This window comes from Chiloscyllium punctatum, chromosome X (genome assembly GCF_047496795.1).
Source record: "Chiloscyllium punctatum isolate Juve2018m chromosome X, sChiPun1.3, whole genome shotgun sequence".
Taxonomy (NCBI): domain Eukaryota; kingdom Metazoa; phylum Chordata; class Chondrichthyes; order Orectolobiformes; family Hemiscylliidae; genus Chiloscyllium; species Chiloscyllium punctatum.
The window spans coordinates 23462911-23534999 of record NC_092791.1 but is presented as its reverse complement, the minus strand read 5'-3'; the positions used below and the strand labels follow the sequence as shown (position 1 = coordinate 23534999).

Here is a 72089-nt window from a genome sequence, read left to right as displayed (position 1 = left end):
CTCAAAATGTTAGCTTGCTCTCTCCACGGATGCTGCATGACCCGCTGTGATCTCCAGCATTTCTTGTTTCCAATCCAGATTCCAGCATCTGTAGTAGTTTGCTTCGAAAACGCAAAATTAATTGTATTCAGGAGCGTGTAGTATTGGAAAGTCAGGATTCAGTGATTTACACTATTCCCCAAAATGTGGACAAGATGAGAATTATTTCAAAACAAAAACAAGATAGTAATTTAAGATCTTTCATGTTTAGCATTGAATTTTCATTGAATGAAGAGGAAATATAATACAATATGTACCTAGATAAACAAGATCTAAACAGAAGATTACAGACCTGAAACATTAACTCTTTCTCTCAACAGATGCTGCCTAACCTGTCGAATATTTCAAGCATTTTCTGATTTCAGACATATCTACATGAAATTTCCAAATTATAGATTTTTTTGGTAGATTGATAATCTTCGTCATCATTGGCAGTCCCTTGCAGATGAGGATGACTCTCTTCCACTCTCAGGGTGAGTCGGTAGGTGGATGGACAGACCGATGTGGCTTCTGAAGACTTAGTTACAGAAGGGGGTCATGGGAAGGGGTGGATGGGGTGTGGTTGTACGTTCCTTGCCCTATTTTCTCCTGACTTCTGCTTTTTCCTGGTGGCAAGTCTTGAGGCACTCATAGAGTCATAGAGATGTACACATGTTGATCATGCGAACGATGTGCCCAGCCCATCGTATCCGATCAAGGGTCATCAGTGCCTCGACGCTGGGGATATTGGCCTGGTCGAGGATGCTAGTGTTAGTGCATCTTTCTTCCTAGTAGATTCGCAAAATCCTGCGCAAGCAGCATTGGTGGCAGTGCTGTAATGCCTTGAGGTGCCTGTATACAGTTCATGTCTCACAGCTATATAGGAGGGTGGAATCCACCACCGCTCTATAAACCATGATCTTGGTGTTGGATCTGATATTGTCCTCAAACACCCTTTTCCTCAGGCAGCCGAAGGTTGCACTAGTACACTAGAGGCAGTGCTGGATCTCTTCATCAATAGCTGCTTTAGCCAACAGGACACTCCTGAGGTATTGGAAGTAGTCAACATTCTCTGAGGCCTCCCTGTGGACTTTGATGATCAGGGGTTCCCTCCGCAATGCCAGGCCAGGTTGGTGGAAGACTCTTCATCTTGCAAATTTTCAGAGTGAGACCAATGCTCTCATATGCCTCTGTATAGGTGCTGAGGATGGTCTGGAGTACATCTCTGAGATTGCATGTACACAAGCAACATCTGTGTACTGCAGCTCAATGAAGCTGGTTGAGGTGACTTTGGTCTTGGTTTGACGGCAGTGGAGGCTGACTACTTTCCTTAAGAATAAGAAGGCTGCTGGAGCAGACATTGAAGTGTGGAGGCACACAGCTCCTGCTGCAGCTACATGCCCTTGTCTGCCTTATCTGAAAGGATGAGAGTTTAGCAATTTCCTTAGCAATTTCTCATTACAAGTTTTTCAGCTGTATTTTCATAATTAATACTTGGGACTTGGATGTCACTGGCAAGACTGAATTTTATTGTCAATCCTTTAGTACCCTTGAGAAATTGCTAAATAGCCTTATCCTACAGTGCAATCCATTTGATGGAGGTGCTCCCACATTGTGGTTAGGTGGGAAGTTCCAGGATCTTGCACCAGGCACCCGGGTTTGATTTCATCCTTGGGTGACTGTCTGTGTGGAGTTCACACATTCTCTCTGTGTCTGCATGGGTTTCCTCTGGATATTCCGGTTTCTGCCCATAATCCAAAAATGTGCAAGTTTTTGGCCATGCTAAATTGCCCATAGCATTCAGGGATGTATAGGTTAGGTGCATTAGTCAGGGGTAAATGTAGAGTAATATGGTAAGGGAATGAGTCTGGGTGGGTTATTCTTCAGAAGATCGGTGTGGATTTGTTGGGTCAAATGGCCTATTTCCACACTGTAGGGATTCTATAATGATGAAGTCAAGGAAATGTGCCTGCAGCAGGCCTTTGTTGACCAAACTGTTAAAATTGTTGAAAATGTGTTGCTGGAAAAGCACAGCAGGTCAGGCACCATCCAAGGAGCAGGAGAATCGACGTTTCGGGCATGAGCCCTTCTTCAGGCTCATGCCCAAAACATTGATTCTCCTGCTCCTTGGATGCTGCCTGACCTGCTGCGCTTTTCCAGCAACACATTTTCAGCTCTGATCTCCAGCATCTGCAGTCCTCATTTTCTCTTCGAAAACTGTTAAAATTGCCAACATTTTGATTGCCTAATTGCCTGAAATAAATTGCTTGATCTTCAAAAGACTTGGCCATCTTTGACCATCCAAAGTCATGACTGTTGATCTTCAAAGATTTCTGCTCATGTAGTCATTATATAAGGAAATAAAACAAATAGGATATTTTGCATAATTGCCTACATTTTGAAGAACTTTCTAAAAGGAATTTTAAAATCTTTTCATACTACATTTGTAACAGTTGATCAAGCCAATCTATATAATCTAAGCTTGACATCACTATAAATATATTAATCTTTAGCATTACTTAAAAAAGACACGTTTTCAAAGCTTTTCATCATGTACTCATCAGAATAATTTGCAAGAATACAAATTTAATGGAAAATCAACATTTATACTATGTGAGAGTGCTGATTAGTCACCTAGTGGACTCTGTTTTGTAGAGGTATTCCCATGGAGAATACATCAGTTAATGATGATTGACAGTTAACAGCCAGGCTTTGTTTGAATTTTAAAAAAGGCAGATTGACTCTGATTGGTCGAGGTAATGCCCTAAGAAATGAAATGAATGGTTGTCACTTATTTTGTTGAGTTGAAACAGGCAAAATTGGTCTACAAAGAATATAGCCCCATGCATTGTTCCCCAGGAGCTGCATGGCTGTGTTCACATGCAGCCACTCTGACGTTCTGCGCATGGCAATCAGCATCAGCACACTGATTACTCCAGTTCTGGAAGTCAGTGCTGTTCATGGGTCTTGAAAGCCTGCGCGGTCATTAATAAAGTTTGGGGCAATGTTGGTCCCGTGGATGAATGTATGTAGCTTCTAGTACAGACAAATGCACCACACACTGCAAGCCTAAGTGACAATCATACACTGATTGTCAGCATGATTCTTCACACACTCAGCAAATGTTGTCCAATTGCAGAATCTAATGTAGAAACAGTGTTGTAAGTTTTGCAAGTGTGGAATGGTGGGTATAGTCAGTACCATACTTGTTGTGAACAGCCATGTGGTACATTTACTTCAGTGCCAGTGTGATGCTAGATATGTCTGAAGCATGTCCCAGTAACTGGCAGATTATATCAAACAACATATCCCCTCAGCTGCTTGCTATTATACCTTCTAAACTGATAGGGAACATTGTCAGAATTACAAGTAACTTACCACAATTCAGAGTTAACAAAGCTGAACTTCATTAATGGCATCAGCCATAGTTTAGCCTACATGTCAGAAGGATCTGAGTTCATTCTGCTCCGATGACTTCAGTACAAGGATCTTGGCTGATATTCCAGCATACCACTGAGGGAGTGCTACACAGCCTTTCAGGCGAGACATTAAAGCAAGACCTTAGCTTCTCTCTAAGGCGGATGTAAAAGATCCTATTGCAATATTTCAAAGGGTCATTTCAAACAGCACAGAAAGAGGTTATTCAGCCCTTCAATTCTATACCTAGTCTCTGTAGAGTAATCCAGTCATTCTCATTTCCCTGCTTTATCAACAGTGAGTTCCATGTCATCACTACTCACTGATTTAAAAACATTCTTCCTCATATTTTACCCTGTACCCTGCCCAAAAACATAACTTTCTGCCCCTAGTCCTTGTCCTTAATGGAAACTTTCCAATGTCTACCTTTTATGTAAAAATGTCATAATCTTAAACACCAATATCAAATCTCCCCGGACCTTCTTTGCTTCAAGGAGAACAGCCCAGCTTGTCCAATTTAACATTGTAGCTAAAATCCCTCATCCCTGGAACCATTGTGTTAAATTTCTTCTGCATCCTTTCATGTCGCAACAATGACAAGAGGAGTGTGCTAGTAACCAGGCCCCACTACTCCGTGAGCCACACTATTTGTGTAATGTTTTGATTCTGTCATCAGAATGGCCAACTGTTTCACTTTGGGACTGCTATCCAGAATAAAAGAGAAATTTCTCAGGTGTTTTTGATGAACTTAAAAATAATGTATTATAAAATAAAAGTCATTTCTAAAAACAAGTGACAAAACTGGATATAATCCAGAATTATCCCCTTTTAATCCTCGCACAAACAAACCCACATAGCAAAATGACAACAAAGAATCTGTGCAAATATTTTGAAACGGGCCAAAGAAAAATATCCTTATTGTCTGAAAAACAGAAAATGGAAGTTCACAAATTCTCATAGTCCACCTGGTTTCTTAATGACAAATTGCATTGTTAACAGCTGTAGACTGATAGAAGGCCTTCCAAACTAGCTTCAGGTCAAACAAAACACCAACTAGTTCCAAATCTTTGAAAAGTGATCACAATTCAGATTCTGAACAATTAGAAGGCAGTCAAAATACCGTGATATGGAAATTTTATCAGGTTCACAACTAGTTCAGCCAAGAGAGAGGGAGAGTGTCTTCCTGCTTTTATTTCAAGTTTTAGAGGTTTGCTTGTTTCTGACTCCCTTAAAGCTTTTTGAAACAGAAACCAAGACTAAAAAGGATCGCTAGGCAATCATCAGCACAAGTCTATTCCAAAATCAGGTTTTCCAGTAATATAGGGCAATAAATTCCATTTCTTATCTCACTAAAAGTTTTGCTAGGCTGTTTTCCCAAAGTCACGACTTTCTATAATTATCAAGTAGATCACTGCCCACACTAAATTGTTGACCTAGTTGCAGTTGTACTGGAACAGCTTGGGTGTTGTACGTTCTGGTGCATAAATCTTTAGTACTATTACTGGAATAGTGTCAGGGCCTGTAGCCTTTGCAGTATCCAGTGCCTTCAAGCGTCCTTTATATTGCCTGGACTGAATCAAATTGCCTAAAAACTGAAAGCTGAAGTGAACAAAATTACAGAACAAAAAAAAATTGGATTTGAATTATTAAGGGCTTAGGAGTACAAACACTTAGTCAGAAGTATCCTCAGGATGGATATAGATGAAGGGACAGCTGAAAAATTTTGAGTCCATGTATGATGATAGTTTAATGGTATTGGGTGAAGTAATCTGTATCTGGGAAACTTGAGAAGAACAAACCAAATTAAGGAGCATAAATTTGAATCGAGATTATGGATAGTAGGATATGGTGAATTTTAACATAGAAATAGATAACTGAAATCCAAAAAATATTACACAAATATTATGTCAGTGATTTAAGCAGATCATCACACTTAAAAGGTTAAAGAAAGAGTGATCAAGAACATTGATAAGACAGGGGGTGATGGTAGTCTTGTCCTATAAAAGTGAAAGATTGAAAGAGAGTGATTTCAATGCCTTCCTCAAGTTGCAAATAATATTTGTGACTTAGAAAATGAGTGAATTTCATCTTTTATTGATAGTAGAATGGTTAGTGACTTATCTATTGGTTGCAATTACACGAGTGGAAAGATAGAACAAGAGCTATCATATGTAGCAAAGAGAAATAGTATGCAAAGTATTTAAAGTAGAGTCAGTATGATCAGAACCATATCTTTTGCATCAGCTCATCCAATTTTAATTGAGCAGCATGCGTGAGATAGCTTGGAATCATTCACCATTTTATATGATATGATATGTGGGGTAAAAGCAAATAAATCAGTGAGCTACCCTTACCTTCACACAAACACTTATTGTATGACATGTCACAACAAGTAATTTAAACACAGTAAGGACAGATATCCCATGAGGAACCAAACTTCTATTTTAAGCTAACTTAGAGCATGCAATAAATGACACAATCTTGAGAAATTAGAATTGTAACTACAACTGCAAAATAGATAAGAAAATTATTATGTGAAGCATCAAATGCCTCAAGGAGCGGAATTGTAGGATTAATAGGGAACTTATATTTGAAATTAACACTTTATAAATGACTTAGTTTAGTTATAATCACATGATGAAAGTATATTTATTGATTCACCTATTATAATAGTATTCTGCTTAAGTATAGCTAATGTAGATCATGACATTCTAACATCACATGACTTACCTTCAATTGACATAGAAATGCACCATGGGATTGCAAACAGGGTGAAGATGATAATCTAATGTTTTAGATTTACATGCTATAAGGCTGAGGGGCATCTGTTTAGTTTCATGATCCATGAATCATGACTACAGCTATGTATTGGTGTATTTCAAACATACTGCAATTGACTAAATGTAACTTTTGCAATGGAATTACCAATGTACAATGTAGTCAAGTTTGTAGTTGTATAATCCTTAGATTTTAACATATCCTTAATAAAAACTTTGTAGAATTTAGCATACTTTCTAATCTTATGTATTAAGGGGATCGGTTAGCTGGATGGCTGGTTTGCAATGCAGAGTGATGCAACAGCATGGGTTCAATTCCCACACTAGCTGGGGTTACCATGAAGGATTCTGCTCCTCATCCTCTCTCCTTGTCTGAGGTGTAGTGACCCTCAGGTTAAATCATCACCAGTCATCTCTCTCTAGTCAGAGAGAAGCCCTATGATCTGGTAGGATACGGAGACTCTATTGTTATTAAGGTAATATAAGGAACACAAAATGTTTCTAAATATTTCACATAGCAGAATCAAACTAGCCAAAAGCAAACTGATCATAATACGTAAGTGTGTCATTTAATGGGAACTTTATCAATTACTCAAGGATTAAGACACGAACTCAAGACATCAGTCGAGTCCAGATTATATATCCCTGCTATTTCCTTTGAACAAAGAAGCAATAAATATTTATTTTACTAAAATCACATAACAAAATTAATGAAGCAGATTAATCCATGGACAATTGACACATTAAGGAACCAACAAGCAGATAGTGGGAGGTGATAGCAGTGAACAGCTAATTAGAGACTAATCACACATCCCTTAAACCAATTAGTAACAAGTCTCGCTTAGTTTAGGCAAGCAGAATGTATTGATGTAATTCATAAAATTGAGGGATGTGGTTTGGAAAGAGTTAATAAGCAGCAGCTTTCGATAATGAAGGCACATAGATGAGAAAGTCTGAAGTTGTGTTCCTAGTGGTGGACGAGAAAGAACATGTATAATCTATATAATACAATCTGCTCACAAACGTGTCTTTTTTTGTTTCACTATAAAAAATATACAAACGCTATTCACAAAGTTGTCCTTTTCTGTCTGACAAAAAAAAGAGAAAGTTTGAAGTTATCCCATTTCCAACTAGGAGAGGATGGCTGTGAGGTATTGGAGAGAGAAAGAGAGATTGGGTGTCAACCTGTGCCCTCAGCCGGAAAGTAAGAGCTATAGTACGCCTGTAAAGTCATTGCTCTGCTTTTTGATAAGTTGATTATAAATTTTTATAACTTACTATAAGTTTACTGAGTTACTGCACTAGAATGTATGTTGTTGTCTTATTAGTTAAAGTTTTCAAGTGGACAAATTAATATTGGGATTTGAGTATTAGACCTCTATAAACTTACCCCAGCCAAATCACATAAAGAATGGTTGAAATTCTGTTCTGGTTAAGAGTTTTCACAGTCACTCATTTAAATTAAGATCAATGTATCATTCTAAAATGATGCATCATCCAACTGTCTACCAATTTGCACACTACTCTACATAAAAGACTAAGTTGTATTTCAGCCACTTCATCAATCTAACAAACCTCAAATGGATTTCCCCAATGGCTGTGTGTATCCTTCATATTTAGATAAATTAAGTGTCTGACTTCATTGTACAGAGAAGATTCTGAACATTGTGCAGTCAAAATGCAAACAGGAAGACAGGATTCTAATATAGTAAATGTCAGCAGCCTATACTCCATGCCTGACCTTTGTAATTCACAGTATTTCCAGTAAAATCATTAATAAAGCCGTTTAAAGAGGAAGAGTCTGATCAAGATTAGAAAATAAATTTGCACAAATCCAACCGCAGTGTTCGAATATGTCTGAAAAACAGAAAACCACTGACATACTGTGACCAGTTTCTCAATTCTGGAGCAGAGCGTTGATATTGCAAGCACGTGTTTAGTTGTAGAAATGGAATGAGAATAGCAATATTTTAAAATTTCTAATAGCCAATACTGCAGATACATAAAATTGGTAATTAAGGTGGTGGCAATTCATTTTAGTTTTCTGAAATGATCCTGTTTTCAAGTAAGATTTTTAGAAAGCTAAATGTTGGGAGTTAATGTTCTTGGATTTTTTTTATATACTGTGATTGAAAGGGGGTGCTACGATACGAAAGTATCTGGAATCTATAACCTAAAAGAATGTATTTGTGAATAACTAAAAGCAACAAAGAGAAATTAAAGAATAAAACCAAAGGAAGATCCACGTACTTCTTTGTTTTAAACATTCAAAATAAATTTTGAGGACTAGAAATATATTTGTTGAACACAAAGCAAAGATAATGATGTTATTGTGGTTTCATAGCTAATATTGTTTGTGGACTTCAGTTTGAAAGATTATGGATACCTGGATTATTCTTTAAGAGGTCAATAACAGGATAACAAAACATTTTTAAACAAGTCGTTTCTTGAAAAGTCACATCTTGCTATAACTGCTTGTTTACTGCAGGGCCCCAGTCTGGCTTTACAATTGATAGGTTGCAGCTTCTATTTTGAAGATTGTTTGGACTTTTCAATTGGCAGCCAGCTTGTGGGAAGGTAAAGAGCTCCCCAGTCCAGCTCTCCTTTTCCTGAAAAAAATATTCTTGTTGCAGATCCAGAGAGGTACATGCAGCCATGGTCCAATTGGAACCTTGATTGTTCTTCTGAAGAGTATTTGGTAATCCTGATCCTGTGTTTCCTGTGTAAGCTGCTTTGGCACAGATCTCAGAGACATCTGGTTGTGTTTGGTGACATACATCTTTGTTTGGTAGATTATTAGACGGCAGTCATCTGTACTTTCCACACCTTATCTTTTTTTGCTTTCAAGATCTATGATTTATGGCCAAAAGTCTTGTCCCCCGCAAAGTGAATTACTATAGAGAAATGTTATTTTCCTTTTACCTGATTATAAGACGTAGCAGTAGTAGGCTATTCAGTCCATTGAGTCTGTTGTGCCATTCAGAGATTATTGATCTGATAATCCTCAACTCCACTTTCCTGCATTTTCCCTGAATCCCTGTTTCCTTACTGATTAAAAATGTCTATTTTGGCCATGAATATACTTTACATTCAGCCTCTTCAGCTCTGTGTATTAAAGAATTCCAATAGATTCACTACCCTCCAAGAAAAAAAATTCCTTATCTCTGTCTTAAATGTGTGACCCCGTATTGTGATTATGCCCTCTTGTCCTCGATTCTCCCACAAGGGCAAACAAACATTCCGTATCCACCCTGTCAAGTCCCTTAACAATATTTTATGTTTCAATAAGGTCGTGTCACATTCCTCTATATTCCAATGAGTAAAAGCCCAACCTACTCAATCTCTCCTCATGAGATAGTCCCTTCATACTCAAGATTTGGACTGCCACAAATGCCAAAATATCTTTCCTTAGACAGAGCCTAAAACTGTTCACTATTCCAGCTATGGTCTAACTAGTTCCTTGTACAGTTTTGCAAGACTTCCCTATTTTTATACTCCATTCCCTTTGAAGTAAAGGCAGATATTCATTTACCTTTCCTCTTACTTGCTGAACTTGGATGCTAGCTTTTTGGGAATTATGCATGAGTATTCCAAATCCATCTCTGCTGTAGCTTTCCACAGCTTTTAAAAAAATCTAAATAATATTCAGCTTCTGTATTCTTCCTGCCAATGTACGTACTATCACATTTTCTCACATTAGATTCCATCTGCCAAGTTCATGCCCACTCAATTAACCTGTTTATATCCCTCTGCAGTCTTTATGTCATCTTCATCACTTGGTTCACAGAAGAAACAGGAAACAGAAAGTATGCAAGAAATATGCGTAACTTGAGGACCCTGGATCAACAGAAATAGTAAACTACTAGCAGACCTTAAGTGTTGAAACTCAGTGTATCTATAATAATATAGATGCGGGCAACAAGTTTAACAATCACATTAAGTAAATGTGGAAATTGTTAGAAGTGTGCACTATATACAAGACTTACAATATAGGATCAATCAGATGAAAACAGCAGAAGTAATTAGGCCAACATGTGAAGACAAAATAAGTAACTAGAAACTGTTTTCTATTATTTTCTCTTTCTCTTGCTATGTTTATCAGCCTCCAGGAGACCAGCAGTTGAAAAGCTACACGAGAGGGCTCAGTTTGAAAATAAAAATCAATGATATCATAGGAGTAATGTTCATTAATCTCTAAATTCATTAACCTCTAATCTTCACTTTGTAGCAAATAGCACGTGAGAAATCGTGGACACTTCCCGTAACCTAGATGAACACATGTGCAGGGAGTGTTAGCAGCTGCAGAAACTTGAACTCCAGGCTTTGGGTCTCAATTGGCACCTGGAGTCACTGTGGTGCAAAGGCTTACAGTTACATGAATTTTCAGAGAGGTGGTCACACCACAAGTTAAGGACATGCAGGCAAATAGGAAATGGATGACTGCCAGACAATCTGAAAGAATCAACCCAGGTAGTACAGGTGTCCCCTGTGGTCCTGCTCAAAAATTGGTTTTCATTTCTGGATAATGGTGAGGTTGATGGCTCCTCAAATGAGTGCAGCCACCTCTAGGTCCATGGCCCCACAGGTGGGCCAACTGTACAAGAGAGAAGGAAGAAGAATGGTTGAATGTACTGATTGGTGATTCATTAGTTAGGGGTAGAAACAGGCATTCCTGTGCTATAGACATGACTCCAATATGGTGTGTTGTCTTCCTTGTGTCAGGGTCAAGTATATTGCAGAGTGGCTGTAGGACATTCTTCTGGGGGAGGATCATCAACCAGAGATTGTGGTACATGTTGGTACCAACAATATAGTAGGAGGTCGATATGGTCCTGCACTTGTAATCTAGCAAGCACCAGGAAACCAACAAGGAGGACTTCAAAAGTTGTGATCTCCAGACTGCTGAGCACAGCACAAAAATGAGTACAGAAATAAGAGGATAAGGCAAATGAATTTATGGCTGGAAAGATGGCACAGGACAGAAGCCTGGGACAGGATCTGAGGAGATGAAACCTAGAGAAGCTGCATGGGTTAAACCTGAACAGAATCAGAACTTAGTCCTTTGCACAAAGTTTTGGTAGTTCTCTTGGGGAGGTTCTAAACTAACTTAACAGGGGTGTGGAACCAACAGAGAATACGAGAGAGTATTACCATGGTGCACAAAATATTTGGAGAGTCAGATAGCACTAAAAGGGAGAATAGTCAGTTATTAAATAGAGTTGGAGTGAGAAATTAAAACATTCTAAATCAGGGAAACACTATGTATATAAATGTGTGGAAAATATTAAATAAGACTGGTGAGCTACAGATGTCGATTGCCATTTGGAATTATTATAATATAACAATAACAGAAACCTAATTGAAGGAAGGACAGGATTGGGTGTTCAGGAAAGATAGGAAAGGAAGGGAAAGAGGAAGGGTGGTATCAGTTAAGGAAAGCGTCGCAGTATTTTAGAAAGAAGATATTTCAGAGGGGTCTAGGACAGTATTGATTTGGCTGGAGCTTAGAAACAAGAGAAGCCAGGAAAATGGCATTATGTTCTGACTTTTATTCAGGGGGGCTGTGATACCCTAGTCCATCTGTGATACCCTAGTCCACTCCTCTTGTTCTTGTTCTTCTATGTGTGAATTGAATTGAATTGAATTTATTGTCACCTGTACCGAGGCACAGTGAAAAGCTTTGTCTTGCAAGCAATACTGGCAGATCACTGAGTTAAGTAGCATAGATAGTAGATAACAGGTAAACAGCAGCAAAAACAAAAACACAGGTACAGGTGAATGTTAAGAGTTTGTGAGTCCATTCAGTATTCTAACAACAGTAGGGTAGAAACTGTTGCAAAACCGACTGGTGTGTGTGCTCAGGTTTCTGTATCTTCTCCCCGATGGTAGAGGTTGTAGAAAACATTACCAGGGTGGGATGGATCTTTAAGAATGCTGGCAGCCCTTCCTTGACAGCGGGCCTGGTAGACGGATTCTATAGATGGGAGGTTGGCCTTTGTGATTGTCCAGGCCGAGTTCACCACTCTCTGTAACCGTCTCCGATCTTGAATAGTATAGTTGCTATACCAGGTGGTGATACCTCCAGAAAGAGTGGTCTTGACGGTGCACCTATAAATGTTGGCAAGGGTATTCGCCGTCATGCCAAATGTCCTCAGCTGCCTGAGGAAGAAGAGACATTGCTGGGCCTTTGTAACCAGTGCATCCACATGAAGAGTCCAAAAAAGCTTGTTGTTGATGACCACTCCCAGAAGCTTGACACTCTCCACGATGTGTGATCAAGTCACTAATCATGCACGGTTGTCCTCAGAGTCCTGACATTCACAGCTTGCTCAGTAAGTGCAGTCTTCAGTATATCTTTCAATCACTCTTTCCAAAGAACAAATAGGTTTAACCCTGAACACAACAAGAGGGTTTATTTCCAGAAAGCAGGAAGGTCAGCGAGATAGTCCTGCCTGCAGGTTTCATGTCCCCCAACTAATTCTAGAAACCAAAGCACTCTCCCTTGAGTTACTTTTCAAACAAGCCCGGTAGAGAAGGGGTTGCCATGCCACCTTTACACTTGTGGTATCTAAAGTTTTCTTTTCCTATTGCTCCATCTAGCTGCAACCCTGAAAGCAGCAGCTGAGTTGGAGTTTGTCTACTCAATCTCACTTTGGATGACTGTGGCTGGCGTGAGACCTTGAGGCTTCTAGTTTACTGGGGGTCTCCTGAACTAGTGCAAAGGCAACCCCTTGACCTCACTACTGCTGGAGCAAATTAAGTCAATGTTAGAGGCCATGAAGAGCCAGCACAAACTCTGCAGGTGCCCTGAGAGGAAGCCCCAGAGCAACTGGCATGCACTTCCCCTCCATCTGGATGCATGGATGCATGATGCATCTGTTTCTCCTGCATGACAATGTGCAGTTAGGGTCATGTCAACTGAAACTTAGCCCATTGTCTGCATGAATCCCTATCATACCTAATAGCCTGTAATTTACATGTGACATTCAAGTGCAAAGAACAGCCAAACACCTATATGTTTTGGCCTCAATTGTCATGTAGCACTAAAGTTAATCATACACTCACATTTCTGCCATAGCTGCCCATTCACTGATATAAGTTTTTGATGGGAAAATTTTTGATGGTCTCTCATGAGAGACCCTTTACTGAAATGCAATCATGGCAGATTGGAGCAGGTCGTTCAACCATTTTCTGCACTGTACTCAGGTATTGCAAAGAGGTGATCACATCCATTGGCATCTCCCTCTTGGCTAATTTGGTCAGGCTGGAGGGCCTTCTGAAGCCATCTGCAGGGAGGCATCACTGAAGTGTTGGGATGACCTGTCTAGGCTCTGGCATTTTTTAAAGTGAAAGGCTTAGATGTAATTGGTAGGGGAGAGAGGAGAAGACAGAATAATAAAGGAGGGAGAATGATAGGACAAGAGGCTTGAGGGAGCCCAAGGTTGAAAGGGGTACAGCAAGAAATTGACCCACTGACCAGGAAGGTTGGGGCCTGACACATGTATGTCTGAGAGGTTCTTTATACTCCATCCATGCCCGTTCTATTGTGGACTGATTGTGGGTTGCTCCCAGCATATTATGTACGTGCTGTTGCTTTAAATATTAATTAGAATCGGAGGGAAGCAGTGAAAAGCAAAGCATCATAATGGCACCCATTTCTGGAATGGTGCGCCAAAGTTAAAATTCAACCCTGCATTGTTAGCACTGTGTTCTCGGGCTACTGTGAAAACTAGATGGCAGTCAAAACTTTTTCAAAAGAATGCTTTGCATAATTTTGCTGGTTGTCCTTCTGTGGTTGCTTTCTGACCTGAAGGATACCAGGTGATTTGCTATTTTTTAAAAGAAGAAACAATATATCAACCACTCAAACATAACATTCAGCTTGCATGTGTGTTTTTAAAGTGTTTTGGATTGTCTTCCTTCAAACTATAAGGCTTTGAACTTGATTGATCGAACACTTCATACCACTTGAGTACTCAACTTTGTCCAGATCCGTAATCCTTTCAAATTGGAACAGGATTTTGAGCAGCTAATTACAAAAAATTAAAAATAAGGTCGTGCTGGAGACAAACCAAATGACTGTTATAACATGATACAGTCAGTTCTACTCTAACATGTGTTTCTTCAACGTGTATTGGTTATAATGCGATTGAAGAATTTAGACCATTATTTGTCGAACACAAACTTGCCTTACCTGTATTGGCGATAATGCGATCCTAGTCCCATTAGTTTAAATGGCGCTGCTATTGCACGATTTTCTTATAACGTGGGATCACATGGGAATGGAACTATTGTGTTATATCAGAGCCGACTGTAGCTAAGGAGTCGCATGCCAAGGATCTAACCAAAGTAATAAGTAGCTAATTTTCTCGAGAACCACTTTTTTTGGTAATTATCTCTTTGCCTCGTGTAATCAGATTGTAGGTCATCCCTTCACTTGTTATTCAGCTGTTGACACTTTACTCACACCGTCTGACACTTTTGATCACCCGCAGAGACTTAATATTCAACACTCTACTCAAACCATTTATATGATCTTTTGATCTCTCTGCCTATAAATTCTGTGTCTGTGTACTTCTCTCTACTTTACCTGACGAAAGGGCTACACTCTGAAAGCTTGTGATTTTAAATAAACCTTTTGGACTCTAACCTGGTGTCATGTGATATCTGTCTATTTCTTAGGTTATTCTAATTGTGTTATTTGGGCAATTAGTGTAACTACTTTGCAAAATCTGCTCAAATCTGAAATTTAAAGGCAGTCACAAAACAACTAATTGGCTATTACATACAGCAGATTCAATGTGTTGAAACATTTGGGGATGTGAAGGAATTACTGAAAATCAGTACTCAGTCTCATTTCCATGCATTGGCTGAGAGGGGCTCCATTGAATGTACTCAAGCCGCAGGAAGTTATGTATTGTATTACACTATTCAATTCATACTTGCCTGCAACAATCAGATTAGTCATCATTTTATTAAGCAGCAGAAATTCACTAGATGAAATGGCATACTCCTGCTCTAATTTCTGATGATATCACACAGGATGAAGTTAGGTATTTCAAAAACTCTGAATCATGCAGTAAAGAGTTCTGCAGTAGGATTGGTCCACTCTGCTTCTGGAAAAGCAGTAGGATTGGTCCACTCTGCTTCTGGAAAAGCAGTAGGATTGGTCCACTCTGCTTCTGGAAAAGCAGTAGATTATATAGAACATAGAACAGTACAGCATAGCATAGAACAGGCCCTTCAGCCCACGATGTTGTGCCGACCACTGATCCTCATGTATGCACCCTCAAATTTCTGTGACCATGTGCATGTCCAGTAGTCTCTTAAATGTCCCCAATGACCTTGCTTCCACAACTGCTGCTGGCAACACATTCCATGCTCTCTCAACTCTCTGCATAAAGAACCCGCCTCTGACATCCCCTCTATACTTTCCTCCAACCAGCTTAAAACTATGACCCCTCGTGTTAGCCATTTCTGCCCTGGGAGATAGAGTCGATAGCCAGAGACTATCTATGCCTCTCATTATCTTTTATACCTGAATTAGGTCCCCTCTCCTCCTCCTTTTTTCCAATGAAAAAAGTCCAAGCTCAGTCAACCTCTCTTCATAAAATAAGCCCTCCAGTCCAAGCAGCATCCTGGTAAACCTCCTCTGAACCCTCTCCAAAGCATCCACATCTTTCCTATAATAGGGCGACCAGAACTGGATGCAGTATTCCAAGTGCGGTCTAACCAAAGTTTTATAGAGCTGCAACAAGATCTCACGACTCTTAAACTCAATCCCCCTGTTAACGAAAGCCAAAACACCATATGCTTTCTTAACAACCCTGTCCACTTTGGTGACCATTTTAAGGGATCTATGTACCTGCACACCACGATCCCACTGTTCCTCCACACTGCCAAGAATCCTATCCTTAATCCTGTACTCAGCTTTCAAATTCGACCTTCCTAAATGCATCACCTCGCATTTATCCAGGTTGAACTCCATCTGCCACCTCTCAGCCCATCTCTGCATCCTGTCAATGTCCCACTGCAGCCTACAACAGCCCTCTTGTTAGTAGATGTTCATATTAGTAGATGTTGCTCACAAAAAAAGGTATCAGTTATTAACAAGCTCTGCAATCAGGAAAATTGCAAGATGCAATTTTTAGTCCTTTGGTCTACATGGACTATACGTACACAATATAGTCTGTACTAGTTTCCAAAAGTATAAACACCAGACAATGGAGGAGGAGCATACTGAAGAGAGTGTTCAACAAGAAGTTACAATTGCTGAGTCACAGTCACTGGGTCAAAATCCTTGAACTCCCTCCCTGACAGAACTATGGATGGACCTATGACACATGGACTGCAGCAGTACAAAAGACAGCTTACCAACATCTTCTCAAGAGTAGTTAGGGTTGTGCAATAAATGCTGACCGAACTGGCAATATTTATATCCCATTAATGAAAACAAATGTACAAGGTAAGAGAAGTAATATTCAACACATTTATTTCGGAGTTACTTTGTAAACTGTACATGAGAAAGAGCTAAAAGACAGAAATACTACACAGATACACATTCAAAATTCACTTTTGCTGTGAGTTCTTGGGTGTTAGCTGTGCTGCCATAGTGACTCAATAAATGGAATCTTGGTATTTATTTATTTTATGGGTGTGCTGGAGTGGGGATGGGAAAGGAGGAGGCAGTAAGTCATAGATAATCAACACTGAGATATGCGCACACCTGCTGGCAGCAGAGGGCATTGGTACATTTCTGGCAAGTGTCTGCCCATTTCCTTGGCTAAAGAACCCATTCAAACAAAGAAAACATGAAGGAAATATGTTACTGTGATCTTATCATATGCACTTGATGGTCAATGCTCTATACTGGCACGCTATTTCTCTTGACATCACAAACTACAAAATACCTCACGTGAACATTAGGAAATCATGGGCTACTGCTGTCCCTTTACAACAGAAAGCCACAAGGCATCGAAAGAAAATAATCTCTGTCCATAGCGAAAGAAGTCTTACAGTGTCCCCCCTCCCCATGCCCCCATTACCAGCAAAGGTTTAATTTGAGGGTGGCAGCAAACCACAAGGTAAAATGTGTGCTTCTCATCTTCCATGTGAAACAAGGAGACTGAGAGGCCTGGAGAAGAATGATACTACATCAGTCACATGTTAAAAAAGCAAGAGGATATGGCAGTGTTATAGGGCTGCTATAGGGATAATGATAGCCAAAGTGGGAAAGGAAAGGATAGAGTATACAAATACAGAAAACAGCAGTGAATAGGGTCAAAAGGATAAAAAATGATAAAAAGGCAAAATTAATACTTCTTGAATGTGTGTACTCTTCTAAGCAATATAAATGATTTAATGGCACAAATACAGGTTCATGGGTATGCCCTTATCGCCATGATGAGGACATGTTTTCAAGGAGATCAAAGCTGAGAACTAAATATTCATGGTTGTGTGACTTTTTGAAAGGACAGACAGGAAGGGTAGTAACATTGTTTGTACAGGATGGAATAAGCACAATAGCAAGAAACAAACGCACTAACAAACAATCTTGGGTTGGAAGATGTGGAAATTCATTTAGGTGGAGATAAGCAATAAAAAGGAAAAGATGACACTGGTAGGAGTAGTCTGTAGACTCCCAAATAGTAGCTCCATGTTGGGTTATGGAATAAATCAGGAGATAATGAGAGCATGTAAAAAGTGCACATTATTAATCATGGGCGATTTTAATTTTCATGCTGATTGGGGTAGTCAGATTGGCAGACAGAAGAATTCATAGAAGTATTCAGGGCAGTTTCCTAGAATACTATGTTGTGGATCCAACCAGGGATAAGGCTATTTTTGATCTGGTGATGTGTAATAAGGCAGCTTTAATAAATTATGTCAGAGTAAGAGATCCCCTGGGAAGCAGTGATCATGACATGGCAGAATTTAGCATTTAGTTTGAGAGGGAGGAACTTGGGTTGGAAATAACTGTGCTAAACTTAAACAAGGACAATTACAAAGGAATGAGGACACAGCTGGCTGCAGTAGACTGGGAAAGGAGTTTAGACGCAAAGACAGTTCGGGAACAACAGTAGATGTTTAAGAAAATAGTTCATGGCTCACAGCAAAGAAATATCCCAATGAGAAAGGAGGATTTTAGGAAGGGGATAAGCCAACCATACTTAACCAGGGAATGTAAGGGTAGCACCAAATTGAAAGAAAAAAGAAACATGCACTCTGGCAAAGATTAGTGGTAAGACAGAGAATTGGGAAAACTTTAAAAATAAACAAAAAGATGACCAAAGTAAGGAGGGAGAAGATAAACTTTGAGATACAAGTGATACAAAAGATAGACAGCAATAGCTTCTTTAAAAAGAGAGATGGCAAAGTTAATCTAGGCCCCTTGGAGAATGAGGCTGGGGAAATAATTATGGGGAACCAGGAAAAGCAAATGTATTGAATAAATACTTTGTATCATCTTCACAAATAAAACACACTAATAGCACTCCAAAATTACTAAATATTCAAAAGACAAAAGGAGAAGAGAAAATAAAGAAAATAACTATCAATAGAGGAAAAGGTGCTAGGTATACTAATGGGGCTAAAGACTGATAAGTCCCCTGGATCACATGGAGTGCATCCTAGAATGTTAAAAGATATAGCTACAGTGATAGTGGATGCAGTAGTAGCCACCTTCCAAGAATCTTTATATTTTGCAAAAATCCCAGAGGACTGGAAATCTGCCAATATGACACCTCTATGTGGAAAAGAAAAGAGACAAAAATAGGTAACTATAGGCTATTTAGCTTAACAGATGTTATTGGGTAAATGTTAGTCTATTATGAAGGGTGTAATAGCAGAGTATTTAGAAATGCTAATATGATCAAGCAGAATCCATTAGAATTCTTTGAAGAGGTAAGAAATAGGATAAATATAGTGGAAACAGTGGATGTAAGATATATTTGAAGTTTCAGAAGGCTTTTGATTAGCTACCACACATTAGGCTACTTAATAAGAACCCAAGGTGTTAAAGGCAGTATGTTAGCATGGATAGAGAACTGGCTAATGAACAGAAGACACAGCGTTGGGATAAGAGGTCATTTTCAGGATGACAACCTGTAACTACTGCTACGCTACAGGGATCAGAGCCGAGTACACAAATCATTTATTATATATTAATGACTTGGATGAGGAAAATAAAATGTACTATATCCAAGTTTGCAGATGACACAAGAATAGGTGGTATGACAAAGTCTGCAGAGGGATACAGACACGTTACATGTGGTCGAAAACTTGGCAGATGGAATATAATGTTGGAAAATGTGAGGTTATGCACCTTTGCAGGAAGAATAAAGAGCTGAATAATATGTATATGGGGAAAGAATGCAGAAAGCTGCAGCACTCGGGCTTTAGGACTCCTTGCGCATTAGTTACAAAAAGCAAACATCCAAGTTCAATGGGTGATAGGGAAGGCAAATAGCACATTGGATTAATTTCAAAGGGAATAGAATATAAAAATAAAGGAAGTCTTGCTAAAGTTATAGAAGGCACTAGTCAGACCACAGCTGGAATACTGCAAACAGTTCTGGGCTCTTATCTAAAGGCCTGTACTGACTGGAGTATAGAAGAGTAAGAGGTGACCTTCTTAAAACATGCAATATTCTTTGGGGACTTGACAGGGTAATGAGGGGAGGTTATTCCCCTTGTGAGAGAGTCTAGGACGAGAAAGCACAATCCCAGAACAATGGGTTACCTATTTAAGACAAATAGGAGGAAGAATTCCTTCTCTCAGACATAGTGAATCTGCGGAATTCTTTACTGCATAGAGCTGTAGAGGTTGGGTCATTAAGTAAGTTCAAGGGTGAGGTCGATTTTTGCACTATATGGCAATCAAGGGCTTTGAGGAAAACACAGAAAAGTGGAGTTGAGGATTATTAGATCAGCCATGATTTCGTAATATGGTAGAGCAGAATCATAGGCTGAATAGTCTACTTCTCTCCCAAGTTTTATGGTCTTAAGGAAACATCTCTTCCTTACATCATGTTGTGGTGGTGTCAGTATTGGACTGGAGTGGACAAAGTTAAAAATCATACAATACCAGGTTATAGTCCAACAGGTTTATTTAGAAGTACAAGCTAGCTACCAGATGAAGGAGCAGTGCTCCGAAAGCTTATACAGTACTTCCAAATAAACCTGTTGGACTATAACCTGGTCTTGTGTGATTTTTCACTTCCTTATATCAAACAGCCCTGTGGCATGAAAACAATAGCAATAAAAATAGGAAGGTAACTAAGTAGAACTAAAACTCCACAAAGATTTTTATAGAATTCAGAGGGAAGTAGCTTCACCTATTGTGCTTTTAATTACCAATGCCAATAAGAACCTCCCCAATTTGACAGCATTCCTCTAACTGCCCATTGTAATCAAAATTTTCTTCCCTGTACATAAAGGGTCAACTGAGGAGAAAAAGAATACTACTAGCTTCTTATACTAATACAAAATTTAAAGAAACAGCTCCATGCTGATCCTCACACTCTATCTCACTCTGCAATCTCTCTCTGCCTCTGTGATCTCTCTCCTGTAATAACCTGATTTGGAGGTGCCACTGTTGCATTGGGGTGTAAAATTAAAAATCACAACTCCAGGTAATAGTCGAGCAAGCTTATTTGGAAGCAGAAGCTTTCGGAGCGCTGCTCCTTCATCAGGTGGTTGTGGAGTATAAGATCGTAGGACACAGAATTTAAAGCAAAAGTTTACAGTGTGATGTAACTGAAATTATATATTGAAAAAGACCTGGATTGTTTGTTAAATCTCTCATCTTTAAGAGTTGGCATGTTGGTTTCAGTTCTTTCATATGTAAATTCCTGAACTTAAAGTTACATTCTCAAGTGACCTTTAACAATAGGTGCCATGTTGGCCCAGGTAATGCATTGAAGATTTGAGGTGCCTGTGTGAAGCTGTCTGCACGCCGGTGTTCAGACTGATTCTAATCTAAAAAAAGGGATCGACAAAATCTTACATGGATTCATGCAGTTTTTGAGCAAAGAAAAATGTAATTTTGCAAGTACAAATGCACCCCACAAACTTATGTGTGTGTGTGTGTGTGTGTGTGTGTGTGTGTGTGTGGGGTGAGTATGAGTTTGTGAGAAACTGTATGTATGTGTACGAGTGTGAGTGTAAAGGGGTTAAGTCTGTGAGAGGGTGCATGTGTGAGTGTATGAGAGAGAGCTTGAATATGAGAGAGGGTCTGAGTGAGCGTATGGGTCTGTAGGTGTGTGTGTCTGTATATTTGAGAGTGTGTGTCTGTGTGTAGTGCAGTGGGGTCACCTGCCATGTGACATGAACTCAAGGTCCTGGTTGAGGCCATCCACATGGGTACCGAACTTGGCTATCAGCCTCTGCTTGGCCACTTTGCGTTGTTACCTGTCCCAAAGTCTGCTTGGAAGACGGTCACCTGAAGGTCCAAGGTTGAATGTCCTGGACCGCTGAAGTGTTCTCCAAGTGGGAGGGAACACTCTTGTCTGTTGATTGTTGTGCGGTGTCCATTCGTCCATTGCCATAGCCTGTGCTCGGTCTCATACGCTGTCTATCTCATACGCTGCAGGCAAGGATGCTCTGAGGCATGGTACATTGATGAGACCGAGCAGAGACTACCCTACCCCGGACATCATGAGATTTTGCTTTCCACAGTAACCTTTGATGTAGCACTTCATCAAATGCCTTCTGAAAATCGTACCAATGTACACAGAAAATTCAGCACAGTGGCTGTACCAACACCCCATGGCCTGTGGCAATTTGAGTAAGTGACTCATCAGCACCCTCTCTGGGGCACATAGCAGCAGAGGCATTGGAGTGAAGGCCACATCCAAGAACAAATTCTTTTAAAAGCCTCCAGTACTGCAGTCCTCCCAGAACTCCAATCATAGCCTCCATTGTCAAAATTAAACTTCCTTCAATCCACCATTGCCAGCGATGTGGGCCTTAAGGTCTGGAATTTCCTCCCTAAATTACTCCACCGTTCTCTTCAAGCTGCTACTGAAAATCTATCACTATCACTTTGATCAAGCATTTTTGACTGAGTAATGTAACTTCCTTTGGCTCGAGTTATCTTGGCACATCATACGTTATATATAGTGTTGATATTCCACAGCTAAAACTAACCCAAAATTAGAAAAAACCTTGAACTTGGGAGAATTGGTCATTCCACTTTCTTTGTACAAGTGTTTTCTGAAAAACCTTAAAAGCCTTTTCAAGTAGATATTCCCAGACATATTGGAACCTCTGCCTTTACAACGCCTCTCAGAAAAAAAAACAAGGACAGAATAACCTTGTTAAAGGAGCAGCATAATCACAACAGGTGTCAAATTTGTTGACAACACAAAGACATGCCAGAATGCAAGTTGCAAACAGAATACAAGGAGATTACAGAAAGATATAAAAATGAGTGGGCAAAGATGTGGCAAGTGAAGAATAACTTGGAAAAATGTGTATTTTTCTATTTTGGCAAGAAGAATAACAAAATCAGATCATCTATATGGTGAAAGATTGCAGAGTTCTGGCATGCAGATGCAATCTGGATGGCCCCATGCATTAATCACAGCAGGGAAGCTTGTAGGTATAGCATGCACTTGCAAATCAATCAGCATCCTCCTCTCATGCCATATGAAATGTCAGTTTTCACTTTGAATTAGTATTCTTACAAACTGCATTGACAAGTACAAGACAAAAAGCTTTGACAACATGTATTTTTTTCCAGCAATACTTGAGTTCTTCAGTATTAGAAGATGAAACAGTTTCAGTTTTCATTCCTATACTATATTATGGTTTAATCATGTAAAAATCATATTATACTTGAATAGCCTAAAAAAAATTGCTTTTAATTTTTCTGAAGGAAAATATCCAAACGTTTCTCCAGATCTTACACATGAAACCAACTCATGCTCATCTTCAACTTTGATGATTTCAAGTTCTGCTTATGTATTACTTTCTTGGCCTCGCCAACTTCTGACTTCAAATGGAACTCCTACATTGTTAAAGCTGCCTCCAAGATAGAGACAGCACATTGTGTACTAAAGAGATATAGATGTGAGTTAAACACTAAACAAAAATAAAGAACTTCAGATGCTGGAAATCAGAAACAAACAAATTGTTAGGAAAACTCAACAAGTCTGCCAGCATCTGTGGAGAGAAAGAAACAGAGTTAACCTTTCGGGTCCAGTGGCCCTTCTTCATGCATGTTTGTTTATTGTTGTCACATGTTGATATTTTCTAATCACCCCATTAAGAGATGTTTTCACAAACGTCTGGAGCAGGTGGGACTTGAACCCAGGCCTCTTTGCTCAGAGATAGGGACACTACCACCATGCTAGCTATTACATGTTATTTAATTGTTAGCACAGGTTTAGTCGCACACATTCATACTTATACAGCAAATGTTGTTTTAACTGGCACTTGATAAACTGGCCAAAATTATATACCTCAAAAACTGTGAAATTATGATACTTTTAAAACTTTATTTACCTCAGTATAAGCATGCTTGTCGTTCAATTGAATGACCACATGAAATATCAACAGTTGATTCAATTTAAAGTCAATTTCTCCTCAAATACTGTGATATCCAAGTCGTCGGTTAAGGGTGCAAGTGAGAAGGCCCTCTGCCAGTAAGTTTTGTTTAAGGCAAAGTTGGAAGTTTCAAACAAGAATACACCTAAAGTCTGAAATGGTCAGATTCACAACGCATTACACTTTTCAAAATTGTTTCACAAAATGCTAGCTTGATTGTTAAAGACAGCATGTATTGTTCATCCCTAATTGCTCTGGAGAATGTGGTGTTGAGCCACGTTCTTGAATCCTGTAGTCCGTGGGGAGGTACCACAGAGTGATCAGGAAAGATTCAAGATATGTGGCTTAGAGGGTAACTTACAGGTGGCAGTATTTCCACACGTCTGCTGCTCTCCTCCTTCTAAGTGGCAGAAGTCATGGGCTTGGAAGGTGCTGTGGAAGAGGTTTAGTATCTCATATACAATACACACGGTCGCTTAGTACTGGTAATAGACAGTGAATATTTAAGGTGACAGATGGGATGTCGATCAAGTGGGTTGCTTTGACTTAGATAGTGTTGAGCTTCTTGAAGTTTGTTAGGACCACACTTATCCAGACAGGTGCAGAGCATTCCATCACACATATTGTGTTTACCCTTAAAGCCTTTCCCCATACCAGAAATGGTTTCCTTGGAAGCACAACTCCCAGGACAGATGACCAACTTGTCAGTGTACGGATCCTCAAACTGAAAGCATGCAAATTGCAAACTCTAAATTAATGTAATTAATAAATAAATTTAATAAAATCAGAACCAAGACAGAATATAAACTTTACAAAACATAATGTACAAGAGTATTAAAAGAAAATCAAAGTCCTTCTTTTCCTCCAAACACAGAGCTCAAACAATGAATAGCTCAGGATGTGTGCCTTTTAGCACACTGGTTGAAACTGTAAATGTACACGTGGAACTCAGTCTGTACAACAGACACGCTTGGGAAGCAAGTTGGTTGCTTAGAACTTTAAATATTACTGCATTTATATCAATATTTCAAATTTGTAAGACCCATGGTCAAAGAGATAAAAACAGTTCTACATCCTTCAACAGTGATCTCCGGATTGCATCAAAGTTAATATTCAAAAATTATTCAGACTGTTTAAAACCATTGCAAACTTGACTTCTTTTCAACCTTATTTTTAATATCTTTTACAATTAAGAATTGGACTATCAAAAAGTTCAGTCTCTTTATACATAGTACAGTTCTTGCATTTATTAATCTGTAGGCATCCATACAAGAAATACTACAGATTTGTTACGTACTTTACTGGAAGTTGTTCAACTGTGATTTTTCCCAGTAATTACGAACTAGGCATCACAAAAACTAGGTCACGTTTACAGCATTGGACCAGGAAGTTAGATTAATCTTCTCATCATGGAACTGATGATTTTGTACAAATTTGGAAAAACAGAATTTTTACTGACTAATCCATAATTTTAACATTCCAGTCACTAAAACAGCTTCAGCTGAGGAGTTTGGTAGACATTTCAAACATTACCAAACCCCACAAGCATAAAACAAAGAATTGTTTGGTTTTTGGTTTTTATTCTTCTTTTTCTGGTTGGGGTATTCTTCCTGGCAATAGTGATAAAGAGAACCACCAACCAGTGATAATATTCTGGGGATACAGGAATTCAGATCACTGCATTTTCAATGGCTGCCATAGAGCAGTTGCAAGCAGCTTGGGCCAAGTTTCACTGTGCAATTCATTGGTTGAATCACAGGGACTTCAATGGCAATTTGAGTGATAAGCCTATGCTGGCTGATGGGGAATATTTTGTGGATACACAAAACACATTCTCACCTTAATCTTTGCGAACAACAGCAAGGTCTGAGCGATAGTTCTGTTACTAGTGAGCAATTTGATAAGTTCCTCCCTCATTTTGTGTTGTAAACATTCAGTCCAGAGTTCTCTATCTTTGTCATTACTTATTTCATAGCCCCATGGGTGGCTATTAAAGTCAGAGATAATATTAAGTTTGAATAAATGCACTTCAAAACACTGGCTTTGGCCATGTCAAATCTAGGACACTTTTGGAAATAGCAATCTTTAGCTCTTCCAGCTGAATCGCACTGGTCTAGGGTTGAGAGGTCATACTGCGGCTGTACAGGACATTGGTTAGGCCACTTTTGGAATATTGCGTGCAATTCTGGTCTCCTTCCTATTGGAAGGATGTTGTGAAACTTGAAAGGGTTCAGAAAAGATTTAAGGCTGTTGGCAGGGTTTGAACTATAGGGAGAGGCTAAATAGGCTGGGGCTGTTTTCCCTGGAGCATCGGAGGCTGGTGGGTGACCTGGTTTAGAAGAATATAGACCAACTGCTGACAAATGGGACTAAATTAGATTAGGATATCTGGTCAGCCTGTACGAGTTGGACCAAGAGGTCTATTTCTATATCTCTATAAGTAGCTTCTTCAACTGTGGTGAAGGAAAATATAACAAAATTCACTATGCTTTCTTCACACATTCCACATTCCCAAGCCACATTTTGGGTGGCAGTAGTTATTCATGAGGCAGCACCCACAGGAACAGTAATGGTTAGCATGCTGGCTATTTGAGTATGATAGTAATGGAACTGTGTCTTTGAACATGCAAGTATCTCAAAAAAAAAAATCACAGAATTGAGGGACTTTCCCAGGTGTTGGTGAGCCCTTGTCCCAAAACTTCTGGCAGTTTGCTTGGCCCTCAAGCAGACTACTATGGTTGCTTCTCTCAAGATGGCAAGATTGTTAAATCAATGTTCAGTTGCCAGGACAATGACATCAGTTGTGATTTCTCACTTAATAGAGGGGGCCACGCGAAGGCTGCCATCTTCCACTCCAAATGACTGACTGGCAAAAAAACTTTACATTAATAGGTCAAATCTAGAAGCATCCCAAAAGTACAGCAAGAGACAATGGTCATTGAGAAATTGTTGTGAAGTTGAAGGCATGTACTGTTCCTTTATGGGAGTGTGAAAGCTGGCAAACACCTGTGATGTCACAGAGCATACTGGACACTTTGAAGATGTAACATTTGGGCTGTAACTTAGAGCACTGTAACGGTACAGAGTTGTTTTCACAGCAGTTTGAATTTAACCAGTTTAAATTATGCTCCAAGATACTAAAACCCAATCGAATTTGAATTTTACTGTTTTGACAACATCAAACTAATGAGATGAGCTGATGTTTTGGGGTATAAAAAGCAGGCATTTTGTACAGTTAGCCAGAGAAAAAGCACCTTCTGCCATCAACAGACTGCCCACAAACCCTCTCTAAAAATGTACCTTTTTCATATGGAATATCTGTGCAGCATAAGACCAACGATGACCCAGGAGATGTACAAACAGAGAAAGTTCGACACCCGAAGACGACAACCGTGGTCTGGTTTTGAAAACTGATTTTCGATAAATTTAATGGGGACTTTATTGGATCAGTATATTGTTATAGAGTGGGAGGTAGATAACAAATCTTTCAGAGAGAGGAGGCTTAGAATCGTAAATAGGTGTTGTTTAGTGTTCTCTTTTGGAGGTAAAGAATAAAATTGTTATTTTTTTCTTTAATTAGTAATTAAATTTGGGTAGTTCTCGGTCACTCACACTTTAATAGAATATAAGGTGAGATGAGCTTTCTTGTCTGTTTGGTTTAAATTAGCAGAAGGGTTTACCCAGTGTCCTAACAAGAAGCATCCCAAAAGTATAGCAAGAGACAATGGTCATTGGGAAAACTGATCTATGACCCAGGAAGCTTGACGTCAATATTACTGATGCACAGGACATACTAAATTTTTGAATGCATCATCATCTGGAGAATCAGTCATCAAGTGAATGAAGCTCAAAAGAACAAATAAATTCCAGCCAAAGTGCAGCTGTTGTGGCAAGATTTTGCCATTGCAGTACACAGAGACTCAATTCCAGAAGAAAGCCAAAGACTGGCACAGCCTTTGTAGATCAGTCCTTGGTCTAAAGGACTGATGCTGAAAATCAAAGGTCATTCCCTGCCGGAAAAAACAATGTGTGCTTGGGAAAATAAGAAATAGATAGCTAAGTGATCACTTGCGTGACAAAGTCAACTTCACAGTTCCTCAACAAGGCTCACTACTTGTACTGATGTTCTTCAAGATTTAGACCACTAACATGCTACCAATGAAGTTGTGCAACTTGCATATGCAGATGATCTTGCCTTGCAAACAGCCTTCATGGACATCAAATCCACCTTGGATGGAATTTAAATTCCAATGGAACAATATTCCCAGAATTGGAATCTCAAATCAAATCTGGACAAAACCAGTTACTGGATTTCATCACAACAACAGGAACACTAAGCACACCCCAAAAATTGATCTTCTTTGCCAATATTGTGCAACATGATCTTGCACTTACATATTATGGAGTGAAGTTGGACCATACGCCTAAAGAAGGTAGCCACTAATACAAAGACAAGGATGAACCTGTTTTTGAACATGGCAAGCACAAGCTGAAGAGCAATCAGCAGGATTGCACTGGACATCACAGATGGCTTTCAAGTACTATGGATCAGTACAGACCAGAAGTTGCCACACATATCCAACTGAATAATGCAATGCAAGACTGAAACCCTCAGGTTGACACAGAAGTCCCTTTGTAGTTGTACATCTCTCCATTCATTAGTTGCAATGCTAGAAAGTCCAAATAGAGTAAAATGAACATCTGTCCACCAACACACCAATAATATCCATTAAAATTGCACAAGTTCCTTTGGACCCACATGCTTAATTTTTCCAGCAGTGTAACTTCAGTAATGAAAAGTTTACACAGTCAGATTGAACTATCAGAAAGAAAGAAGCATCTTGTGAAAGATCCAATTCATGTGAAAACCTAAACCATATTTGCACAAAACATGGCAGATTAGGATAACTGATACACAAACAGAAAGTTACAAACTTGTCAATGTGTAGTTGTAGTCACCTGGAATTGACCATGGAACACCGATTCAAATTTCCCAGGCTTAAATGATCTGAGAACAAAATTATCTTTGCTGCTTACAGCTGCGTCAGCCATAACATTGCTGATATCAGTCATCCACCATGGGAAAATCACCAAGTGGAAGTGAATGAACAACATCAGCCTCAGTACACTGTGCAGCTTTTACTGGCTGGTTTTAAAGTAGCCTGGAAATCTTACCCAACCACTGATGTTTAATAAACACAAAGCTTGAGGGAAAGCAGAGGCAATAAGCCAAGGAAGGAAAAAGAAGATTCTAGATGGAGACTTACTCAAAACCGAAATCAGGCACCAAAATCGGTTCAGGTTTCAAACTCAGTCCTATACTAAAATGGAACTTTGGTGCAAGTCATTACAGGGACAGTACAGTGGCTCAGTGGTTAACATTACTGCTTCACATTGCCAGGGACCTGGGTTTGTTTCCAGTCTTGGGCGACTGTGTGGAGTTTGCACATTCTCAGTGTCTGTGGGGTTTCCTCTCACAGTCCAAAGATCGAAATTGCCGTGGGAAATGCAGGGATAGGGTAGGGGGTTAGAACACTGTTCAGAGAGTTGGTATGGACTCAATGGGCCAAATGGCCTACACCCACACTGTAAGGATTCTATAATTACAGTGTTTTTAAAAAATTCACTGTGCCTCTTAAACGGAGCTAGATTTTTATTGCGCACCACATTCTTTTCATAATCAGAAGCTGCACAGCAATACAAAGAGAAAAATAACAATTTTATTTTATTTTGACAAACAAGCTATCAATTCATTAACTCTTTAGCATGACAGTGGCTTTGAGCAGTCACAGAGGTGTCTATACATATCCCACTTGGATTGACTAGTGTGATCTGAAAACAAACAGAACTTGCATCCCAATTGCACAACTGAATGGTCAGTCACCAAAGGATACAGATTTAAAGATAATAGTGCAAAATAAAAGATATGGGAGGATAATAATTTTTTATTTAAACATGACAAATTATAATCTGGAACGCACTGCCTCCAAGAGTATAGAAGGACATTCAATGGTAACTTTCCAAAGGGAATTGTGTACATACTTGAAAAATGGAAAATTTGCAAGGCGGGGAGGGGGGGGGGTGGGGGGTGACAGTAAAATGTTGGTTGAGGAATAAACACAAGCTAGGACGTCTCAGCTCTTTTTTGGTAGTGCCAGTGGATCTTTTATATTCACTTGAGAGAGGCAAGTCAGGGATTCAGTCTAGCATCGCATCCAAAAGATAGCTGCTTTAGTCTCAATCATTCTTCTTTTAAATGTTGCCAGGGCTGGAGGATTTGATCTATAGGGAGCGGCTGAATAGGCCAGGGCTGTTTTCCCTGGAACGGAGGCTGAGGGGTGACCTCATAGAGGTTTATAAAATCAAGACAGACATGGATAGGATAAATAGACACGGTCTTTTCCCTGAGGTAGGGGAGTCCTGAATGACAGGGGAAAGATATAAAAGGGATCGAAGGGGCAACTTTTTTCACACAGAGGATGGCAAGTGTATGGAATGAACTGCCAGAGGAAGTGATGGAGGTTGGTACAATTACAGCGTTTAAAAGGCATCTGGATGGGTATATGAATAGGAAGGGTTTAGAGGGATATAGACCAAGTGCTGGCAAATGGGACTAGATTAGGTTAGGATACTTGGTTGGCATGGATGGGTTGGACCGAAGGATCGGTTTCCCTGCTGTACACCTCTAGGACTCTAAATGAGCTGCTTAAAAAAAGGGACTACACAGCAATAAAGATCACAAAATGGAAAAATTAGCTTAAGAAAAGCAATTCGGAGTTATACTTGTTTAGCGCCACACACGTTTAGCGCCACACACGTTTAGCGCCACACACGACCTTTGGCATTCAAAAGCACTTTATTGCCAATGAATCCCATTTGAAGTGAAATCACTTATGTTTTTAAACTTCTTGCAGGTCTTAAAATTCTACAGCTAAATATTCTGAAATTTTGTTCTCCAACAACAAGTCATGGTCACTTTATGACAGTGTATTATGTCATGCCCAAACAAAAATGAGAAAATTGATTCAAATACAAAATAGAAGCCATTACATTGGTGTTATTTTTTTAAGCCATGTCTGGAAATGCCTAAACAACAGGAAAAAAGAGAGAACGGCAAAGGCTAGCAATCACAAACAAACAAACAGAAACTGTTAGGAAAGCACAGTAGGTCTGGCAGTATTCATGCAGAGCTAATGTGACCTGAACCCAGCAATTTCTGTTTTTGTTTCTATAAAATCTCTAGATGCATCTCTGAACATTAATCTGCTCTAGACTAGTCATTCCGAGGTTTTGATCTTTTGAAAAAAGAAAATTCAAATTAATCAAATGAATGCAATCAGTAATGAAGTCATTCACTAAGAATTTTGAATAGAGAAATACTGAGCTCAGTATTTCAAATAGAGTGGCTAAAGAGAACTTGACTGTATATCTAGTTAATGCGATGACATCAAGAGCTACCCCACAAGGCAACTGTATATAGCCAAACATTCTTCTGTAAATCAGAGATATTCAGATCCAGATTCTAACCACTATTAGGTTTGATTGTAATTTTCACCCGACTCCAGGAATTATTCAGAACACCACGTAAATTCCAGATGGGTGCAACTGTATCAGGTTGCACGTTGTAGTTGTTGTCCACAGCTTTGCAAATTATCTCCAAGTTCTTCTGGCCCTTTGGCAGAGGCATAGTGAGCTGCCACAGTTTCCATGCCCATGCCTGACCGGCATCCTGCTTCTCCCCAGTAAGGTCAGCTACTTTCCAAGTCTTCCCACCATCTAATGAGACATCGACTCGAATCACTTCTTGGCCACCTCCACTCCATGCATAACCTTTCACCGTGATCTCTTCATTGTCTGCAGAGATATAATCATTATTGCAAGGTGTCGTTATGGCAGACTGGATGGGGAGTTCTTGGATTGCTGGCGCAGTACTGAAGTCAACAGTATCCCAATCTACAGAGGGAGAAAACCCTTTATAGTCATTCACCTGCCAATGGCTCTGGCTTTCTTCTTTACTTACAATGATCTTGCTCAACCACTTCACATTGCGTGCTCCAACCACTCCAGGCACAATGACACGCAGGGGAAAGCCGTGATCCCTGGATAGATCTTCACCATTCATTTCATATGCAAGTAGCACATCACCATCTTTAGCCAATGCCTTGCGAATGGAAATAGAGGCCCCATAGGGGATCCCAGTCAGGTCTTTATCAAGTCCCTCAAATTGGACATGCTTGGCATGTGTGTTCTCTGGGAGCCCTGCATACTTAAGGACATCAGAAAGCTTGACCCCTCTCCAGGTAGCATTACCAATAGCTGCCATCCCCCAATTCAGTCCCTTTACCTGACGCACAGCATTCATTTCAGAGCGCCGATTCCCTGCACATTGCAATGTAGCAGTTATTGTGTGCTTTGGAAACTTGGTCTTGAGATCATCAAGGGTTAGTTGGATGGACTTCAGCCCCTCTCCCATAACCTGCAAACGGTACGTTTTTGGATCAACTTCTGGTACAGGCAAATGATTTCGTTTGAAGAAAATTTCATTTGGGGTAATGTAATTTTCAGACAGGAGTTCTACTGGTGGTTCTGCATTAAATGGCTTTAAGCTATTCACTTTCAAAACAGGGTGTCTCAGGGGTTCGTTTCCATAAGGATCATCCACATCCATGGTTGCCTGCTTCTGATCTTCTGGGCTCAGCTCTCCAATTCTGTACTCTTCAAGTATGGAGTAAACATGTTCTTGATTGTGGACTGCATACATTGCCCAGAATGGTTCAATGGCACCACCAGCAGCAAGCATGATCTTATCTCCCCCAGGGTGTAGGTCCACAAACTTTGTAATATCATACACACTAGTTTTATAGGTGACCCATACCCCATCTGCAAGAGTTTTATGTTTGGCAACATCCTGCCTGGTATAGATCGAGTTAGTTGGTTTCACCTCATTGCCCAATGCTGACACAGTTTGGCTGGTCAATTCTGTGGTATTTTTAGGCTCTGCTTGCTGCACCTAGAAGACAAAATAAAAGACTATAAGACTATAGCTCATGGGAATAGAAAATCCTCAAACTCAGACTTCCGCTCATCAGTTGAAGCTCAGAGGCAGCTCTGCAACTGATGGATTTGGGCAGAATGAATCAGCTGAAGTTCCCATTCCTGGCTGTAGTCCAGATGCTGAAGTGTAAGTTGGGCAAGTACAGCATTATCCTCAGTTACCATCACCACTGACACTCATGTTCAAGATCTTTACTCAAGTATTAGCCACTTAGGCAAAGTACTATGATTGCCATGCTCATTGGAATGCACTGCACGTGCCCGAATCCTCAGGAGAAAATGAAGTGTTGAAGTGAGAGTTAGCATCAGCAAAGATCTGTCAAGAGATGGTCTTTAAGGAATAAGATATATAATTTAAAAACAAAAATTATTACATGTACTTGAGCAAAGCAATTATAAAGCTGTTAATAAAGATGCAATAGGTATTCCCTCATACCTGCTGTCTATGCAAGCCATAAACTAGGACAGCACCTGTACCCGCCAGGACCCCTACAACCAACTGTCTCCATCCTGTGTTAGAAAATTGGTAGTCCATACTTCTGCCACCGTTGGCAGCTGTATTCTTCCATCGTACAAAGCCGCATCCTGAACAGGCCTGCAGAAGTCGTGCAGAGGTCTCTATCCGTACTCTGAAAAAGGAAGCAGGAATGGAAAAAAAGAAAGTGCACAGCTTGATACATTCAATTTCAAATTGCAATATGTTCCTACCATCCTGCAGGAGCCAGTATTTAGGACTTATTTAACCAAATTGCAGGCTCATGTCTCCACACTATTTAACTTGCTGAATGGTAAGCATTACTGAGTGACAAAGCCAAGGTGTCCAGATCTAGAACAATGAGTGCAATGACAACGTTCAGCTGAGTTCAGTTCTCACATCAGGATCAATAATTTCTTGAATGTAGAGTGAAAAAAAATGGGGGATCATATTGGACATGGTAGCATGGGGATTAATGTTACTGCACAAATAATCCCGAGGACTGAACTTAATGGTCCAAAGACAGTTTATCAATTAGAGATTAGTCCAATTACTCTGATTACTTTCTTTTATCATTTAATACCCACATCCCCAATCACATCTCAACCCTGCCTCCCTGTGTCCCTGGGAAAATGTTATCCCCCAAATTTACTCACCAACTCTAAACCATCTTGCATTTAGCCCTCTATTCACCACGTTACTGCAGCCACAATTTATGCAAATGCATTCTTAACTTGAACGTCAAAGGAAGAGTTAACAATTACTTTCTCTTGCCCTGGTCATTACCCTGATACGGCCCTCATCCGCATTCCCTTAATTCCAAGGATGATGACTTATAAAGAACACGTAGGCTTAGCCATCCACAGCCAGATTTGAACGGACCACTTAAAAACATGGTCAGGTCCTGCTCTCATCTGTGGAAATTGCTCACTGCATTCCAGGCAAAGATGACACTTTCCTTCATGGTAAGTAGTTTTCTTAATTCCCTCTTCCTTGTAGCCTTCACCCACAACTCCAGCAAATGCAGGAAGCTCATGCGCTCCCTTGTCACTAAGATTGAGCCTCTGCCACATCACTCCCTTCAACTAGCCCACCTGGTTAAACTTCCTCAAAAGAGTCCCCTCAATTTGAACTTGTATCTTACTCTAGTTACATACATACAGATTTGGAGATGGGTACACCAAGGGGCCCCTCAAGCCTGCTCACCGTGGAAGAAGATAATGACTGATCTGATCACTTCACATTCCCACCTACCTCTGACAACTTTTCACCTTCTTGCTGAGCAAAAATCTATCCATCCTGCCTTTAAAAATATTCAGATTCTTCTTCAAAAGACAGTGAAAGCAAACAGTTCCAAAGACTTGATCAGTGAAAAAAATTCTCATGCCTAAAATGGCAATCCCTTATTTTGGAACAACGATCTCTAGTTCTAGAATTGCCCACAAAGGAAACATCCTTTTCACATCCACCCTGTCAAGACCCCTCAGGATCTTACGTATTTCACTCAAGTTGCTCCTTAGTCTACTGAACAGATACAGACCTAGCTTATCCCTACATTCCTTACAAGACAACCCACCTATTCCAGGCACTTGTCATAAATATTTTTCAAACTGCTTCCAATGCACATCCACCATCCTTCCTTAAATAAAGTGGTCCAATACTGTACACTATTATAGATGGGGTCTCACCCTGTATAACTGAAGCATGGTCTTGCAACTTTTGTATTCAATTCCCCTCACAATAAGTGACAACATTGTATAAGCTTTCCTCATACTACGTCCAATCCTTCTGTGATTAATGTATTAGGACATTCAGATTCCTCTGCACGACAGAGCCCTGCAATCTCACACCATTTAGATAATGTTTTTTTAATTCTTCTTGTCAAAATGGGCTATTTTACATTTTTCTACATTATACTCCATTTGTCACATCTCTGCCCACTTCCTTCGTAGCAATGTGTCATCACAATTTATTTTCTTGCCTGTCTTTGTGTCACTAGCGAATTTAGTGACTGTACCCTTAAATCTCTTCACCCAAGTCATTTATATAAATTGTTAAATGTTGAGGCCCAGCACTGATCCAGTGGCACACCAGACAAACCAGAAAGTGGCCCATTTATGCCTTCTGTTTCTGTCAGCCAGGCAATAGACTATCCAAAACAATAAGTTCTCCCCAACACCATGAGCTTTTACTTCCCACATCAATAATTTGATGTGGCGCCTTACCAAATGCCTTCTGAAAACTTACGGACATCTTCTGGTTCCCCTTTATCCAAAGCAGGCTACTTCCTCAAAAGAACTCCAGTAAATTGGTTAATCATGGTTGCAGTTTCAAAAAGTCATGTTCTGTCTGATTATCTTGATTTTTTTTAAAAAATGCCCCTCTATAATGTCTCTATAAATAGGGAAAAATCATAGAATTCCTACAGTGTGGGAGCAGGCCATTTGACCCATTGAGTCCACACAGACTCTCTGAAGAACATTCCAATCCCCTACCCTATCCTTGTAAACCTGCATTTTCCCCCCACAGCTAATCCACCAAAACTACACATCCCTGGCCATTACGAGCTATTTCACATGGCCAATCCACCTAACCTTCGCACCTTTTGAAACCCATGGAGACACAGGGAGAAAGTACAAACTCCACACCAGAGGGTGGAATCGAACCTAGGTCCCTGACGCTGTGAGCAGTGCTAACCACTGAGCCACCACACTATCTGATATGCTGACGCTTACGACAGATGTTAAGCTAACTGGTCTGTAGCGTACTGCTTTTATATTCCTAATGAGTTGAATTCATGAGCTAATCATTAGATTTGGAATCTTCCTTAAATCAAGGGAGTCTGGAAAATTAAAACCAACACAAATCAACTATTTTACTAGCCACTTCTTTCAAATGAAAGACATCAATCAGGACCGAGGACTCGTCAGCCCACAACTCCATCAATTTGCTCAGTACCACTTCCCTGGTGATTGTAAATTTTCTTAAGTTCCTACCTCCTTTCCATTTCCTGAATTACAGCTATTCCTGGGATGTTACTTGTATTTTCTATAGTGATGACCAATGCAAAATTCATCAGCCATCTCCTTACTTTCCATTATTAATTCCCCACACTCAATTTCTACAAGATTAATGCTCACTTAGTTCTTTTCTTTTTTAAATCTCTAGACAAACTTACTACTTTTACATTTCTAGTTAGCTTTTTTCTTAAATTAATAAAGGAGGACAAAATTAAAGTAATTCTTTGATATTTGTTTATATTCTGTCCAAACATCTGTCGATACTATGGCTTTAAGAGGTGCAGTTTGTCTTTTTGAAGGGATGTCTTAAGACAGAGGTAGCGAACAATTTGAAGCCAATAAAGTGAACAGTTTGTGAGGGCAAGAGGTTTTTTTTTGTTAAGTTGGAACAATAGATGCAACATGAATGGGTACAGCAAGGCGTCCACAGAACCAGGGTTTTCGTTTAGTTTTCAGCAGCTGTTGGGGTTTGAGGTTGGCAGTGGAATCTTTACATTTTTCTCAGACACAGCAAGAACCTGAAATTCTCTCTGCTGCCAGAACCACTTTTGAGACAATCTATTTTACCAAATTTGCCTTTACCAAGGGGGTGTTGGAACATTGCTGTTCAGTAGTTAATCGGTTATCCTGTTAAGTTTCCCAGCAGAGTTAAAAGTTATACCAATTCTTCTTTCTTTTGTTTGTATTTTAACTGTAGGGTAAGAATAAACTGTGTTTTGCTTAAAGCTAACCAATTAAATCATATCAGGAACACAGCGCCTTACACTTGCCTTTAAAGATGATAAAAATTAGGGTCTAAGCTATCTCCTGGATACATTTGGGGGTTTGGTTTGGTCCGTTCCATCTCTCCTGCCACCTATCCTTGCATTTTTTTTAAAAAATTCATTTGCTGGATTTGGGCATCTCTGGCCAGGCCAGCACGTTTTGCCCATCTCTAATCACCCAGAAGGCAGTCAATCACATTACTATGTGTCTAGAGCCATATGTAGGCCAGACTGGGTAAGGATGGCAGATCTCCTTCCCTAAAAAAGAATGTTCATGAACCAGATGGGTTTTTATAACAAAAGGCAATGGTTACATGTCACCCTTAGACAAGATTTATTTTCCATATTTTATTGAATTATATGCTTTTTCCCTTAAGTTTATTGCTATCTCTAACCTTTTTAGTTAGTGACCAGTGGTCGCCATCTGCTTGGATTTTCTCTTATTGGAAGGTTTCTACTTTGTGTCTTCTGAAACATCCCCATAAATAATCGACCATTGCATCTCTATTGACTGATCCTTAAACATAATTTGCCAGGTCACTTCAGCCAGCTCTGCTTTCATGCCTTCATGCCTTCATAATTGCCCTTGTTTAAACGTTAAAATACTAGTCAAGGACCCACTCTTCTCAAATAGTGCTATCTTGAAAACCTTCCATGGCCTCATCCAGGATATTTTTGCCCATTGCAGTTTTCCAGTCTGTGCAGATTAAAAGTACCCATAATTATCACGATACTTTTCTGACAAACTCCCATTATTTCTTCCTTTATACCCTGTGTTACCATGTGGATGCTCGATTCTGTTCACCACTCTCAAGTCATCTCTTACCTTCGTTGTTTCTCATCTCTGCACTTCTATATCCTGGTTTCTCTTCTATCTCCCTGTATGTCCTCTTGGAGCTAGTCTTATCAACACTCATCTTCTGTTCTCTCAATCTTATTCCAAGTAAACGGGTCACCCAACTTTCTCTCCTGGTCGTCATGTCAATCAATATTTCGAACAATTCTCTTCTGTTGCAGTCCTTTGCTCCTCTAAATCTGCCATTACCACACCTTTCCTCAAAAGGAACATCAACCTTGATTCCATAGTTTTGCAAATTATCATCCCATCTCAGATTACCTTTTCCTCTACAAAGTCCTTGGTCATGTTGTCACCTCTAAAATTAATTCTTTTCTTCCCATCCCTGCGACAGCACCAAAACAGCTCAAAGTCACAAATTATATCTTTGTCACTATAACAAAACTGTTCCTCCTTGTCCTTCCTGAACTATCTGCAGCCTTTGATGTGGCTGACCATACTATCCTTCTTCAAAGCATCTCCACTGCCATTCAGCTAAGTGGGATGGCTGTCACCCAGTTCCACTATCATCTCCCTTTTTTACAATCAAAGAATAATGTGCAATGGCTTCAGTTCTTGATCCTACATCCACACCATGGCCTCTGGTGACCCCCAAGAGTGTATCCTTGTTCCTATCTTATTTCTCAATGTGCTGCTACTTGGTGACATCATCCAAAGGTAAAAGGTAAAGGCAAAGGCAGATATATATCCACCTCACTTTGCTCCTCTGCTATTGCTATAAAGTTATCAGACTGCCGTCAGATATACATGAGCAGAAATTTCTTCCAGTTAAATATGGGAAGGCTGAAGCCACTGCTCCTGGTCAGTTCATCACATCACTAAGACTCCCTCCTTGCATTCTACAATTTCACCCACCAACTCCCTCTAATGCTGAGATCCTATCTATGTCCTCATTAGCTTTATTCTGTTACACAGTTCTAGATAGTGAAATAACTCCAGGAGGCCAGTGTGCATCACTAAGGCCCCCATTAATTTACACATTAACAATCCCGAACTTCAATACTGCATTCTTCGGAGTCAGATGGCCTGTGTGAGGAGAGACGTATGACAGAAGTTAGGGAAAATAGCAGCGGGATGCTTCCTCGGCACAAATTGCCATTAAAAGTGGAAAGGGAATTGAAATGGCTCCACAGGAGCTGGTGTCCCATCACTAAGTCACCCTTTATATACCCGTGGAGAGTCCCACAGAGCCAGCTCTCAGAGTGAACGGATGTCAGACACTCCTGTTCCTTTTTTTCCTTTTTCTTCAGTGCTTATTTTTTCCCCAGCACCCATGTTGTGTGTGTGCAGGTGAAACACACAAGGTGCACAAATCTGTATTCAGTTTCCACCACCAGGAAGAAAAGAAACACCCGAGTGGCCTGTGACCAGCAGTGCCCTTCACATCAAAGGGCAATGCTGTGTGATCAAACAGTGAAGGGGAGGGCAGGGATTAAATCAAAATATAGAGTTGGAGAGGGAAATAATGCACTCCACTCCCTGCGGCACCCACCTCTCCCTGAACAACTCCAGGGGTGTTGGTGGCCATTGTGTGCTCCCTCTCCAGGGACACCCGGGCTTCGCTTTTAGTGTGTGTCAGACAGTATTCCCTGATTGGAACTGTTAATCTGGTTCAATCAGGGAACTCATTCTACGAGATCCATGTGGCTGACCTTGACCTCGTTACAGTCTGAGGATATACGCTGGTCCTTTTGCTTGGAGAGCCTCCTGGGGCGTTTTAGCACCAGGTCAGGTTCCGTCGACCAGATATCTAACATGGATGGTATGTAACACACAGGAGCTCACTTCTTGCGCCAGGCACGCCTTGGTAGAATTTCTCTTTTTTTCCAGCACCAAAAGGTGTCGAGGTGACTACATCAGTCATGTCCATCTCTGATTCAGAGGACTCGACAACGCTTGATGGACAGAGGAACCGGGCATGTCTTGCTCCCGCACCATTTGCAAATTTGCACCTTTCATCTGGTTCACATGCTTGTTCAGGACCATCGCTGCTACCCAAATTTTATGCATCACTGGACCTGACCTCATCTTGACCATGCCTCTTACACCAAACTGCCTCTTTCACTTGGGCAGAGTCTTGTTTCTGGGATTATTGTTTGTGATGCTTTTTCATCCTCCATCCCCAGGTCTGGGAAGATCAGAGCTAACCTGGTGCGGAGCCTTCTCCCCATTAGTGATTCTGCCAATGCTATCCCTGTAGTCGCATGAGGGGTGATCTTATAATCAAATAGGAACCAGGACAGTTTGGTAACGAGTGAAACTGTCGGTGGTTTCTTCAATCCAGCCTTCAAGTTTGGACAGCTCTTTATGCCAGGCCATTGGATGATGGGTGGTATGGAGCCATCCATACATGTTGAATCCCATTTAACATTAGGAAATACCCAAATTCCCTGCTGGTAAATGATGGCCCATTTTCTGTGACCACCACTTCTGGGAGTATGCATATTGCAAAAGGTGCACAGTTTTCCTTTTGTTATCCCAGTGTTTGGAGTGGACCCTATGCACATTCAACCACTTTGAGTGGGCATCTACAATGGCTAAGAACATCGACTATGCAGGTCCTTTCATTAGGTCACTGTACAAACAGAGTCCAAGGTTTACCCGGACCTTCCCAAAGATGTGGGGGAGCTATATGTGGTAATTTTTGTGCTTGTTGGCACTCTGGGCACTGCCCTACTAATGCAGCTTTGCCTGCATACACTCCTGGTCACCAGATACATCTCCATTTTGAAGTTCCCTCGTTGGCCCTAGTGGAGTTCAGCCAGTATTTAACAGCAACCTTTGCTCAGGACAATCACCCTTGCTCCCTATAGCAATATGCCATCTTCTACTGTAAGTTGGTCTCTCTGGGTCCAAAAAGATTTCAATTCTACTTGTGACAGCCCTTTGGTTTCCCCCATTAATACCAGTTGTTTAAGTTTCAAAATGACAGGATCTTTCTGCATCCAAAATCTGATATTAGCAGCGGTGACTGGAAGTGGGTCCAGAAAATATAATATTCTTACAGACTCTTCCACTGGTGGTGTATCTGCTAATGGGAGGCAGATCAATGCATCCATGTTTGCTACTTGGCCTGCCAGATAGCATTCTGATTATAAACACTTAGTATTAGAGCCCACTGCTGAACGCAGCCCAAAGCTACGAGAGGCACTGCCTGGTCCTCTTTAAGCAAGCCAAGTAGAGGTGTGTGGGCCGTTATTATCACAAATTTTCATCCATGAAGGTACTGATGGAACTTCCTCACTCCAACTACAACTGCCAATCCTTCTACTTCTATCTGGGCATATTAATGCTTTGCATTAGCCAAAGTCCTGGATGCATATGTCATTAGGCAGTCCTCTCCACTAGGCCACCTATGAGCTAGTACCACCTTGATGCTGTATGGGGAGGCATCATATGTCAATAGTTGGGATCATTGTGGGCCAACACATTACAGGATGAGAGCTGGAAGCTTGAGCTTGTCAGTGTGACCATTTCCAAAGCAGACCCTTGTTTTTAAGGAGTTGATACAAAAAGGCGCCAGGATGGAGGCCATGTTATGTATGAACTTCCCATAATCAATTTACCAGTCCAAGACATGACCTAAGCTCCTTGACAGACATGGGGACCGAGCACCTTTGATCGCCCTCACTTTATTTTCCAATGGTGTAAATTCAGTCTTGTCAACTCTGTAGCCCAAATAGTTCACTTGGAGGGCATTTTTTCACTTCTTGGGTTGACACCTGCCTTGGGAAAATGCCTTAGAGAACTTGGAGGTAGTCCTAGGTGTTTCTTATTAGTTTTCCCTGTTATTAGGGCATAATCTAGATGAATAGTAATCGGAGGTACACCTTGCAAAAGGTTCTCCATCATCTGTTGAAAAGTTGCACAGACGGACGAGACTCCAACTAGCAGTCGCGTATATTGGTACAAATCTTTATGATTCCTGAAGAAGGGCTTATGCCCGAAACGTCGATTCTCCTGCTCCTCAGATGCTGCCTGGCCTGCTGTGTTTTTCCAGGACCACATTTTTCAACACAAATCCTTATGGGTATTATTTGTAGCATACTTCTGGGAATCCTCATCTAGCCACAATTGCAAGTAACAATAGCTCAAGTCCAGCTTTGCAAAGGACAGACCCCTTGCAGCTTTATGTATAAATCTTTATCTGAAGGATTGGATATTTATCCAGCTGCAAGAAGCAGTTTAACATTTGTTTAAAATCCCCACAAAGGCAAACTGACCAGTCAGGCTACAAAAGAAAATAAAAAGGTACAACCGGTGCTACCCATTCCTTCGCTTTCCAGCCTCCTGATTTCTGTCTCTACTTTTGCCCACAAGGCAAATGGCACGGAGCAGGCCTTGCAGAAGAATCGTGGAATTCCTTCCTGGTCACCATGCAAAGTGGCCTTGACTCTTCTGTCAGTCCCTAGATATTCTTGGAGAAAATCTAGATTTCACTCAGACAGAGGTTTTCTGATTGAAAAATGTTAAGCCAATCTAGGTGGACCTCTCACAACCAATCTCGCCCCATTAGGCTTGGGCCCAAATGTTTTTCTACAAATCACTACTAACTGAACAGGTGCTTTTCATAAGAGACCAGAACTGAAGCTGTACCTTTAATCTGTTAAAAGTTCCCCAGTATAGGTGCTCAGCCTAGCTGACATCTTGCACAAAGTTAAATATTGGAGTCTGGACTGAATTTTGTTGAAAGCTGGTTCTGCAATCACTGGATATCGCCACACCAGTATTGACCTTCATTAAGGCCAGTTGATCATTCAACCATGTGCTTATCTTGACTGGTTCAGATTTTGATGTTGCTAAGTAATTTAACTGTTCCAAACCATTGTCATACAGCATAGAAATAGATCCTTCGGTCCAACCTCAGTCACACCAACCAGACATCCCAATGTGACAAAGTCCAATCAGTCAGCATTTGGCCAATATCCCTCTAAACCTTCCTATTCATAGACCCATCCAGCTGCCTTTTAAAATGCTGTATTATACCAGTCTCCATCCTTCCTCTGGCAATTCATTCCATACATGCATCAGCCTCTGTGTGAAAATGTGGCCCCTCAGGTTCATTTTAAATCTTTCTCCTCTCACCTTAAACCTATGTCCTCTGGTTTTAGACTCCCCCCATCAGAGGAAAAAGACTTTGGCTACTCACCTTATCCATGCACCTCATGATTATATAAACTGCTGTAAGATCACCGCTCAGCTTGTGACGCTGCAGGGAAAACAGCCCCAGCCTATGCCTCAAACCCTCCAGTCCTGGTCACATTCTTGTAAATCTTTTTTGCACTCTCTCAAGTTTAACAAGTTCCTATAGAAGGGTGACCTGAATTGAATGTCTCAATGTCTTGTATAGCCGCAACATAGCACCCCAACTCCGATACTCAAATGCTCTGATCTTCTTCACCACCCTGTCCACTTGCGACTGCACTTTCACAGAGTCATAGAGATGTACAGCATGGAAACAGACCCTTCGGTCCAACCCGTCCATGCTTACCAGATATCCCAACCCAATCTAGTCCCACCTGCTAGCACCCAGCTCATATCCCTCCAAACCCTTCCTATTCATATACCCATCCAAATGCCTCTTAAATGTTGCAATTGTACGAGCCTCCACCACACCCTCTGGCAGCTCATTCCATACACTCACCACCCTCTGTGAAAAAGTTGTCCCTTAGGTCCCTTTTATATCTTTCCCCTCTCACCCTAAACCTATGCCCTCTAGTTCTGGACTCCCCGATCCCAGGGAAAAGACTTTACCTATTTATCCTATCCATGCCCCTCAATTTTGTAAACCTCTATAAGGTCACCCCTCAGCCTCCGACGCACCAGGGAAAACAGTCCCAGCCTGTTCAACCTCTCCCTGTAGCTCAGACCCTCCAACCCTGGCAACATCCTTGTAAATCTTTTCTGAACCCTTTCAAGTTTCACAACATCTTTCCAATAGGAAGGAGACCAGAACTGCACGCAATATTCCAACAGTGGCCTAACCAATGTCTTGTACAGCGGCAACATGACCTCCCAACTCCTGTAAATCAATACTCTGACCAATAAAGGACCAATAAATACCAAACGCCTTCTTCACTATCCTACCAACCTGCGACTCCACTTTCAAAGAGCTATAAACCTGCATTCCAAGGTCTCTTTGTTCAGCAACACTTCCCACGACCTTACTATTAAGTGTATAAGTCCTGCTAAGATTTGCTTTCCCAAAATGCAGCACCTCGCATTTATCTGAATTAAACTCCATCTGCCACTTCTCTGCCCATTGGCCCATCTGATCAAGATCCTGTTGTAATCTGAGGTAACCCTCTTCGCTGTCCACTACACCTCCAATTTTGGTATCATCTGCAAACTTACTAACTGTATCTCTTATGCGCGCATCCAAATCATTTACGTAAAACGTAGAGGACCCAGCACCGATCCTTGTGGCACTCCACTGGTCACAGGCCTCCAGTCTGAAAAACAACCCTCCACCACCACCCTCTGTCTTCTACCTTTGAGCCAGTTCTGTATCCAAATGGCTAGTTCTCCCTGTATTCCATGAGATCTAATCTTGTTAATCAGTCTCCCATGGGGAACCTTGTCAAACACCTTACTGAAGTCCATATAGATCACATCTACTGCTCTGCCCTCAATCTTCTTTGTTACTTCCTCAAAAAACTCAATCAAGCTTGTGAGACATGATTTCCCACACACAAAGCCATGTTGACTATCCCGAATCAGTCCTTGCCTTTCCAAATACATGTACATCCTGTCCCTCAGGATTCACTCCAACAACATGCCCACCACCGAGATCAGACTCACCGGTCTATAGTCCCTGGCTTGTCCTTACCACCATTCTTAAATAGTGGCACCACGTTTGCCAACCTCCAGTCTTCCGGCACCTCACTTGTTACTATAGATGATACAAATATCTCAGCAAAAGGCCCAGCAATCACTTCTCTAGCTTCCCACAGAGGTCTCAGGTACACCTGATCAGGTCCTGGGGATTTATCCACTTTTAACCGTTTCAAGACATCCAGCACTTCCTCCTCTGTAATCTGGACATTTTGCAAAATGTCACCATCTATTTCCCTACAGTCTATATCTTCCATATCCTTTTCCACAGTAAATACTGATGCAAAATATTCATTTAGTATCTTCCCATTTTCTGCGGCTCCACACAAAGGCCGCCTTGCTGCTCTTTGAGGGGCCCTATTTTCTCCCTAGTTACCCTTTTTGTCCTTAATATATTTGTAAAACCCCTTTGGATTCTCCTTAATTCTATTTGCGAAAGCTATCTCATGTCCCTGTTTTGCCCTCCTGATTTCCCTCTTAAGTATACTCCTACTTTCTTTATACTCTTCTAAGGATTCACTCGATCTATCCTGTCTATACCTGACATATGCTTCCTTCTTTTTCTTAACCAAACCCTCAATTTCTTTAGTCATCCAGCATTCCCTATACCTACCAGCCTTCCCTTTCATCCTGACAGGAATATACTTTCTCTGGATCCTTGTTATCTCATTTCTGAAGGCTTCCTATTTTCCAGCCGTCCCTTTACCTGCCAACATCTGCCTCCAATCAGCTTTCGGAAGTTCTTGCCTAATACCATCAAAACTGGCCTTTCTCCAATTTAGAACTGGTCTGTCCTTTTCCATCGCGATTTTAAAACGAATAGAATTATGGTCGCTGGCCCCAAAGTGCTCCCCCACTGACACCTCAGTCACCTGCCCTGCCTTATTTCCCAAGAGGAGGTCAAGTTTTGCACCTTCTCTAGTAGGTACATCCACATACTGAATCAGAAAATTGTCTTGTACACACTTAAGAAACTCCTCTCCATCTAAACCTTTAACACTATGGCAGTCCCAGTTGATGTTTGGAAAGTTAAAATCCCCTACCATAACTACCCTATTATTCTTACAGATAGCTGAGATCTCCTTACAAGTTTGTTTCTCAATTTCCCTCTGACTATTAGGGGGTCTATAATACAATCCCAATAAGGTGATCATCCCTTTCTTATTTCTCAGTTCCACCCAAATAACTTCCCTGGATGTATTTGCGGGAATATCCTCCCTCAGTACAGCTGCAATGCTATCCCTTATCAAAAATGCCACTCCCCCCTCCTCTCTTTCCTCCCTTTCTCCAGTTGATCCTCGCAGAGGACGATGCAGAGTCGACCTGCTAGCACTTGAGCATCCTCCGCAAGTCAGCCATGTTGTGAACATGAGAAGCATGTCGTCAGCACATGCCAGAAAGGTCAACTTCCACCCTTGGCCCACACAGAGCTCGACACAACAGCTGCTTTCCCAAGAGGTGCAGGAACTGCTCCACACACAGAGAATAAAGCTGGCTAGACGGGAACAGCCCTGACGCACCCCTCTCCCAAAGTGCAGGGGCACTCAGAAGTCGGGCGACAAAGTGTGCCCTAAACCCAAAAGGTCACAGAGACCCGAGCAGATACTCATGATTCACCGTCAAATGCCTTTTCCTGATCAAGGGCAATAAAAGGTGCTCGACAGGTGAGCCCTCTGGAAATAATGGATCATGTCCTGGACCACGCGAATGTTGTGGATGCGCCGGCCCAGGACTGTGTAGTACTGGTCTGGATGAATCATACAGTCCAGCATGGTGCCAAGGCAAGTCAAGGATCCTGTAATCCGTGCTGAGGGGCGAGACCAGGACGCCAATTCTTTAACAAACAGAGATCCCCTTTCTTAGGTAATGGAGTGTTGACAGTTCTGCACCAAGAAAGGAGCACATCACTCTGGTCACAATACATTCCTCCAGGACCCGCACATAGTCACCCCTTCCCCCCCAGGATTTCCCAGAATACCCTGAAGAATTGCACGGTCAGCTCATCCAGCCCTGGGGACTTGCCCCTAGAAAGCTAGTTGACAACACTGGCCAGCTCCTCCCAACTCAAAGGGGTGTTGAGCCTCTCGGCATCCTCGGGCTGACCTGCAGCAGGTCCTCCTACAGACCTCTGTGAGCTTCCTCACAGGACGATCTGGAGAGAAGAGAGCTGTATCGCCGTCCCTCGCTTAGGCCGGATGCCATTCGGATCAGACAGGAGGGCTCCATTGTCGGCAAGCAGCACAAGGAACTGCTGGCAGACCCCATGCCTTTTTTCCAGCAAGTCGAAGGGAGAGCTGTGGTCAAGATCCCAGAGGAACTGGGCCCACAATCTCATGTACACACGCCGGAACCCAATGAGATGCAGGTTCCGAAGGTCCCCTTCTTCTCTTCATAAACCCACAGCACAGTAGAGTCAACATCAGGCTGACTGATAAATGACTTCAGGTTGGGCACGTCCTTCTCCAACTCCTCAGTTTTGAATTTCTGCCACTTTGTTGACCCCCCATGCTTGCCCATATCTCACCATAGCCTCAAGGAGGAAAGTGCCCCTGCTTCCTGCTCCAGTCAGTCCAGAAGTGACTGAAAGAGTCCCGGAGATGCTTGCTCTCCAGCAGTAGGTCGTTTAAGTGCCAGTACGCTAACCTTGCCCTGGCACTGAGTGGAACAAGGTCCACCCACACAAGGTTGCAATCAGAGAATGATACCTGTGCACAGAGGCCTTCAGAACACAGGAGGTATACCCCTGGAAATGTAGAGAGTCAATTCTGGTTGCTCTGACCCTAGGCCTCACAAAGTCACAGACCCTTTGGTCCAACCAATCTATGCTAACCATAATCTTAAATATTTAACTAGCTCCACCTGCCTGCGCTTGGCCCATATCCTTCCAAATATTTCTTATGCACGTAGTTATCCAATTGTCTTTTAAACATTTGTAACTGTACCCACATTCATCACTTCCTCTGGAAATTCACTCCACACCACACACAAACCACTGTTTTAAAAAAAATGCCCATGTCTTTTTTAGAATCTTTCTTCTCTCACCTTTAAAACATACCCTCTAGTCTTCAAATCCCCCACACTAGGGAAACCACACCTGCCAATCACCTTATCTATAACCCTGCCTCAAAATGACACCAAGGGTTGATAGGAGGAGGATCATTTATAGGGACCTCGAAGTCCTGGATCAGACTCAAATGAAAATGTTGACTAAAACATCAGGACCCATAGGTGGCTGCAGTTCAGAACCCTACCCCACTCCCAGTACCAGGGTCACCCTCTGTGTCAGGGAAAAAGATTCCCAGTAAGGGTGGGGGCATCTGACAAAGCTCTGGGAAGGAGTGAGGGGACTACTCCTTCATTGCGATCATCCAGAGTGCCGTCAGGGTAACTATCCACACCACAGTTCCCAGACAGCTCAGGCAGCATCTCAGAGCCTTCCACATCTTATGGCAAAGGAGAGATCTTCGTGGCCACATCCACCTCAGCCTCTGGAGATGCCTTGCCCAGTCTCTCAGACCCAGAGGACTGGAGCCTTTTCAAGGCAGTTGGGTGGTATCTCTGGTTTCCCTACCTCTCCACCATCATACTGTCCCATGTCGCCCTCAACCTTCCTCCCTTGGTTCTTTTCTCTTGCTGATTTTAGAACACATAGGGTGCTAGGGGAAACCGCAGCACCGCCTATTCGCTCCCAGACATCATCAATAAGCCCCAGGCCGGGCGCCAAAACTCCACTCTCACTCAACAGGCCTGGGATCATTATCTCCTGCGATGATAGTTTCTGGGGAATCCTTGTGGGAGCCCACCCCCAAATGTTTAGTTTTCTTCCGAGCTTTCCTTCCTTTCAGATGCTCTCCCCTACCTCACTGATATCATTACCAGCTGTGTTGACAGATGCAGAGTTTGAGTTGGGGGTGGGGGTAATTCGACAGCAAGGGGAGAGGTTACAGCGCTAGCCATGGCTGTTCGATTGTTGGGAGCAGCCTTGGAGGCAGAGCAGTTCCTGAGGTGCTGCATCTCCTTACAGGAGTGACACCTCACACCATCCACCGACCAGAACATTCACTACACATCTCCCTCATGCTTGACTGTAAATGCACTTGCCATGACCTCCTCTTAGGCCAGACAGATGAAAACCTGGTGCCAGAAGGAGTACTTGTCCCTAGGCAGGCCTCCTTCAGATCAAGCATCATGCCTGACCTCCCCGTGGGGGAGAAGGAGCTCCGATGGCACAAATGGTAGGACGTTTGATAAAGTGACCCTCTGAGCAACTACCCCCTGAGGGTTGACAGGCAAGAACATCCCATCGACAGGAAGCCCCTTCTCCAGGATGAGATATAATGCTCATTCAGTCATCAGGAAAAAACACCACCTTCCCTTACATTAACAGAGCAACAATGGTGGGGTGTGCCAACTACCCACACCAAAGCCGCTGCACATCTTTCCATGGCCATCTCAGGGTGTGTGTAACATTTCACCCCCCACAAACTTTTTAGTCAGAAGAGTAAAAGGGCAACGAGGCCCCTGGGGAAATGGGGATGCAGAGAATGCAACCATCCCCACATAAGAATGACTGGGCCCTGCCCCAGATGGTGCTGTACAGAGTCTCAAGGTCACCATGCTCTCTGCCCCCCCACCCCCCTCCCCAGACAAAAACAGCCTTCTTGATTGGCACTGCATCCATAAGCATCCACTCCCTTTACCACTGACACTCAGTAGCAGTGGACACTATCTACAAGATGAACTGCAAACATTCACCAAAGATCCTCAAGCAGCACGTTCCAAATCCACGACCACTTCCATCTAGGACAAGGGCAGCAGATATATGAGAACACCACTAGCTTCAACTTCCCCTACAAGTCACTCACCATCCTGACTTGGAAATGTATCACTGTTCCTTTACTGCTTTACGGTCAAAAGCCTGGAATCTCTCCCTAATTGTCATGACTGGGAATTAAATATCCAGGGGTACCAGACTATTCAGAAGGACAGACAGGAATGCACAGGAGGTGGTATAGCTCTGATGTTCAAGGAAGACATCAGGATGGTGCTGAGAGATGATACAGGTTCTACGGACCATGAGGTCGAATCCATTTGGGTGGAAATTAGGAATTCCAAGAAGAAAAAGTTACTGATAGGTGCAGTCTATAGGCCACCAAATAGTAACATCACATTGAGGCAGGCAATAAACAAGGAAATAACTAAGTGTGGCTATTATCATGGGGGAATTTTAATCTGCATTAATCAGATTGGTCGAACCAGCTCGGTCAGGGTACCTTTGAGGAGTTCGTTGAGCGTATCCGTGACAATTTTCTTGAACAGTATGTAATGGAACAAACGAGGGAGCAAGCTATCCTAGATCTGGCCATGTGTATTGAGAGGAATGATTCATGACCTCATAGTCAGGGATCCTCTTGGAAGGAGTGATCACAGTATAGTTGAATTTAAAAATACAGCTGGATAGTGTGAAGATAAAATCCAACACCAGGGTCCCATGCACGAATAAGGAGTGTTATGTAGAATGAAGGAGGACCTGGCTAAAGTTGACTGGGAACAGAGACTTTATGGTGCGACAGTTGACAAGCAGTAGAGGACCTTCAAAAGAAAAATTTCAAAGTGCTCAGCAAAAGTATATTCTGGTAAGAAGGAAGGACCATAAGAGGAGGGGTAATCTGTCATGGGTGTCTCAGGAAATAAGGCAGGCTATCAAAGTGAAAGAGAAGGCTTACAAAGTGGCCAAAAACAACAGGAATCTTGAAGATTGGGAAAACTTTAAAAAGGTCAACAGAAAGCCACAAGAAGAGCTATAAAAGAAAAGTAAGAGTATGAGGAAAAAAACTAGCACATAATATAAAGACAGATAACAAAAGTTCCTATAAACATAAAATGAAGAAGAGTGGCTGAAGGAAGTGTTGGTCCTTTAGAGGATGAGAAGGGGCAGTTAGTTATGGGATATGATGAAATGGCTGAGGCACTGAACAGGTACTTTGCATTGGTCTTCAGTGGAGGATACTAATAACACGCCAGTAAGTGACGAAGAGACAAAGGTAGGTGAGGACCTGGAAACAATGATTATTACGGAAGAGCTAGTGTTGGGTAAGCTCATGGAGCGAAGGATAGATAAGGCTCCTGGCCCTGATGGAATGCTCTAAAAGAGATGGAGGGATGAATAGCAGGTGGACTGGCAGTAATTTTCCAAAATTCGCTGGTCTCTGGGGCAGTCCCAGCAGATTGGAAAATAGCAAATGTGATGCCATGGTTTAAAATGGGAAGTAGACAAAAGATGGGAAAATATAGACCAGTGAGCTTAGCCTCTGTAGTGAGGAAGATGCTGCAGTCTATTATCAAGGAAGAAATAGCAGGGCATCTTGAAAGAAATTGTCCCATTGTACATGAATCCATGCTGCATCTGAAGGGCAGGTAATGCTTCCCAAATCTTTTGGAATTCTATGAAGACATTTCAAGCAAGGTGGACAACGGGGACCCAGTGGATGCGCTGTACCTAGGATTTCCAAAAGGCCTTGGACAAGGTGCCTCACATGAGGCTACTGCATAAGATAATGATGCATGGTGTTACGGGTAGAGTATTAGCGTGGATAGAGGATTGGTTGACTGACTGGAAGCAAAGAGTGGGGATAAATGAGTGCTATTCTGGCTGGCAATCAGTGAATAGTGGTGTGCCTCAGGGATCAGTTTCGGAACCACAATTATTTATAATTTATATAGATGATTTGGAGTTGGGGACCACGTGTACGGTGTCAAAATTTGCCGATGACACTAAGATGAGTGGCAAAGTGTGCAGGGGACTGTGAAACTTTGCAGAGGAACATAGATACATTGAGTGAGTGGGCAAAGGTCTGGCTGATGGAATACAATGTTAATAAATGTGAAATCATACATTTTGATAGGAGTAACAGCAAAGTTGCTTATTACTTGAATGGTAAAAAAGTTGCAGCATGATGATTTGCAGAGGGACCTGGGTGTCCTTGTGCATGAATCGCAGAGGGTTGGTCTGCAGGTACAAGTAATTAGGAAGGCAAATGGAATTTTGTCCTTCACTGCGACAGGGGCTGAGTTTAAAAGCAGACAGGTAATGTTACAGCTTTACAAGATGCTGATGAGGCCATACCTGGAGTATGGTGTGCAGATTTGGTCTCCTTACTTAAGGAAGGATGTACTGGCACTAGAGGGGGTGCAGAGGAGGTTCACTAGGTTGATTCCAGAGTTGAGGGGTTGGCTTATGAGGAGAAGCTGAATAGATTGCAATTCAAAAGAATGAGGGGATCTTATAAAAACATAAAATTATGAAGGGAATTGATAAAATAGAAATAGATAGGACGCTTCCACCGGTAGGTGAAACTAGGAGGCGGCAGCATGGCCTCAAGATTAGAGGAAGCAGATTTAGAACTGAACAGAGAAGGAACTCCTCCACCTAAATCTATGGAATTCCTTGCCCAGGGAAGAAGTTAACGCTACTTCAGTAAATCGCTTTTAAAAGGCGACGTAGATAATCCCTTTATTTTTCAACAAAAAGGGATATGGTGAAAACACAGGTTCTTGTGCAGCTCAGTCCACAAGAAGAAGATTAGCCATGATCTTATTGAGTGGCGGAGCAAGCTCAAAGGGCTGGACGGCCTACTCCTGCTCCTAGTTCTTATGTTCTACGCAATGGCACTGCGGGTCAACCTACAGCAAGCGCACTGCAGCGGTTCAAGAAGGCAGCTCACCACGACCTTCTAAAAGTTCAACTAGGGATGGGTAATACATGCTGGCCAGCCAGCAACACCCACATCCTACAAAATGATAAAAAAAATTAAGGCCTTTTGGACTCTTGCTGTACACCAGCAAAAGCTACAATTGGCTTGCCAACCAGGATTCTGAAGAAAATTTTAAACACTTGGGCGATGTTTGGCTATGTTTTTGGGATTTGCTGTGGGCTGACCTAGAGTCCCCCTGATCAGGATACATCCTGAGTGAGACTATACAATCGCCTTCACTCAAATGGTGCTCCCCAAGTTCAGTCAGACTAGCGAGGGTGCCCACTTTCATAAAAATACCCTGCAACTCACACGCTCCACTTGTCACATTTTCCAATGAGTCAGTTGGAGTGCCTATTTGAGTCCAGTGGGTGTTTTGTATCATTATATCATAATTCCATATACCAGACAGTCTCTAAACATCTCATTCAGGGTTTAACTAAAATCATAGTCTTCATCTCCTCCAGCTCCACCATGTTCAGAGACATCTGCACTTTCACTCTGGCCTCTTGCACATTGCCAATTATAAGTGCTCCACCTGTGTGGCCATGCTTCAAGTTACCTAGTCCTCAGACGCTGGAATACCATCCCTATACCTCACCATTTCTTTACCTTGCGTTTTGTAATTTATTTGTTCACAGAATTTGAAAGTCGCTGGCCCATCCTAAGGATCTTTTAACAGGATCCTTAAAATCCACCTCTTTGAACTAACTTTTGGGTCATCTGAAGGCAGTCGATGACATTTGAACTTACATTCTCTGGATCACTAGCCCAGCAACTGCCACGACATTGTCGTCATCCAGATATCCAAGTACAACATACTGTAATCATGTCACCTCAGCAATTCAGAATTCTGTAATCTATATTCGTTGGTTTGCTAGTTTGCTTTCTTTGTTGCAGAGGTATTTCTGAAGCAATTGCATTTTAGATAGCAGACACTAAATTTTAGACATTAGGGCAAAGAGACCCTCTAAGGAGGGAAACACACTTGCAAGGGGTAGTCTACACATAAAAGGTTCATTCATTTTTAAATTTTCACAAAACAAATAATCTCCAAGTGCAAGGCCAATTTAAGGCAAAAAAAAGTGGACTTGTTAAAAAAGTTAAAAAAAAGTACATATACATTGAGGCAACTGAACTAATCAACAGTAAAGAACACTTGCACAAACAGCATTCACCAAAATAATGATAGTTCGAGATATCATTTATGAGTGAGAGTGTTTTGTAATGCAGCTTTACTCCATCCCCCTACAAGAACCAGCTTCTCAAGTTCATTAGAGATGTGTAGCATAACAATTATCACACACAGACCAAGTCCTGAACTACGAAAGCAACCATTCCAACACACACACACACACACACACAAAAGAAGTTGCATCAAGACACTGTTCAAAAAGAGCCACAACACACTGCAGCACACCAGAACTGCAAAAAGAGGAAGAAGAACACCTCTACAATGTATTCGCCAAAAACGGATACCCCCGCAATTTCATCAACAGATGCCTAAGGGAAAGACAATGGAATGAGGACATGCCACAACCCAAAGGACTAGCCACGTTACCATACATCAAGAACATTTCTGAACTGACAGCCAGACTACCGCAACCACTAGGACTCATAACAGCACACAAACCAACAGCCACTCTCAGACAACAACTCACCAGGACATAAGGACCCGACACCCAGCATGAGCAAAACCAACAGTGTACAAAATCCCATGCAAGGACTGCACAAAACACTACATATGACAAACAGGAAGACAGCTAATGATCCACATCCATGAACACCAACTAGCCACAGAACGACACGACCAGCTATCCTTAGTAGCCACACACAGATGACAAGCAACATGAGTTTGACTGGGACAACACTACTATTATAGGACAAGCCAAACGGAGAACCATCAGGGAATTCCTAGAGGCATGGCACTCATCCACAGATTCTATCAACACACACACATCGACCTGGACCCAATATACCGGCCTTTGCAGCGGACAGCTGGAACTGACAACCGGAAGCGGCAGAGACAAGCCGGAGGAAACATCACAGATTCGCCGCACAGGAGGCTCCCAAGCACGGAGGAGGTCACCTAGACAGGAGACGAAACGTGTGCAACACAAATTCCCAGCTTGGCGAACAGAACCACAACAACGAGCTACAAAATGAGAGAGAGTGAGAGCGAGGATTCAAATTGAATCAGAACAATGAAAATTTGACTGGAAAATGAATAGCATTTTTTAAAAAGTGGATGTTATTACTGTCAGCTTTGACTATACCACTGGACAAGTCAGATCTCCATTGAAACACAAGAATATCAGAAAATCGGTGTAGTAGGCCATCTGGCCCGTCAAGTCTGCTCCGTCATTCAATAAAAACATGCTGATGTTTCATGAACTCAGCTCCATTTACCAGCCTGCTCACCACAACCCTTAACTCCTTTACCGCTCAACTTTGCCTTAAAAACTTTCAATGAGATAGCCTCAACTACTTCACTGGGTAGGGAATTCGTCAGATTCACAACTCTTTGGGAGAAGAAGTTCCTCCTCAACTCAGTTCTAAATCTGTTCAGCCTTATTTTAGCACGATGCACCCAACCAGTACTAATTTCACCCCCTACTAGTGGAAACAACCTTCCTGTTTCTATTTTATCTACTCCTTTTATAATTTTATATGTTTCTAGACAATTCCCCCTCATTCTCCTAAATTACAATGAATATAGCCCCAGTCTACTCAATCTCTCCTTATGAGCCAATCCTCTCAAATTTGGAATGAACCATAAGTGTCATTTGCACCACCACCACTGCCACCCCTCCCCCGGTTGCCAGTACATCCTCTCTCAGGTAACAAGACCACTACTACACGTTGTACACTACTACACAATTTCTAACCAAAAATATTTCATTTTTTTTCCCCTTCATTATAGATTCAAGCATTTTCCCCACTGTAGAAGTTAAGCTAACAGGCCTATAGTTATCTGCCTGTGATCTATCCCCTACAGCAGTACTCCATTTTTGCAAGGTTTGTAGCTCAGGTTGAGGTTTAGGGTGTAGGTTTGCTCGCTGAGCTGTAGGTTTGATATCCAGACGTTTCATTACCTGGCTAGGTAACATCATCAGTGGCGACCTCCAAGTGAAGCGAAGCTGTTGTCTCCTGCTTTCTATTTATATGTTTGTTCTGGATGGGATTCCTGGGGTTTGTGGTGATGTCATTTCCTGTTCGTTTTCTGAGGGGTTGATAGATGGTATCTAGATCTATGTGTTTGTTTACAGCGTTGTGGTTGGAGTGCCAGGCCTCTCGGAATTCTCTGGCATGTCTTTGCTTAGCCTGTCCCAGGATAGATGTGTTGTCCCAGTTGAAATGGTAGTTTTGTTTCATCCGTGTGTAGGGCTACGACCCAGTACAACCCATGGACAAAACCAATGTCATCTACAAAATTCCATGCAAGGACTGCCACAAACACTACGTAGGACAAACAGGAAGAAAGTTAGCCACCAGGATACACGAACACCAGCTAGCCACAAAAAGACACGACCCTCTCTCCCTCGTAGCCCTACACGTGGATAAAACAAAACCACCATTTTGACTGGGACAACGCATCTATCCTGGGACAGGCTAAGCAAAGACATGCCAGAGAATTCCGAGAGGCCTGGCACTCCAACCACAGCACCGTAAACAAACACATAGATCTAGATACCATCTATCAACCCCTCAGAAAACAAACAGGAAATGACATCACCACAAACCCCAGGAACCCCATCCAGGGCAAACATATAAATAGAAAGCAGGAGACAACAGCTTCGCTTCACTTGGAGGTCACCACTAATGATGTTACCTAGCCAGGTAATGAAACGTCTGGATATCAAACCTACAGCTCAGCGAGCAAACCTACACTCTAAGCAGGACTCCAGTTGTGGCCTCACTAGCACCCTGTACAGCTGCAGTATAACCTCACTGTTTTTAAACTACATCCCTCTAGAAATGAAGGACAATATTCCATTTGCCTTCTTAATTACCTACGGCACCTACATTCCAACATTTTGTGATTCATGCACAAGGGCACCCAGGCCCCTCTGCACAGCAGCACATGGCAATTTTTCACTATTTAAATAATAGTCCATTTTGCTGTTATTCCAACAGAATAGATGATCAACATTATATTCCATCTGCCAGACCCTGAGCCACTCACTTAACCAATCCATGTCCCTCTGCAGACGTTGTGCCCTCTGCACACTTTACTCTACCATTCATCTTAGTGTCAGCTGCGAACTTCGACACTACACTTGGTCCCTAACTTTAAATTGCCTACGCAAATTGTAAACAATTGCGGTCCCACTGATCAATAACCAGAAAAAACACAAATTAACACGCTCTCTTTGCTTTCTGTTAGTTCGAAATATTCTATTCATGCTAATACATTACCTGTAACGTCATGCACCTTTATATTATGCAGCCTTTTGTGCGGCACCTTCTCGAATGCTTTTTGGAAATCCAGATACACCACATCCACATCCCTGTTGTCCACCGTGCTTGTAATGCCCTCAAAGAATTCCAGTAAATTAGTTAAATATGACCTGCCTTTTATGAACCCATGCAGCCCAAAGGGACAATTTATTTATTCTTTATTGATTCACGGGATGTGGAAATTTATTGCTGACCCCTAATTGCCCAGAGGGTAGTTAAGAGTCAACCATTATGCTGTGGGTCAGGAGTCACATGAATGTCAGACCAGTTAAGGATGGCAGTTTCCTTCCTTAAAAAGGACATTAATGAACCAGATGAGTTTTTCTGACAATTGATTCGTGATCATTATTAGATTCCTAATTTCAGATATTAATTGAATTCAAATTCCACCATATGCCTTGGTGGGATTTGAAACCAGGTCCCCAGACCATTATGTGGGTCTCTGAATTAACAGCCCAGTCATAAATATCACTAGGCCATCACCACCTCCCGATTTCTAACCAAATATTTCATTTTTTTCCCCTTGATTATAGATTCAAGAATTTTCCCCACTATAGAAGTTAAGCTAACAGGCCTATAATTACCTGCTGGTGATCTATCCCCTTTTTTAAAAAACAGTGAAATCACATTTGCTGTTTTCCCAAACTGCTCGAACCGCCCCAAGTCCAACGAATTTTGGCAAATTACCATGAATGCATTTGCTATTTTCCCCCACCATCTCTTTCAGTACACTGGATGCATTTTATCAGGGCCAAGAGACTTGTCTACCTTTAGCCCAACACTACCTCTTTCGTGATGATAGTTTCTAGGTTCTCATCTGCCATAGCCTCCTTGTCATCAATTATTGGCACGCTATTTGTGTCTTCCACTGTGAAGACCGACACAAAATACTAGTTTAATGCCTCAGCCATTTCCTCATTTCCCATTATTAAATCCCCCTTCTCATCCTACAGAGGACCAATGTTTACCTTAGCCATTCTTTTTCATTTTACACATTTGTATAAACTTTTGCTATCTGTTTTTATAGTCTGAGTTAGTTCACTCTCATAATCCATCTTACCTTACTTTTTATCTTTTTGTGGCTCTGTTGACCTTAAGATTTCTCAATCTTCCAGTTTCCCCACTAATCTTTGCCACTTTGTATGCATTAGCTTTCATTTCCTTAGTTATCCACAGCCGGTTTGGTATGTTTTGGTGCAGCTGTTTGGGCGCCCAGAGTTTTGGCATGGCCGTTTAGGCACCAAAGCTATTTTGGCGCCAGCCCATTTGGCGACAGACGTTTTGGCGCTAAGAACATCTCTTTATTTGTAAATGTACGTTACAGTTTTTAGTGATTAACAGATTTAATGTTTTTATTTTTCAATAAAGTTACAGTTTTAAGACTTTTTAAAGTTCTACCTTTGAATGATGATAAATCAATCAACATTTTTTTCCTAGCACCAAAACATCCGCTGCCAAATGGGCTGGCGCTAAATCACGGTGCCCAATCATCCCATTCCAATCCATAGCTGATTAACCCTTTCCCTACAGTTCTTCCTTTTCACAAAATGTATACTTTTGCTGAGCACTGTGAAAAATCCTTTGAAATTCCTCCACTATCCCACCATATAGTCTTTGCTCCTAGTCTACTTTAGCCAACTCCTCCCCTCATCCCATTGTAGTTTCCTTTGTTGAAGCACAAGACACTGGTATTGGATTTTACCTTCTTACTTTTCATTTATATTTTAAATTCAACCATACTGTGATCGCTCCTTCTGAGAGGATCCCTGTCTAGGAGTTAATTAAATTATTCCTGTCTCATTACACAGGATCAGGTCTAGGATAGCTTGTTCTCTCAGTTTCAGAGTATGCAATGGAACCTATTGCAGATACATTCTACGAACTCGTCAAGGCTGCCTTGACTAAGTTGGTTTCACCAATCAATATGCAGATTAAAATACTCCATGATAATTGCTGTTTTGAACTGTCTATTCAAATTTTGCTATTACCTTAACTTTCTCTCACAACATCACTGACCAAATGAAGAAAATCCAAAATCTAAAGCTATTTACACAAATGTACATAACAGAGGTTTCAATCAAGTCACCTCAAAAAAAAAAGCCTCAACTTCTCCCATCACCCTACATTGCTAAATCCAAATGGATATTGCAAATGTTCCATTGTTTATCTTGCTTACAATAAGAATAGGCATCCAAACCTGCACACAATATTCCACCATGGCCCAACTGAACTTTTAGAAGCTCAATATCACCTGCAGATCACAAGGAGCTGCTTAGCGATTGACATCTACAAATAAAACCAGATCCAATTTGCTATTTCTGACTAAATTTATTTGTGATATAACCTTTAAGTACCCACGTATCTCTACATCTGCACTGGGCACCTCTACTTAAAAGTATATTTCCTTAGCTTCCTTCCGAATATTATTTCGCATTACATGCCACTCTTTTTTAGAACCTTTGTTATCCTTTTCCATGCTCAATCCTCATTTGGCATTAAAAGCAACCTTTGATATTGTTCCCTCAAGTGACAAGTTCAGATCATTTATATATGCAGTGAACAAATATGATCCTATAATCGCACTTCAGTCATCCAAAGGATGACAATATTATTTTGAATTTTAAAAACTCTTCTGTACATATATCTCAGACTGGCATTTGTAACTCAAAATATAAAACACCTGGTTTTACATGTCCTATTCTCCTAATTTCATGTCACAGGCAAAGTTTTTAAAACTATTATATTTACATTGCTGTCTATTTAATATTACTCATGCTTTCCTGCTATAAAATCTGTATAATCAAAACTACATTCCATGCTATTGCAAATATAACTGACTCATTAAATTTAAAATATTTTTTCAATTTATAGTCAAAACTCTGAAAAACATCTAATATGTTATTACCTTCAAGGCCGCAGCCTCAAAATGATGGGACACTTCCAGGCCTTGAGGGACATTTCCTCTTTGGCCAAACTATGTCAAAGATTTATACTTCTATATCTTCTTTCTGACTGCAGAACGTTCCAAAGCACTTCACAATCAATAGCATAAGGAGTGCACTACCACACCAACACCCCTCCCCTCAGCCCTTCCGACAACCACCTTCTGCCCCAAGTGTAATAGTCCGTGCAACACACATCGGACCGTACAGTCACCTACGGATTCGCCCCAAGAGTGGAAGAGAATCATTATGGTCTGTGAGGGACCACCAACGAAATAAATTAAACAATGAAATACTTTTGAAATGTAGTCACTGTTGCATTGATTATGAATACATAGCTCATGGTTTATGCTTTAAAATGTCATTTTAGTTTTAGCCAGTGTAGTGTACCTAACTGAGCCAGAAGGCCCAGGTTCAAGTCCCAACGCTCCAGAGGTGTGCAATAATACCTGAACAGGTTGATTAGAAAACATCTGTGCCAAGACAAATAAATAGCCATAAATAACACTAAGTAGATAATGTTGGTGTAGTGGTAATATCACTGTACTAGTAATCCACACACTCCCCAGGCTAACATTATATATTCACCATGACAAATGGTGCACTTTTAACTTAATAACTAAGAGGCACTTGTGGTGCAGAGATAGTGTCTCTATCTCTGAGCCAGGGGACCTATGTTCAAACCCCACCACTCCAGAATTGTCATAATATCTTAGAACAGCTTGATTAGAAAATATCCACCAGATGGCTGTTAAGAGCTTGTGGTACGACCATAGTATACCTACTTCTGAGCCAGAAAGGTCCAGGTTCAAGTCCCACTTTCCTGGAGGTGTCAAAACATGTCTAAATAGATTGATTAAAATAACTACCACAGAATCACTAATAAGTACGTGAAACCTGACAAGCCAGGTGGCTCCTCAGAATTGGATTGAAATGCTTGCCTGCTAGAGAAGAAATGCTTATCTGAACTAATTTCATCAGGAATGGAAAAATCTTTGGGCTCCGAGATATAGTGGTAGTGTCTCTACCTGTGGGCCAGAGGCCGAGGTTCATGTCCTATCTGCTCCAGAGGTGTGTCATAACACATCTAAACAGATTGATTTGAAGTATCTAGAGGGAAGGGTCTTGTCTGCTAAAGGTTCATGTAGAACAGTGGTAGTGTCCCTATCTCTGTGCCTGAAGATCTGGATTCAGGTTTCACCTGGCCCAGAGGTATCATGACATATCTGAATAGGTGGATTAAAAATAAACTAGAAAGTTAAGGTGGTATTTGATAGCATTTATGGATGAAACTTCTATTTCTGCAAAAAGGGGCTTTTGTGGTGCAGTTGTCAATCCCCACCTTTGAGCCAGGAGCCCCAGGTTTAAATCGCACCTGCTTCAGAGGTCTACCATAACATCTCTGAACAAGTTTATTAGAAAACCCATCAGCCTAACTTCTATCCTATGAGGCCAATGTTTGTTTTAGGGGAGGGAATGGTGCAATTGTAATGTTACTGGGTTGGTAATTCAGAGGCCCAGTTCTTTAGGAGGCTTTTGTGGTGTAGTGATATTGTGCCTACCTCTGGGCCAAGAGGTCCAGGTTCAAGCCCCATCTACCCCATGTGTCATAACATCTCTAATAGGTTTGATTCGAAAATATCTACCAGAGGGCTCATGCAGTGCAGTGATAGTGTCCCTACCTCTGAGCCTGAGGCCTGGGTTCAGGTCCCACCTACTCCAGAGATGTGTCATAACATGTCTGAACTGGTTGATTAGGAAATATATACCAGGAATAACTCCTGAGCTATTCTCCAAAAAAACTTTCAACATTCTCTCGAAGGGGCAGACAGAGGTGTGCATTTTAACTGAAAACAGCACCTCTGACAATGATTCTGCAGTGTCACCAGAGACAAAGCTCATACTATTTTCCCCAAGAGTATGTGAGGTAAAGCCCTTATTAAAATGAATTATTTTACAAACAGCCAAAATCAATGCATTACTGTGTAAAATAGCCAAACGATGGAATTACCAGTACCTGCTTTGCATTTGCCAGATATTCAAAGCAGATCGTGTACAATGAAGGAATGACATCACTGCACCTGAAAACAAAAAGAGAAAAATATGTTTTTTCAGATCAGGTTTTAATTATTCCGTATTTCATGTTTCAATCTATCTCCATTGTAACTATCCACCCCCAATGAGATTCCTTGCTGAAGTCCAACTCTAAAAGCTTGAGTCATGCTCCAATCCTTCACGCAAGAGAAACATCAAAGTTCCACTTGTAAAGCACCTTATTTGGGAGTTTAATACTTTGATGTAGTAAAGTTTAGAGGCATGCCCTGGATGATTTCAAAGTGAAAAGTATGAAGCTGATTTCTAGGTATGGATGGAAAGAGAATTGATGGAAGCAATGTTCAGGCTCAGAAACAGTTATGGAAAACCAGTGGCTCCAATGACTATTTGAGGAACAAATAGTCAGTGGCTGCATGGTTTGGCCAGTAGAAACGGAGTTGATTATGAGCCAGAGGTCGACCTGGGGTTCCAGAGGTCACTATAGTATTAACAGTGCAGATTCAGAATAACAGTGTAGGGTTAGCGAGACCTGTGCAGCACAGGTATTCCAAGATAGTGAAGGGCAAATTGACGAAATCTGTGTAGATGAGGGAGCTGAGGAAGAACGATCAGTCTTCAGTAGAGGCCTTACCTTCATCCCCCTCTGCTCTTAGATCAATGAATTCAACACATGTTGTGACATTAAACACCTCTTCTGCCACCTCTGGGCTTACTTTTTCCACCAAGACTCCCACCCACCTTCCGAGGACCCCTTCTCCCACCTCCAACACACCCCATCCACCTGGACACCCCAAGCCGGTCTGTTACCCACCCTTGATCCCATCGCCACTCCCTAATCACCCGACACCTGGAGGAAGAATGCGTCATCTTCCACCTCGGGACCCTCCAACCCTACGGAATCAACGTGGATTTCACCAGTTTCCTCATTTCTCCTCCCCCCACCTTATCCCCAGTTCCAACCTGGCACTGCCCTCATGACCTGTCAATCTTCCTTCCCAACTATCTGTTCCACCCACCTCTCCGACCTACCACTATCACCCCCACCTTCACCTACCTATCACACTCTCAGCTACCTTATCCTTCCTATAATGCGGTGACCAGACCTGCACGCAATACTCCAAGTGCGGCCGCGCCAGAGTTTTGTACAGTTGCAGTATAACCTCATGGTTCTGAAACTCGATCCCTCTATCAATAAAAACTAACACACCTTCTGAACAACCCGATCAACCTGGGTGGCAACTTTCAGGGATCTATGTACCTGGACACTGAGATCGCTCTGCTCATCTACACTACTGAGAATCTTACCATTAGCCTAGTACTCTGCATTCCTGTTACTTCTTACAAAGTGAATCGCCTCACACTTTTCCACATTAAAATCCATTTACCACCTCTCAGCCCAGCTCTGCAGCTTATCCATGTCCCTCTGTAACCTGCAACATCCTTCGGCACTATCCACAGCTCTACCAACCTTAGTGTCATCTGCAAATTTACTAACCCATCCTTCCATGCCCTTAACCAGGTAATTTATAAAAATGACAAAACAGTGGACTCAAAACAGATCCTTGCAGTACCCCACTAGTAACAACTCCAGGATGAACATTTCCCATCAACCACCACCCTCTGTCTTCTTTCAACTAGCCAACTTCTGATCCAAACCACTAAATCACCCTCAATCCTACGCCTCTGTATTTTGTGCAATGGCTTATCAGGGGAATCTTTACTGAATGCTTTACTGAAATCCATATACACCACATCAACCGCTTTACCCTCATCCACCTGTTTGGTCACCTTACCAAAGTACTCTAAAGGTTTGTGAGGCACGACCTACCCTTCACAAAACTGCGTTGACTATCTCTATTTCCAGATGATTATAAACCCTATCTCTTTCACCCTTTTCACACATTTACCCACAACCGAAGTAAGGCTCGCTGGTCTATAATTTATTCTTTAACTCCAAGAAAAAAAAAGAACATTAAAACCAGAATTATCTACACTGTAATCCTCCTTTGTCGGATCAATTTGTCTACCTCCCACTCTACAACACTATACTGATCCAATGAAACCCCCGATTAACTTTAAAAAAAAAATCAATTTTCAAAAACCAGTCAGGTGTCTATTTTCCTCTGTAGATTTTTCCTGGGTCTTTTCTTCAGTCTTCTGCTGCACAGATTTCAGATGAACAGGTACCTTTCAGAAAGCATGTCTGCGGGCAGTCTGTTTGTTGGTGCTCTTTTCCGCTCTGGCTAACTGTTCAAAATGCCCAATTTTTAAAACTCCAAAACATCGGATTGGCTCATTGAATTTTACTGGTTTGATGTCATCAAAACAAAATTTGATTGGGTTTTGGTTTCTTGGGGCATAATTTAAACTGGCCAAATTCAAATTTGTTGTGTACCATAACAACTCTGCTCAGTTATTTGTTTTACAGCCAAATGTTACATTTTAAAATTTTTCAGCGCACTTGTAAAGTCCTTGCCAGCTTTCACTCTCTCTTAAAGGTACAGTACACACCTGCAACGTTATAATATATCCCTTAATTCTTTGAGATATGAAAACATCTCAGTCTTAAATTATTATACTCCACAACCCCTTTAGTATCCATCCACTGTGATAGATAGTGAAATTTGAATTCAGTAAAAGCTGGAATAAAAAGCATAAAAGCCCATCTACTTTGCTAATGCTCTTTCATGAAGGAAACCTTACCTGGTCTGGCCTGTGACTTCAGACCCACAACAATGCATTTGATGCTTGGATAGACATTAAATGCTGACCTAGTCAGTGATACTCAAATCCCATGAACAATGTTTAAAAAATCAAATTCTCCTCATACTTTTACAGATTACGAGGAGAGGTGAGCTTTAATGTGTCTCTGGTTTAAATTAGCAGAGGAGTTTACTCGTGTCATACCACATGGCACAACCAGAAAAGTGAAATTGAAGCAGAAAATCACCCATGATCATCTTGAATGGCTAAGTAGGCTCAAAGAGCTGTAACCTACTTCTTATGTTGGCTCTTACATTGAAAAGAACAAATGCTGGAAATCACAGTGCAGCATCCATGGTTTGGGTGGGGGGGAAATGTTGGTGGTGGGAGGGGAGAGACAGAGACAGAGACCGTTTTGAGTCAAGATGACTCTTCATCAGAACCAGAGTGTAGAGGAACACCATTTAAATTTTAGGCAAAAGTGAGGACTACAGATGCTGGAGAATAGAGTCAAGAGTGTGGAGCTGGAAAAGCACAGGAGGTCAAATAGCATCAGAGCAGGAGATTCAACGTTTTGGGCAAAAGATTACTGATGAACGGCTTTTGCTCAAAAATAAAATCGATTATCCTGCTCCTCAAATGCTGCCTGACCTGCAATGCTTTTCTAGCACCACACTCTTGACAATTTAATTTTAGCTTGCTCGCTCGCCATGGATGCTGCCTGACCCACTGTGACCTCCAGCATTTGTTGTTTGTAGTACAGATTCCAGGATCTGCTCTAATTTGGTGCCAGTAAGTTTCAATGTTCCAAGGTCACAAATACTACAGAAATGCAAGTCTTGCAGGTTTGGTTTACACTTTTCCTCAAGTGAGCAGCATTTGGAAAAGGGAGACTACAGTGAGGGGAAAAGATAGAATGGGGGGGGGGGGGGAAGAAGAAGGGGGAATCAAAACCATCGCTTCCAACAATACAGAAAATAACATTTTCCAGAAATAAAACTACATTCATTTTCTAAATGAAACTGGAGCAGAAAGAAAAATATATTTGATAGCACAGCAGAGCCCCAGAAGTGCAGAGGTGGATGTGGTACAGACCACCGTGTCAGCTTGCAGAGATCATGACTGTTGTTGGCACTGCTGACCACAAGAAATCCTACATCAGCTCAGTGAACCTGACATTTCAGAACCACTTTCGTGATTAAAAATTGAAATTCCAAAAAGAATACACGCGTGATGATCAGTTTTTCTTTTACAGAAAAGATTTTTTTTTAAAAAATGCCCAATGGTTTAACCCTCTCACTAAACTCAGTTTGAAGTTTCAGGACAACATTGCCAAATAAAATGAGTTCAATTGCAATATATTTTAAAACTTTTAACGTTAAAGTCGAAATACGTTCAAAAAACTCGTGATTTAAAATGTTTCGTTGCTTCTGCCTTGATAAAACCTTTGAGCATCACCATTAAGAAAACATTCAGACTTTCAAATCCCTTCAGAAACCACCCCTCACCCAAGCCCAACGACACTTTACCTGACAATTCCACACGACGCGTCATTCGATTAACACGGGAGCAGCATGCGCATGCGTGGCATCAGGCCAGCGCCTGTGACGTCTATTTATTTATGACTTGAGCGCGAGCCGCGTTGATCCAGAAGACGTCGAGTGTGATGACAGTAACTTGTAAGAGCAATGTGGAGCTGCACTGTTTTCCGGACAGTTCATGGCTGTCTGAGGAGTTCATATACGTGTATTCCCCAATAGATTATTTTAATGTAGAACAAAAAAAAACATGCTGCAAAAATTGAGCTAGTCTACCGCTATTTGTAGAGGGAAAGCCTGACCTGTCAATTATTTCCGGCGGATTTTTTTTCTTATTCAGATTTTGTTTTGGCGATTTGAATACTCCGTCTGACTCCCACTCGAGGCCTGTGAGCTCTGGTTATGATGCTATTTCAGTGAAGTTCAACATAAGCTTGAGGAACATTTAGTCTCGTTTCCTTTTTCTTTGCAGATTTGTTTTTACCTTTTTCTTACAGCAATTGTTCATGAGTCTGTCATTCACACCTCACCTAAACCTATCTTTTGTACCAATTACTGACCTCTTTGCTTTGCTTGATCAACCCTGTAGGCATTTAATCACTCTGAACTTGCCACATTTTTTGCCCTTTTATTGCCTTTAAGATATGTTATCTCTTCAATTTTTCTCAGTTTTGACAGAAGGACATCCACCTGAAATTTTAGCTGATTTGTCTTTCCATAGATACTGCCAGGCTTGGTGAGTAAGTGAGGATTTTCAGTTTTAATTAGAAATTTTAGGAACTTCATCATGGGATGAATGAGCAAACATGGTGAATCAACCTTCCCACATCCACACATATATTAGTCATAGTCAGAGAGTCTACAGCACAGATAAAAGGTCCTTTGGCCCATTGAGTCCACACTGGTCAAAAACAACCACCTAACGATTCAAATTTCATGTTCCAGCATTTGGCCCATATCCATGTGCATCATAGCATCACAAGTGCACATCAAAATATTTCAAAAAAGACATGAAAGTTTCTGCCTCTGCCACCCTTACAGGTAGTAGTTCCAGATTCCTACCACCCTCTGGGCTCGAAGGGCTGAATGGCCTACTCCTGCACCTATTGTCTATTGTCTAATTTCCTCACATCCCCTGTAAACCTCCTGCCTTAAATATATGCCTATGGTCATTGATCCCTCAAACAAGAAGGAAAGTTTCTTCCCATTTCCCCAGTCTGTACGTCTCGTAATTTTGTACACCTCAATCATATCCCCTCTCAATCTCCTCCGCTCCAAGGAAAACAACCTCAGTCTTTCCAATCTCTTCTCGTTAGTAGAACTCTTCAATCCTGGCAATATCCAGAACTGCACACAATACTCTAGCTGTGGCTTACCAATGTTTTATAAAGTTCCAGCATCACCTCCCTGATATTAAACTCTATGTCTTGTCTAATAAATGCAAGTATCCCACATGCCTTCTTAACCACTATCTATCTATCCCACTACCTTAAGGAATCGGTGTTCATGCACACTAAGGTCCCTCTGTTCTTCAGTGCTTCTCGGTCCCAAGGACATCACCTCACACTTATCTGGATTGAATTCCATTTGGGAGAAAGTGAGGACTGCAGATGCTGGAGACCAGAGTTGAAAAATGTGGTGCTGGAAAAACACAGCAGGCCAGGCAGGATCCGAGGAGCAGGAGAATCGACGTTTCAGGCACAAGCCCTTCTTCAGGAATGAGGCTATTGTGCCAAGCGGGCTGAGGTAAAAGGTGGGGGGGGGGGAATTTGGGGGAGGGGCTCTGGGAATACGATAGGTGGAAGGAGGTGAGGGTGAGGGTGATAGGCCGGAGAGGGGGTGGGGGCGGAGAGGTCGGGGAGAAGATTGCAGGTCAAGAGGGCGGTGATGATTCCGGGGGTTGGGACTGAGGTAAGGTGAGGTACCGAACTACCCAAATGGCCTCCTTCTTCAAAGACCGCAATTTCCCCTCCGACGTGATCGACGATGCTCTCCACCACATCTCTTCCACTTCCCGCACCTCTGCCCTTGAACCCCGCCCCTCCAATCGCCACCAGGACAGGACCCCACTGGTACTCACCTTCCACCCCACCAACCTCCAGATACATCGTATCATCCTTTGTCATTTCTGCCACCTCCAAACAGACCCCACCACCAGGGATATATTTCCCTCCCCACCCCTATCAGCGTTCCGGAGAGACCACTCCCTCCGCGACTCCCTTGTCAGGTCCACACCCCCCACCAACCCAACCTCCACTCCCGGCACCTTCCCCTGCAACCGCAAGAAGTGCAAAACTTGCGCCCACACCTCCCCCCAAGGCCCCAGTGGATCCTTCCATATCCGTCGCAAATTCACCTGCACCTCCACACACATCCTTTACTGTATCCGCTGCACCCGATGTGGTCTCCTCTACATTGGGGAGACAGGCCACCTACTTGCGGAATGCCCGCACCAACCAACCCAACCGCCCCGTGGCTGAACACCTTAACTCCCCCTCCCACTCCGCCAAGGACATGCTCCATCGCCAGACCCTGGCCACACGACGCCTGGAGGAAGAGCGCCTCATCTTCCGCCTAGGAACCCTCCAACCACATGGGATGACTGTAGATTTCTCCAGCTTCCTCATTTCCCCTCCCCCCACCTTATCTCAGTCCCAACCCCCGGATTCAGCACCGCCCTCTTGACCTGCAATCTTCTTCCCGACCTCTCCGCCCCCACCCCATCTCCGGCCTATCACCCTCGCCCTCACCTCCTTCTACCTATTGTATTCCCAGCGCCCCTCCCCCAAAATCCCCCCCCCCCCCCCCCCCAACCTTTTACCTCAGCCCGCTTGGCACAGCAGCCTCATTCCTGAAGGAGGGCTTATGCCCGAAACGTCAATTCTTCTGCTCCTCGGATGCTGCCTGGCCTGCTGTGTTTTTCCAGCACCACATTTTCCAACTTTGAATTCCATTTGCCACTGATCAGTTCTTCTGACAATTCCGTCTATATCCTCTTGTAAACTAAGGCTATCCTCCTCACTTTTTACCACCCCATCAATTTTCATTTCATCTGCAACTTAGTGATCAGCCCTCCTACATTCAAGTTTTGTAGTCACAGCATTTGTAAGACTGGCCCTGTTCATATAGTCACAGAGTCATACAACATGGAAAAGGCCCTATGGCCCAACTCTCTGTTTCCTAAACTGAACTAGTCCCATTTGCCAACATTTAGCCCACATACCTCTAAACTTTTCCTATCCAAACACTTGGACCTGTTCAAAAGTTTTTTTAAATGTTGTAATTGCACCTGCCTCTACCTCTGGCAGCTCGTTCCATACGGACCACCCTCTGTGTGAAAAGGTTGCCCGTCAGGTCCCTTTTAAATCTTTCCCCTTTCACCATAAAGCTATGACCTCTAGTTCAGTCCTACACTGGGGAAAAGACCTTGGCTATTTACCTTATCTATGCCCCTCAGCGCTTGGGCTCTAAAATTATTATCGATACCCCTCAAGATTTTATAAACCTTTATAAGGTCACCCCTCAGCCTTCTACACTTCACTGGAAAAAAATCCCAGCCTATTCAGCCTCTCCTTACAACTCAAACCCTCTCGTCTTGGTAATATCCTTGTAAATTTTTTTTGCACCCTTTCCAGCTTAATAGCATTCTTCCTATAGCAGGGTGACAAGAATCGTATGCAGTACTCCAAGTGTGGCCTTACCAATGTCTTGTACAGCTGTAACATGACACCCCAACTCCGATACTCAATACTCTGACTGATGAAGGCAAGAGTGTCAAAAGAGGATTTTGATCGTGGGGAATTCAGTTATGATAATTGAATGTCACAGGGAAATGTTAATTTATCTCTCGCAGAGTCAACATTTTGGGTCCAGTGACCCTTCTGAACTGGGTGATGACAAAGCCTGGTGTGTGAGGGTGGGGGAAGGACATGGAAGAAGGTGCTCAGGCCTTAAAAGTATTGAACTTGATATTGAGTCCAGAAGGCTGCAAGGGTCCCCAAGGGAAAAATGAGGTCCTGTTCTTTCAGCTTGCGCTGAGCTTCGCTAGAGCACCGCAGCAAGCCCAAGACAGGGAATATGTTGGCCAGGAAACATGATGGTGTATTGAAGTGGCAGACAGCCAGAAGCTCGGGGTTATTTTTGCCAACAGAACATAGGTGTTCTGTAAAGTAGTCACCCAGTTTGTGTTTCATTTCCCCAATGTGGAGGAAATCACATTGTGAGCAGCAAATACAACAAACTAGATCGAGTGAAGTGCAGGTAAATTGCTGCTTCACTTGGAAGGTGTTTCTGGGGCCTTGAATGGTGAGGACGGAGGAAGTAAACAAGCAGGTGATACATCTTCTGCAGCTGTCGGGGGGGTCCTGTGGGGCTGTGGGGAGGTATTGCGAATGGAGGAGGAGTGGACTATGGTATCCTGGAGGGAATGTTTCATGTGGAAGATTGATAAAGGAGGAGAATATATATCGAGTGGAGGCACCCCACTGGAGGGGGAAGAAGTGATGGCTTATGATCTGTGGGGTGAGTCTGAGCTGGAGGCAGTCACTGAGGAATGTAATATGGCTGTAGAAGCAAATTTTGGCAAAGATGCTGTCAAATACCAGTAACAACAACAAAAGCAATGATGATAAACAAGAAGAAGGGTTAGAATTGAAGTCCTGTCAGAGACAGGAGCAGAATATCTTCAAGGTGGGCATACTTGGAAGAGATGTGGCAGTGAGTTAAACACTAAACAAAAAAACAAAGAATTATGGATGCTGGAAATCCTAAACAAAAACAAAGGTTGGAGAAACTCAGCAGGTCTGTGAAGAGAAAGCAGAGTTAATGTTTCAGGCCCAGTGACCCTTCTGGAACTGGAGAAGTTCTGAAGAAGGGTCACTGGAATGGAAACATTGATTTTGCTTTCTCTTTTTGAAGGCAGAACCAAAGTATGTATTTAATTGGTCTGCCATCTCTTTATTCCCCATCATAACTTTCCATGTTTCTGACTGTACCTTACTTCACATCTTTCCTATTATGTGGTGACCATAACTCTACTAAATACTCTACATGAAATTTAACCAGTCTTAGATAAGTTCATCATTAACTCCCTTTTGCCTCGGAATATGTGTAGTTTCTGTTCTTATCAGTTTAATCGCTGATATCTCCTAAACGTGGGAGTGTTTGTATTAAATGGATTTTTGGAGCAGGGAGATTAGATAATAGATGGAACAATCGCTGCAATCAACACGGCAAACTAGCAAACTCTCCATGTATCAGCCTGGTATTGCAGTGTTTCCAGGAATGGTGCACCCAATGCCTACCCAAGTTCAAAAGCAGGTTAATGCAATGTGAATCTCTTGCCTTTGCTAGTTTGCCGTGTTGATTGCAGCGATTGTTCCATCTATTATCTTTTCAGTTGCATGAAACTATCATCTTTTGTTATGAGTTTTCTGTCTTATGAAAAGGGTGGCACAGTGGTTAGCACTGCTGCCTCAGCGCCAGAGACCCGGGTTCAATTCCCACCTCTGTGTGGAGTTTGCACATTCTCCCTGTGTCTGCGTGGGTTTCCTCCCACAATCCAAAAATGTGCAGGTTAGGTGAATTGGCCAGGCTAAATTGCCCGTAGTGTTAGGTGAAGGGGTAAATGTAGGGGAATGGATCTGGGTGGGTAGGGCTTCGGCGGGTCGGTGACTTGTTGGGCCGAAGGGCCTGCTTCCACACTGTAAGTAATCTAATCTAATGCCTACTCTTGTACCTACGGTCTATAGGGTACTGTCTCCTTTATTAACAACTATCTTTAACTTTCTTGCCAACTTTAATGACTTATGCATGTGTACACCCAGGTCTTCTGCACACCCTTTAGAATAGTATTCTTTATACTGTCTCTCC

At 41.9% G+C, this 72089-nt stretch overlaps 1 protein-coding gene and 1 pseudogene across 1 annotated transcript; one reads left to right on the top strand and one right to left on the bottom strand.

Moving 5' to 3' along the window:
* Window positions 1-29462: 29462 nt before the first annotated feature.
* On the bottom strand, window positions 29463-66244 carry suox (sulfite oxidase). The gene is made up of 4 exons (XM_072567224.1): window positions 66210-66244; window positions 61940-62003; window positions 33253-33445; window positions 29463-32772 (listed from the first exon to the last, which is right to left on the bottom strand). Exons 1-4 carry the CDS (start codon window positions 66232-66234, stop codon window positions 31285-31287), a joined length of 1770 nt encoding a protein of 589 aa, XP_072423325.1. The 5' UTR covers window positions 66235-66244; the 3' UTR covers window positions 29463-31284.
* A 5055-nt stretch (window positions 66245-71299) lies between these two features.
* Window positions 71300-71515, top strand: LOC140471369 (U2 spliceosomal RNA; annotated as a pseudogene).
* The last annotated feature ends 574 nt before the right edge of the window (window positions 71516-72089 follow it).

What these genes read in the sequence shown, in the direction of transcription:
- suox (XM_072567224.1), bottom strand. Translation starts at nt 66,234, where the DNA reads ATGACGCGTCGTGTGGAATTGTCAG. An exon ending in GCGTCGTGTGGAATTGTCAG is followed by an intron (nt 62,004 to 66,209) that starts GTAAAGTGTCGT and finishes TTTTGTTTTCAG; the next exon opens with GTGCAGTGATGTCATTCCTT. An exon ending in ATCTGGCAAATGCAAAGCAG is followed by an intron (nt 33,446 to 61,939) that starts GTACTGGTAATT and finishes TTCCTTTTTCAG; the next exon opens with AGTACGGATAGAGACCTCTG.